The 60948-nt window shown below is 39.2% G+C and overlaps 1 protein-coding gene and 1 pseudogene across 3 annotated transcripts; one reads left to right on the top strand and one right to left on the bottom strand.

The window, feature by feature from the left end:
• The first annotated feature begins 869 nt into the window (after positions 1-869).
• Positions 870-30947, top strand: LOC126457187 (uncharacterized). Of its 3 annotated transcripts, none has more exons than XR_007585442.1 (5): positions 870-1254; positions 1691-1892; positions 20321-20476; positions 23974-24254; positions 29898-30947. XR_007585442.1 is itself a non-coding variant. In XM_050093276.1 (4 exons), the coding sequence occupies exons 1-4, from the start codon at positions 1088-1090 to the stop codon at positions 24115-24117; spliced, it is 669 nt and encodes a 222-aa protein (XP_049949233.1). In that variant the 5' UTR covers positions 870-1087; the 3' UTR covers positions 24118-24314. The 3 variants fall into 3 exon arrangements, 1 of the variants encoding a protein (XP_049949233.1); XR_007585443.1 differs by lacking the exon at positions 29898-30947 and adding an exon at positions 24373-25049; XM_050093276.1 differs by lacking the exon at positions 29898-30947 and having other exon boundaries at positions 23974-24314.
• Positions 8898-9015, bottom strand: LOC126459644 (5S ribosomal RNA; annotated as a pseudogene).
• Positions 30948-60948: the final 30001 nt, after the last annotated feature.

Below are 60948 nucleotides of genomic sequence, written 5' to 3'. Positions count from 1 at the left end.
GTGCATATTATTCTTACAGCACTTTTATGAGCAATGAAGACTATTTTTCTTTAAGATGTGTTACCTCAGAACATTATTACACATGACATTATTGAATCAAAATGTGGAAAATATATCAACTTACTGATTTGTCTCTCCTCAAGATTCGCAATTATTCTAAGTGAAATATCGTAGGTATTCAAATGGTTCAAATGGCTCTGAGCATTATGAGTCTTAACTGCTGAGGTCATCAGTCCCCTAGAACTTAGAACTACTTAAACCTAACTAAACTAAGGACATCACACACACCCATGCCCGAGGCAGGATTCGAACCTGCGACCGTAGCGGTAGCGCGGTTGCAGACTATCGTAGGTATTGCAATAGTTTTCAGCATTCTGTACATGTGTTTTAAATATATCACTCATTGCCTCGTGGTTATCGTCAGTCCTGGTTTATATTGTTTTTCGGCTTGGCACTTTGCAACGTGGACACTGGGACGATGAGAATCACTTTTATTATAACCAGTGACTGGAGCGCATATTTTACTTACGTATTACTTCAAAAATACAAAAATCATGAGGACCGCAATAAATGTAGCACTGCACGAATTACGAGACTCAACGCGCAGAAGTCTGAGCATCCGCGAACGGATAGATGACATATTGTTGAACGATATCGATGTTTTTGGACTTTTGTCGTCGATGCACCAACGATTAATCACCATTCAAAACATCGATGTTAAACTAGAAATTTATGAGCAATACTCGATATTTCGAAAACATCGATGTTTACCTCGATATTTCTGGGCGAAACTCGATGTTTTGAAAATATCGATGCATCTTTTGCTTTCTTCTCTAGAATAAAGAATTAGTTTGCCAGTAGTGGCAGAACTGATGTAAACAACAACTCGCCGTATGTTGGCTAAAGCGTTTCATTGTCTTCGCCAGTTCGCCTGTTATCTCAAAAGCGGCCTTGTGCTACTGTGTTTGGGAATGACAACTCGTGAGAAGCATCTGGTGGTGATGTGCTAGGAGGAACATTACTTGGAAACAAGTCGATGTTCTCGTGAAGCTTGTGTTTATATTTTGTAGCGTAGTAGTTACGTGAGATGACAACTCAGAAACGATGTCATATTCGCTACAGCTGTGTGTGTTACGGACAAGTAATTTTAGTTTCTCACCAGGTTGAATGCGAGGACTATAGGCCTATAATACACTCCGTATTAGAATCGCTGTGTGATTCGGGATCTGATAAACTGACGTACCCCGTAGACAGGTAACAAACGACAAACCCTGCGGGCAAAGGTTGTATATGCCTTGCTTGGACATACATACTAGGCAGCCTAATACGGTGCCTTCCAGCTGTTTTACTTATATAGTATTTAAAATGTATCTCGTGAAAGTTCTACTTGCTCTTTTAATCGTCGGACCCTTGAAGTTCAGCCTGTTGTTCAAATTCATTTATTTGTTAATGATATTAAAGTACCAGGTTGTCACTTGCAAATCACCTTGTCATTCAGAGAACGAGCGAAATTGTAAATATTAGGAGCGCAGCCTCTTCTTCGTCTTTTTAAAACGCTTAAATCAAAATTACTGATTCTGTTATACTTGAATACGTTTGGGACTGACCAAGTGCTTAGCCTACTTTTGCATTTCAGTTGTCTGGTTATATTTTTGTGTTTTTTGATCATGGAGCTTTCATTTTCTTTCAGCTTTCAAGTTCATGTTTTGATCGATGAAGATTTTTGTTTCGCCTGTGTTACGAAGAGAACGAATGAACACTACATTCCTTTCAAATTCCTGGATACAGTGAAGGACAGATTTTCTGGATTATCTAGCCTCATTTCCAGATCATTAATGGCAAATGAAAATGAATTTGAACGTGATTTTGCTCCCGTACTTGCATCTGTGATGGTGAGTACTTTTCTGTTTACGTTGTTAGTAGTTATGTTCAGAAATCCATTTATGATTTAACAAAGATTCACATACTAAGTAAATAATTTGTGAAATGTAGATGTTAAAGATTTTTCATCAGAGAGCACTACCTTATTTATGTATACATGTACTATTGAAGAGATGTGGCATGACGCCATAAAAGCAGTTGCCGATTCGCTGCAATCTTGATTTAGATTCCAATGTATCGTATCACTCTTAGGAAATGCAGTTGAAATGATTTATCATCTCAGATATATGAGCCTTTTATTTCAAAAGCCATTCTCTAGCTCGCAAGTGAGTTGTATTGATTGTTTTGAATGAGATGAAATGTGAAAAGCAGGTGTACTGTGCTACCAGAAACCTCAGATGCTACATTAGCTGGTGGATATTTTCATAAGCAGAGAGACAGATAGTCATTTCTCTTCTTTTTAACAGTGATAAGTTTTCTCCATAATGTTGGGAATTATAATTTAGGTAGGACAGATGTAACAACCTTTGTGCCCCATGCCAGTGTTTATAGCAGTATATCATAAAGTTGTTCATACTTTCTTGATATGATGGCATATCCAAAATAAAAATGTACCTAACTGAGAGAAATATGTGATGTTAACTATCTCCAGGATGCACGTTTTCAGTGACATTACCAAACTGAAGAATGGGAATCTCATTATCAAAATGTCTCATAAAAATATTTGGTAAAGTGAATTTAATAATTGAAGAACTGGCTGATACAAAACTGTAACTAAATTTCTTACTTGAAAAAACTGATTGAAATTCAAAATTGATAGCAATGGGATTTTTCAGTTGGCTGAACCTATAATACCAGATGATGACTTTGTCGTAATGTTGTCTTGGCCTGTGATGTCATACATATCAAACAGTAAGAAAAATATGTACTTGTAGTATTTTTTGGAATGTGGGTGGTAGGTACAATTCAGTTCAGAATTGGTGAAGTACAGGTGACATAGTAGCCTATATAATTGATAAACCATGTACTGACTGCCATAGGCAAACTTGATATTTCATCATATTCAAGCGGTGTTTTCTATTTGGTAATTCAATGATCGATTATATCTCTGAGTTTGCAAGCGGCATAAAACTACGTATAAAGTCCAGCATTCTTGTTGGTACAGGTAACAGTAAAATTTTTATTTAATTTATCAACTTGTGATGTGTTTGTTAGATTGTTAGACACTTTCTTTACAACAGACCCTATAATTGACTTTTTATCCAGAAGCTCCTTATCCTCTTCGTGTAGAGCATGATTTTAGTATTGCAGCAAAGTCAAAAGTTGTGATTCCACTCATCTGCTTTGACCTATGACATCATCAAGGCAGACACCCCTATTTCAATATATACTATGTGGTGACCATGACATCATTCATTACACCACCGAACAAACATAAATAACATACGAAGTTTTTAAATCTGGCACAACTGTAAAAAGTAGGGCGTTTGAGTGAATAAAAACTGAACATATGAAAATAAGGATGACACAATTTCAAAACAAATATTAACCCAAAAATCAGGCACATGAAGTTCTTAACATTGAGCTCAACCAAAATATGCAAAAACGAAAACTGTTTTTTGTAAATTTTGCTTGACCTATAAAACTCAATGCAAGCCGTCAGTACCAGGAACCCAAACACAACTGTAAAACCCAATACCAAAAATTTCACTTGACCTATCTAGCAGCTAAAGTAAAGCCCACAGTACCAAAACCCAACCCTATATGCCTGAAACAATTTGTAAATTTGTCATATCCATGACTGAGAAAAACGGATAATAATATTAAACCTCCAGCCATAATAAACACATGGGGGTCATAATTTCAAACATACATATCCATCAGTGCCAGGACGAAATATCAAAGTAACCCCCTAGCAGACTGGCACAAACTTTTCCAATAACAGCTTGACACACTCAACACACATCAGGTTACTCACTAACATACGTAACAAACAACTTGAGACGTCAACATCCAACTCAAGAGAGCACCGCCAAAATACTAAAACACGACAGCTACAAATACAATCCCACTCAAGAATGGAGCACCACCATGATGTCACACAATACAGCACACTTCCATCGCGTATCAAAGCATATGGGTGGAATCACAATTTTCAGTAGTGTTCTGGATTATGTATTATGTACATCTCATGTTTCCTTTCATTCTATTAGATATTTTGATGCCGTCAGTCACTAAATGCATTGCTTATTACTACACTGTGTGTACTGTAGACTTTTGTACTCAAGAAACCGTGAGGAAAGTGATTTTTAAGGAAGTGTTACATGTGTTAATTGTGTTGTCTACACTGTAGACAAGTGTGTGTTTGTCCTAAATCTTGAGTTAATTGTCTGCAGTTTTGTCATCTATTGATCATGAACAGATAGACAGACACTGTGCCCCCTCAGCTAAATAATTGGTTAGGAATGTGCTGCTGATCTTTTGGGTAAAGTTTAACATTCAATACCAGTTGTCTACTTTGCCCCATGATGTAATTGTGGTGGTGTGTGATGTAATGGTGGCACAGTATATTTGAAATTTATAATGTTTGCAGTGGGTGTGTTGGAGTAAGCAGTGCCACGTTTCTAGTGTCTGATGTTTATGTTCATTAGTTGTTTGTGAATGGTGTTAGTTTTATTGGACTCTTTGGGTGCTGTTGCAATAGGTTCGACAAGCGTCCGATCCCACCCGTCAGCTTTGACCCGTGACGTAAGGCTGTTGTGGTGTGTGATGTCACGACGGCGCAGAATTTAGTTTGTGAGAGTGGCGTGTTTGTAGGTGTCATTTTGACGCAATCTGTGGTGCTCTCTGGTGCTGTGTTAGGTGATGTTTTTGGTTTAGTTTGTGAGTGTGGTGTCGTGTGTGAATTTTGGTAAATTGCTTTTTGTATGTCCATAGGTATGGATATGACTGACAGGGTCAACAGTTTTCGGTTGTCGGCTATGATGGGGGACAGTGCGTTGTCTCTAATAAAATTTCTTCAACTATTCGGATTTTTGGATGAAGTCATGAAGTGTTCAGTATGTGTTAGGTCCTAATTTATGGGATCGGGAGCTGCTGTTGAGCTATATAGGTCAAGGGAAGTGTCCGATTCCAGATGATATTGTGTTTAGTGGTATTTGGGGAGTTCTATGATCTAGGTTTTTTTCATCGTTTTGCGTGGTTTTGTATGGGGGTGGGTGTCTAAATTTGTTTGTATTTAGTTTGTCCCCACCCAAAAACCCCCTATTTCCTGGGCTTGTCCCATTAGTGTCATTAGGCTTTTTGTGGAACGTGTGTGTGTTTGTTTTTCTTTGTATTTTCCTCGTCATAATGCGTACGTAGCGACTTTATATGCGCCATATTGGAATCATGGTTTATGGTTGTTTCCGCCACATTTGTGACGTCATGGGTCAAAGCAGACGGGCGGGATCAGACGCTTCTGTATTTCCGTTGCAATAATAATACTGGAAGAGTTTGTGCTGATGTATAAGTGAGTCACTGTGATGTTGGCAATTCTAAGTAATAGATTTGGTCTCAGATTTGGAATTGTTAACATGATGTGTTGTTTATTGTTGGAAATTTAATTTTATGTTTTGTTATGTATGAATGTGACAGTAAAGTGCACGAGTTGGTCCCTGCATGTCGCAGTGGGGATGACATGTTAAACACAATTACATTCCTACTATTACTCGGTGTAGTTACTGAGTATGTAAAGTGCTACATTTGTGGAGAGGGTATGAGTGTGACCAAAAGTGGCAGCATCTTGGACCAGGAACCAGTATTAGTGGCATTGTCAGCAGGACAACATATGGCATTCTATCCAGAGGGATTCCTGGTTTGAGAAGTCTAGATTTGGAAGATAGTTTTTGCTATTACTAGATGGACAGAATTGTGTGTTGACTGGCCTGGGTTTGTAGGTATGCTTTTATGGTTTTATTGTAGTGTGAATCATGTTTTTGTTTATGTGCATAACTCTGTCTCTTGTACATCTTAACCAACATTAGTGATATTTTATGAATTTTTTGCTTACATTTTGTTGTCGGTAATTATCTTGGGTTGTGTGTGGTAGTGGTCATGGCATTTGCTTTACTTGCATTGATGAGCTTAGTTTTTCGATGTTAATTATGTGAGCGAGTTTTGATTTTATGGTATGTTGGATGGATCAGTTGGTGCTGCCAGTGTCATCTTTCATCACTTTTTGCAATTCTGTACTGTGTGTATTGGTCACTTTTTAACATTTTGTTGTGTGATTTGTTTTTTTCTCAGGATTTTAGTGTTGGTATTGGTTGCTGAAGTTGAGCTATGTAGCTCAGATGATGTTTTCAACACCAGTTATCTTGTTTCATGTTTATTTTGCTGCTGATGTGATTTTTTGGTTATGCTAGATGTTTGTTCTTCCCCACCCCAAACCCTGTTTTCACCACAAGTGTCTCATTACTTTCAATATTTATTATTAAGAATTTGCATGATTCTGTGTTTGCACACCATGAAAACATTTATGATTATTGGTCATCACTTTGAAATTGTGTGTATCTTGGGCCATTTTATCTTAAATTTGAGTGAGGTGGCATTGAGTGAGGTGGCACTGTAGTAATGATATTCAACATCCATTTGGGAGAAGCAGGATGCAAACCTGCCCCCCCCCCCCCCCCTCCCCCATCCAGAAATTTGGATTCTGTGGTTTTTCTAACACAATTAAGACTAGTGCCAGGATGACGACTTAGTACCTCATTAGTAAGATGTTAAATCCTAATAGTCCGCAGCTCGTGGTCGTGCGGTAGCGTTCTCACTTCCCACACCCGGGTTCGATTCCCGGCGGGGTCAGGGATTTTCTCTGCCTCGTGATGACTGGGTGTTGTGTGCTGTCCTTAGGTTAGTTAGGTTTAAGTAGTTCTAAGTTCTAGGGGACTGATGACCATAGATGTTAAGTCCCATAATGCTCAGAGCCATTTGAACCATTTTTTTAAAACCCTAATCTTCATTCCTTCTTTACTTTGAAAAGTACACACAGTGTTCAAGATTATAGGAATTAAAGATTCAGCACATTTATATTGTCTGGTGAACCAGTTAAAAAATTGATGTTTCTTTTAAGAACTGGCCTTTGCACATTGTGAAGTTGGTAGAGAAAATTCATATACTTATATAGAAGCACTTAAAATTTTAAATAATACACCAAAGCTTTCAGTTATACTTTATCATGTGAACTGCTCAGCAGGTTAGAATGTAGGCCAACTAACTGAATTGTAGTCCATAGGAACAAATTTGCAGTGATACTTTTTGAAAAAAGGCTTAAACTAATGAGAAAAGTTGCCTTATATTTTATTCTCTTGTTCATCTGAGAATTGAGTCATTATTGCTACATTAATAGTTCAATTTTGTGACCCACAGAAACTACTGAAAGACATGATAAAGTTTGTGACTTGCAAGCTGTGTAGGTTTTGCCCTCCTTTACTGTATTAGGTGAAGGTACTGATGTTGCTGCTGGCAGTTTCTTTTTATTTGTCATTAATATGCTAGTGATTGACACTCATCCACAACTTCTCGCGTGACTGCATTCAGTTGCACGTATGATCATTCCTGCTTCGTTTATATCTTGTCTCTCGCATCATTGTAACACAAGGGTATTGGAGCGGGATATGAGTGGAGGGGTAATAGATATAGTAATGACTATATGAAATTACAGAAATGTGAGTCTTATTGACATTGTATTAAGAAGTTTCCTCATTTTGTGCTTGTTGAATTAAGTAATGTCATATAACATAAATGTATGGCAGCAGGACAAAAAGCTCAAATGTGGAGAAGAGATTAAGTGGTCAGCGAAGACAAAAATAATAGTATAAGATTAGCAGACAAAATGGTCCTGTCAAGAGTAAAATAAATGCTGAATTAACTGCCTCCATCTTTATTCTGCCTTCCTCACCAAAAATATTTGTATGCGAACATATTAGCACTTTTTCAGCACAGAACATTCTAAATCCTTTTACCCAGGCTCTCTTTGTAATTAAGCTTTCATACTCAGCATCTCCTCATCACAGCTACTGTCCATATATGTCTCCCTCCCACCGTCTCATCTTTGTCCCTTTGATTTACGATATATCCCTCTGCCACTGTCTCCTCTGTCACTTACACTGACTTCTTTTATTTTTCTTTTCCACTGCCACCGTCTTCACCATATCTCAGCAGCTCAAAAATTCTATGGGTCCAACATATTTGTTTTGCCTATATCTTTGCTTTTAAAATTTTGGTTCAAAATATGACCTCTCCTATAAGTATATGTTGAAGTTTGTCAGTCTGGGAGGGTCCAGAGCCCCCAAGCCTATGTATGGTCTCACCTCATCTGTATTTTTCATTTCCACTGCTTCCTCTCTCTTTCTCCCATTGCTCTCTCTCTCTCTCTCTCTCTCTCTCTCTCTCTCTCTCTCTCTCTCTCTCTCTCTCTCTCTCCCACTGCTCTGTCTCCATCCGTCTCCCTTTCTCTTTTACTGCACTCTCCCTCACTGACAATCAATATCTCTTCTCTCTGTCTCCCACTGCTAATGACTTTATCCATCTTTCTCTTTCACTGACACTTTTCTCTCTCATTGTCATTGTCTCCTCTTTCTTTCTCTCCCATGGGCACTGCCTCCTCTCTCTTCCACTATCTCTGTCTTTCTGCAACTCTTTCAGCACAAAAAAGGGTGAATATGTTCACTTTTCAACATTTGTTATGGTGAAGGCAGAATTAGATTTGAAGCAGCTGGTTCCCCACTTTTCTGTCAGAGTCTTTTAAATGGGAACATAATTCACCTTTTTGTGCTGTGACTGGAGCATTTTTCCACGGGTACCGACTGGCTGCCGTAATCCTCATCCCACAGGCGTCACTGGATGCGGATATGGAGGGGCATGTGGTCAGCACACTGCTCACCCGGCCACATGTCAGTTTCCGAGACTGCAGCTGCTACTTCCCAGTCAAGTAGTTCCTCAGTTTGCCTCTCAAGGGCTGAGTCCACCCTGCTTGCCAACAGCACTCGGCAGACCGGATGGTCACCCATCCAAGTGCTAGCCCAGCCAGACAGCACTTAACTTCGGTGATCTGATGGGAACTGGTGTTACCACTGCAGCAGGGCCGTTGGCCACGCATAATATAAGGTTAACAGAAAATCATTTGCTTTTCATTTTTTCTGGATACTGAGCTCATCGATCGCCATTCATCAAAAATGCCTGCCTTACGATTGGTATCTTAAAAGAGTTGAAATGTTGTTAGAAATATTTTACTGAATTTGAAGTTTGTCCAGTTTTACGTAATTTTTGGCCATCGTTTTAATTTCTTCCCAGCCATGTTAAGATCCTTTTTAGCCCACTTTTAGGTGTGAAGTGCCCATTATACAGAGACAGCGCATCGTAAAGTTTTATTGGTCAAAAAACTGATTAAAATCGTAGTTTGGTGATCTCAAAACCCTTGTGATAAGCCTAGGGTGCTTGCAGTGTGTTCTCTCAGTAAAACTACATTTACCCTTCAGACCAGATACTAAGTGAATTTTATGTGCAGATGTATGATAACTTTGAACCTCTGGATCTCGCTAATGGATAAGGATACCCAAAAAAGTTTCAAGATTCCCTGATAATATCGTCTTAATAACATATTGTAAAAATTTTGGGCAATCTGCATTGAATAGAAATGACAGAAGTGGCCTTCCTGTTGGTACCTCACGTATCCAAAAATCATTGTTTTTCAGCATATTCCTGGGAACCGCCCATGAACAAGTGCTTTTATAAGGTGGCTAAGGTCCACACTAGATCATTCCTAATGCAAAAGAACAAACCAATTTGCTCCATTTGTGTGGGCTGGAGGAAGTGTGTAATGTTTAAATTTTGACCCTGTACTGTAGGCTAGCTAGAGTATGGCCGTTCTTCTGTTGGATATGCAAATGGTCACTAGGCCAAAGACTGTCCAAAACACTTGACCCCTTATCTCTTCAACCAATAGAGCCCAAGACACAGTGCCCTGAAAACTTGGATTTTCACTCATGGCTTTTTAGAACATGTTGGTCCTGTGCACTGTCATGCACTGAATGATGAAGTTAAAGGAAGAAAAAAGAAATAGATAGGGATGGCAAAATTTTGAATAGTGTTGGCAGTGTGGCAGATATACTGATTCACTGGATAAATGCTTCATGAATTTATTGCTATGTCACAGTTGTATGTAATCTCCAGCTTTCAATTACTTTGTCGTCAGATCTTACCTGTAGGCTGTGTGGTACTTTATTTGGTGTCCAAATTACACCATGAAGATGTCACAAAGCATATGAAAGTTCTGTGATTTCAGGCATCTCCATGATGTAATTTGACCAACTAAGTAAAATACCACACAGCCTACACATATCTCCTGAATATGATGACAGTGGAAATTGTTGAGAGCGTAATAACATGTAAATCTGACACTGCAATGAATCTGTGAACAAACATTTACCCGAGAATGTCACCTCTAAATTTTTTTGTTCTTATACTGATTAAATGTTGAAGAGAAAGAGTAACGGTGAGAAAAGCTGTGCCAGTGATAATAAATAAAGTCTAAATTTTGAGTCATTTTAGGTAAGACATTGAGAGTGTTAATCACTAAATAACATAATTATAAAGAAAACTAGACATGTGGAAATAACATATCTTGTTGCATTCACCTGGAACTAGTGTGAGCTGACAACTAAATGTTGCATGCAAGCATCTTATACAAGCATTTGATTAGGGAATCTGGAGTTTTCAGTACTTGTTGCATATTGAACTACATCACATTAGTGAAGATTTGGCAGCCTACAGACTTGACTGGTTTTAGTTTTATTTAATGTTGAAATATTTTTCTAAATTATTGTATTTTGTAGGCTAGGGAGAGATTTCAACATTCTGTGATATTTGTTCTTTCCAGTTGAGACATTCATCCAGGATTATGCCAAGATTTGATACTGCTTATTGACAGGGTAACTGGCTACCATTAGAGAGTGTTGGAGAAACTGTTTCACAAAAATGGCCACTAATGGGACTTCTCTAGAGCATAACTTCCGTGTGTGCAGCTTAAGGCTCAGAATCTGTACTGAACAAATGTCATTGGGCATTTTCATTTATGCAGTTTCTGTTTACAGTAGTCTGATTGACATTTGTCATGAATATTAAGAGTTTTAAGGTAGTATGTTAGCTTTTGATGAACATTGCACTCAGAGGCTTTAGATACTGTGGGTAATAAGCTGATTACCCTATAGTCGCTTGGTGATTTTGAGTGTTAACTCTCGGGTATTGGTGAAATCAAGCTTTTCTTCCACTCAGTAGAATATGTACTACTAACAAGGGAGAGATTGAAGGTGTCTGTTCCACTGCTTACAAGACAGCAAGCATACCTAATTTTGGTTTTGTGCACATTTCAATTTGCTAGGTTCCACAACTTCCTGTGTTCTTCAGAGATTGGATTTCAGCTGAATCTTCTATGTGCAGAGACTGGCTGTGTGGAGTCCAATGAGTTTTATCCAGAGGTTACATAATATTCACATTGTTAAAGTGACACAAGCTTCTTAGATTCTCTGTAGAGCAAGATCTTAGCTGCAGGTCTTACAAGCTTATACTGTGGCACTAGCAAGGACGAGGCTGATTGGAAAGATGGTAACACACTGTTTGGGTGCTTATAGATTACTCAGATGAAAAATTTGAGTACCGGTGGATACACTTATGCATTCTCACCATCCTCATGAAGAGTTTATAAGTGATCAGCCCTACAAAGCATATAGACGGAGAGACGACCAGAAGGCAAGGAGGTTTTTGGTTTGTGTCACATCTTTGAAAGATAAATTTCTCAGAACTTCAACTGGTAAACAGGTTATAAAGCTGATCAGAATGAGCTATTAACAAATGTCCATTTGGTATTAGCTACAAGTAGCTCCCAGAAATGTTCATTGTGGCTGTCTGAAGACTGACCTGACAGCCAGAAGGGATACAAAGATTACAGTAGACATTGTGTGGGTGACAAAAGCTACCATTGTCCAGGTCAAAACGATCATCACCTGGTGGTTTTGGTGAAAGACACGCTAGCTGATAGAAAGTATCAGAAAGGAGCTGGCTGTTTAATGGCAAGCAGTAGTTCTCAACATGACAGGATCAACATGTGGTGCTCATAGGGTGCCTGTCTTAAGTGGCAATCATGAAGTGGCAGAGGGAGTGGCTTAGCACTAGAATGGCAGAGTTTATGACAGTCATTTTGACCCCACATAAAAATCTTCATATTTGACTTAAACAGGTACTTTTTTTAGTGTTTGTTAATCCATACTTTATTTCTAGTAATCACAACAATTATCAACAATTATAAATAATAATTACTAATTTTTTTGAACAGCAGTGTATCATACAAATTTATTGTTCTTACTGATAACAAGTTTTTAACTATACATTTTAATTTGTTAACTATTCATACAACCTTCTAGACACATTTGGTATAATTCTTCCATTTTATTCTCACATATGTTTTACAAACAACTCTTTATTACTTTTCACTCGAGTCATTTAAAGCTGCTACACACACTTAGCGCAGATGATTTCTGTTTTACACGCACATTTTCCGCATGCGGATTTTGTGGCACTTAACACGGATTTCGCTGGTCTTGTTGCCTTTGCAGAGAGTGATTTGGCACGTCCTCCGCTTTTATCCTATTTCTTTGCCTGATATTCTTGCTCTTTCATTCCCTTGAGTTCATTTGCCAGTTTAAGTACGAACTTCTTCCTTTCCCCTTTTTTTGTTCATTACTATGTTATAGATGACCATGCATTTATTGTCTCCATGTCCAGTATGTTGTAGAAGGTTTCAGGTTTTTTCTTTCCTTCCTTGCTCTACTTCAGTTTGCAGTGTACTCAGAAGAATGACATTTTTATTCTTCTTTCCCTGGTATACAGTCAAGGTGCAGTCTCTGTTGTCACTATTGCGCAGTATTGTGGTGGAAAGTATTTCAGCATTCGGCGTCCTTACTTCATGCAGGATTTCAAGGTGTAACTTGTTCATTGTACAAACTAATGAAGTTTTCTTTTTTTTGAGTTTTTTAGCAAGTTGAAGAGACGTAAAGAAGTTGTCTTTGGTCACATTTCTTCCTTGATTTACAGAACGATGTACTCTCCAAGTGGTTGTTTCTCTCTATGCGTGTCCTCTTTGCCGAGGTATGGGAAAGCATTGCATATATACTTTGTCGTTACATCGACAGCCAACCAGAATTTGAGACCATATTTGTCTGGTTTGTTGGACATGAATTGAGCAAACCTGCATCTTAGCTTTGCTTGGTAACAGTTGCTTGTTAGTGGTTATACTATCTCCAGGACAGTAAACGTAAATACTGTTTTCAGTGAAGTTTCCCCAAATTGCAGGTACAAGAGCGAATTTGTTGGCTGCCAGGCATTCAGCCCGGGTTGATTTCTCATCAAAATGGAGAAATCTGAGAAGCTCCTGAAATCTGTCACTTGGCATAAGGTCGTTGATAAAAGCAGGCCCCCAGATCATCCACAGACATACCTTCTGTGCACAATACACCCCGACCATACATGATGGCTATCTTGATTTACAGAACGATGTACTCTCCAAGTGGTTGTTTCTCTCTATGCGTGTCCTCTTTGCCGAGGTATGGGAAAGCATTGCATATATACTTTGTCGTTACATCGACAGCCAACCAGAATTTGAGACCATATTTGTCTGGTTTGTTGGACATGAATTGAGCAAACCTGCATCTTAGCTTTGCTTGGTAACAGTTGCTTGTTAGTGGTTATACTATCTCCAGGACAGTAAACGTAAATACTGTTTTCAGTGAAGTTTCCCCAAATTGCAGGTACAAGAGCGAATTTGTTGGCTGCCAGGCATTCAGCCCGGGTTGATTTCTCATCAAAATGGAGAAATCTGAGAAGCTCCTGAAATCTGTCACTTGGCATAAGGTCGTTGATAAAAGCAGGCCCCCAGATCATCCACAGACATACCTTCTGTGCACAATACACCCCGATCATACATGATGGCTATCAATTTCTCCAGTTCGTCAAGTGACATAGTCCAGTCATTGTTTTTAGTACTTTTTGAGTTCTTGATTCTGTGTATTTCATGAGACGTAGCACTGCGTCATCAAAAATAAGACAGAGGACACTGATAACAGAGCTATCTACTCGTTCGCAAGCATAAGCAGTGGGATCTCCTCTCTACTTCAGAACATTTGTGGCTGATCACCTTCCAGAAGATGAATAATTTCCAATTTCCCACACGGTTCCATCCCTTGCAATCTTCTTTGTAGATGCTTCCAACTGTACCTGCTGTAGTGAAAGAGGTGGTGATTGACTTATACCTTCCACTAACTGCCCCTCTTTCACAATGTCTTCATCTTCACTTGTGTCAGGTACATAATCATCATCTTCCTCAGTGCAGTCGATTTCCGTTTCAACTTCGGAATTATCTAAGAGATGTAACATTTCTTCATCAGAAAGTCCAAGCTGATGATACATGTTCGAAAACATTTTTCACAGACAGACTGCCTGAGTGACACGACATAAGCTGCGGTGTACTGGAATGTACACACATCAAGTTGCAACAATGAGGAACAACTACTCTGCATTACTGCTCACTGTTACCACTGTATTGTTGGATAATTTACTTATATTCAGAAGAGAAATTACAGTGGGGCCTAATTGCCCCCTTCCGCAGTTCTAGGTATACTGAATGAAAAGGCAAAGAAAATTGAAATATTTTGTAAATACTAAACATCTTCAGAAAGAGGAGAAAAAAAAATCACAAAAAGTCATATAATATCATTAATGAAGTAAATAAATTGGATATGACAAAGAAAGAAAAACGTGAATGGGGTAATTTTGATGCCTTCCTCCATTCTAACGTTAAATACAAGTTATCAGAGGATTCAGAGAGAAGTGATACTGGAATTATAGTTTGTTGCTAACAGATGTAAACCAAATAAAAATGCAAATTAAATTGTGATATATATAAAAGCTTAGATATGTCGTGCAGTAAAATGCAGTCACAGAAATTCACTTGAGTAATGAGGTACAAAGAAACTATATGATTAAATGGAAAGATTGAGTACATTGTAAATATAATAGTTCAGTACTAACTAGACTGGCATATGGATATACATAAAAAACTTACATTATAATTAATAAAACAACAAAATCAGCAAGAAAGCTATCAAAATTCAGTGAGCAAAAGCTAAGGTGAGAGAAGTCTCATTTAATTAATTTCCGTGAGTCCAGATTTGAGGGAGGATCAGAAAGTGATGCCCAATAACTTTTTTCTCCCCTGGTATTGCAGCTGGACTGTCGAAGTTTCACAGCGTAGTTTGAAGTCTGTGGTACAGAGGATATTTTGTTTTCACGTGCAGCTCTAGCAAGAGAAGCCTGAAGGAAAAAAAAAGGAGGGGGGGGGGGGGGGTACGTGTGTTAATGTCATCAACTTGTAAAGAGCAGTGAGGTGTGGTTCAATATTTGTGGTCCAAAGGGCATAAACCGAGTTAAAATCACTGGGACTGTCTGGCCCATGACGTCTCCAGGTGGTGTGCACCCTTCCAAGGCGGCTGTGCTCTGGCTGCTGGTAACAGCTGTAACGGCTCTGAATGTCAGAGCCACTGAAGCAGCAGTTTTGAACAACTAGCTTGTGCAACTGTGAACCCTGTTGCAGCTGTTCAACATTTCCTATGGTGTGGTGTACAGTACTGTTCAAAACACACTGAAATTTCATAAAATGATTGCTCGCTAGGTGCCTAAGAACCCGACAGGCAACTGCAAGGGCCAGCGAATGATGACAAGCTTGGATCACTTAACATGTTATGCAGTAGAAGGGCATGACTTTCTGAAATGAATCTCACTGCTGATGTGTCATGGGCATACCACTACATGCCTGAAACCCAGCAGGCCTCTGTGGAGTGGAAACATGCTCGTTCTCCAATGTGAAAAAAAATTCATAGTGACACAATATGCTAGGAAAAAATGCTTGTGACAGTGTTCAGGGATATGCATAGTGCATTATTAGTGAACTCTGCTCAGCACAGACCTGTGTTAATGCTGCAGCCTACATTAAAACGTTGTTTAAGTTGTGTTGTGCCCTTCATGACAAGTGCCACGACATTAATGCTGGTGGTGTCAAACTTCTTCATGACATGCTCACCCCCATATTGCTGCTCCTATTCATGACAAAATCACCAAATTTGGTTGAGAGGTGTTCCAGCATCCACCATATAGTCCGGACCTTGCACCATCGGACTGTAATCTGTTTGGTCCCGTGAGAAAACTCCTGGCTGGCCAATGCTTTACAATGGGTGCAGAAGCAAAATCAGCAGTCCACAAATGGCTATACTCCAGCCCAACAGACTTCTAAGAACAGAGCATATTGAAACTGGTGCCACAATGAGAGAAATGCATTGAGCAAGTTGGTAACTATGTAGGAAAGAACGTTCTGATAATAAAATTATTTTGCTTGACTTTCCAGTCTTCCATCATATGTTCATTACTGATTTTTTCGTCTTTATTCTTTCCTCACTTCAATTCTGCCATTTTGAGTCCATACATTTTTCAAGCCAAACTGTAAGATGTCAGTGTTTAACAGTTTTAGTCTTTCACACACATTCAAATGGCATGGCAAGTCTGTATGAAGCTTTCTATCAAACTTGTTAACTCAGAGCTTGGATAGTTGATCAGGGGTGACGGGGCTTTTCTGTCATGTATATGCAATGGATGCACCATACCTCATTCAGTGACGTTGATTGGCAAATAGCTACCTAACTGTTTTACCATTCATTCTTTTTTGCGCATTTTTCTTTATACACATATTTCTTAGCTTCTGTTTACACTGGACTATTCTGTTAGAGCTATTAGCTTTATGTTGGGTACTGAGTGCCAGTGAGCTATGCAAAGGATTTTTGAGTCACTTTTTTTTTTATTTCTATTTGCCTCTATGGACCCGTCAACATTGCACATTCTTCAGTGCTCTCTGAAACATCATTCTACAAAAACCAGCTTCTACGAAATGACATCCATTGCCTCATATTAGGATATGTGTGTATTGTATCTCGTATTTCATATATTTGCAACACTTCAGTTACAGATGTTTATATGGACAAGCTTGTTCATGAAAATCCATCAATAATCTTTTAAGACTAGTTAACAAATGCTGACATCATTTATCATATATCATCACTCTTGTCATGATCTTCTATATTCCATGGCACACAGTGCATTTCCGAGCTGAGTTGGTAGTGGCTTGGAATAGTTGCTCAACTAGCAAGTACTGCAACATGCAAAAAGACTGCCCTTGTTACCTCGCCTTGCAGATACGCTGCGCCCATACAAATTCTGGGACGTGCAATAAGGAAAAATAAGGGTTTTGTCAATAGTATGCATGTCACAGCCATCATTCATCAGTTACAGAAAAACGTGGGATGACACATCACTTTCCCCCAAAGTGATATGTTGCACCACAGCATCTAGGTTTGATGCCATATCACATAATAATTTAGCTTTTTTTCTTTTAAACAAATTTCTCAATTATACTTTGTACTTTCTTTTTCACATAATGTCAGTGGCCAACAATATTTATAGTGCCTTGTTTATGAACCACTAACAGCTTTGGCACTTTTTAAAAAGTTTGATGATGAGGCTGAACATGAATGATTGGTAGATATTCTGTGCCTTGTTAAATAAAACATGTTTTATCACCTCAGAAACGTCTTTTTTTAAGGTACTACCCTTGCTAGAAATGTGTGTTGATATTCTTTTACTTTTCTATGATAACATGCTCTGGGTAATGTGCTTGCATCTGAAAGTATGTTTTCCAAAACTGTATAATGATTTTAAGTTTTTGACGGTTCTGCAAAAATAAGCCACTGTGACAGGCATCTTTGTGGCGTAGAAAATACACACACACACACACACACACACACACACACACACACACAATTTGAATGTGATGTTGAGTCAGTGAACTGCATTGCCTCGTCATAGTTATTAACTCCTTGACTGGGCTGTTTCTTGCATCATTGGCTGTTTTCACCCATGTAATTATTCCATGTCTTGTGGCACTTCCTTGAGGCACAGCATAATCTGACGCAGTTCAGAACTTTTGTTATCAATTTGTACTATGAGAATAAGCACATAACAATTTAGTCTCAAGAAGGATTTTAGTGGAGGGGGGAATCCATACATATTACTTTTCAGAAAGTTTGTGTTTCAAGAACTTCTTGCCTTGAGTAATACATTTCAAAATGGAGTTCCTGAACTATGTCTTGTAGGAGTAACAAAGTGGACAAAGAATTCATTTCCAAGTTGTTTGTCGGCACCCATCTGTGTGCATGAGATCATTGTTTCGGTGTAACTATATTTGAACTCTCAAACTGTTCAGCATATTTGTTTGTATCAGTAATTATCGTTATTAATAACCTGTTGTCAAAAAAGAATGTGGAAAATGTCATGTCAACTCAGAGGATCTGCAAAATGAACTTTTACATGTGATATCTCTGTAACTGTAAATTTACTCCTATATGCACGGCAATTAACAGACCACATTTGTTTAGAACAACTGTCAGCAGTCAGCAATTCTTTGATGCCTCCTTCACCTTCTGATGTTTCCATGCCATTGTCATTAAACCCCCGTCATCATTGTCTTCTCCACAAAACAGAAATACCACCAATACCTATTACAAGCCTTGCCATGTTTTGCACCCTCAGTGTGTGCTTCTCCTTTGCGAGCACAGCCGAGTCTGGTCAGTACTCCGGCTTCCCACACCACTGTGCTATTCCGAGCAGATGTGTGAGTGAAATTGCTATATGCCGAAAGCTGCATGCAAGGGGAAAGTAGGAAGACTTGTTTGCAACACTACTTGTAAGAGGCGAGTATTCCAGCATACTTTTATAAGGCAGATTTTTGTCATTCGTGTTTATTTTCAACTTTTTATTTTTATGTCAAAGCAATAATCTTACTACTTAATTCAGTAAGTATATTAGATACTGCTAGTACAGTGAGCAGGTATTTAACATTAAGTTGTGACGTTTTTAAATTTATACACATTTCAATTTTGGAATATGTAATATATCTGGAAACATGTTTCATGATACACAAACACATAATGTTACATAGATCAAAATCTGTTAAAGCTGAATATTGGTGGGACTTTGTCAATTAAAAACACATATATTTTAATAACTTTAGGGGTTTCCTGTGCTGCTGAGGTTATTGCACTCGGGGTAACATTTTATATGAGTCTTGTAAATTCCTTGATTGGACAAAAAGGTCGTTGAGATGGGTGCTAAGCAGTTTGGCTATCAGCTCCAGTTGGAGGTAATGAGGAGGCACATCAGCAGTCAAAAGAGAGAACAGTCTGACAAATAAATCAAAATCATTCTTCAACAGGCAAAGTCATGGGATCTCTTTTAAAATTCATGTTGAAATGTTTCAGTTATTGAAACATAGTCAGTCATGTCTGGTGCACAAATGACTGCCTTGATTTCTGGGAAATGTTCCATGTCATGAAACTGAATGTGATTTTTTGTTCAATAGCATCAATCTTGTCTGCCATATCTGTTACCAAATTATCCTCCCTTTACATTAAAAGATTTAATACAATCAAATAATTGATGGTGTTGACCGTAAAAGATTTTGTTACTATTCTGTTTACCTTGGCTCTGACCACTATGGGACTTAACTTCTGAGGTCATCAGTCCACTTCTGTTTACCTTTAACTCAGATTTTCCCCCATAAGTTCAGCCAGCATTCACTCTCATTCACCAGAAAACAAGTGCATCATATCATCTTTGAGACTGGTGTTGTAAAGATGTTCCAACGAACATTTTTCCAGTTCATAATAGTGTGATAGCATATTAAACCCTTGGCATGGCCTTCAAACTGCATGAAAAATTAAATAATTCCCTTTTAGCATGTAATGATGTGGCTTCTCAATTTTTTTGGACAAGTATGTAGATGCCATGGTATTTCTTATGCAGGACGTAAATTTCATTTAACACAATTGGTATTGTTAGCAAACTATGTCAGGCAGACTGCCTTGCTCTAGCAGCATCTGGCTGCAGCCATTGCCTGTTTCTCCTTGTCCCTCAGTCCCACTCGCTGCCGCACTGGGAGCGCTAGGCAGGAGAAAGGCCAGAGTGCTCACGCTTGCACTCTGAGTGCCTTCAACCAGGACTGATTTATTAGATGAAGCTTAACTAGGTAGTGTGATCCTTACAGCTGATGTACAACTCCAAACACATTTTGTAGAGTCTCATGAATGTTGCCAACTGCAGGTTCAAATGCAGTTCATGGAGTACATAGCACGGCACCACCAGGCGGCCCAAACTCAGATCGTAGATTTTGGTTAATGGGGGTTAATGGTGGTGGAAGAGCTTCTACACTCCAGTTGTATTTCTTACTTGGTTTCGTTTGTTACAGTATGATTTCAACATAGGACAGGGAGACAAGTTACAGGAACTGCAGTCTCAAGTGGAGGATGTAAAACAAGTAATGCTTGAAAATGTGCAGAAAGTCTTAGACCGTGGAGAGAGGCTGGATGACCTGCTCAGCAAAACTGAAGATCTGGAAGCTGGGGTGAGTAACCAAGAGTTTTGTTTTTTGAGGTGCAAATGCATTTAGAAACTCTCAAGTGTAGACCAGGACTTGCCATTAACTGAGTATATTATCATGACTATGATTCCTTTTTCAGAATTTATCATAACAAGCGGAAAATATGAATTTTTCCCTTTAATAGTATTATTATGACTAGTTTAAATCAAACCTGAGACATGCTGGTGTTGTGAAGTGGAATCCTTGTAATTACCATTGAAGTAGTTGTGGTTTCTCATGTCCATGTTCATATGGAAGCAATTTTATTGTTTCAAGTGGATAAAGATTCTGAAAACTATTCAGTTTGCTGAAGAATAATGGTGGAGGTGCGTGTCAAGGGAGAGGCACTGTTGAGAATATAAAACTGGAATGTCCCAGTTGTAAACCCTCAGTTGTAACATGCTGTGTGAGGTAAACAAAAATGTAAAGGTGAGCATATGAGAACTTTAAGGTTCATTTGAAACTTGAGTACCGTCTCATTGCCTCCCAAACCACTTTTTTTGTCCTTCACACTACATAAAAACCCAACCTCATCAGAATGTGGTGGTACACTGCTGCTGTTCACATTTCTGTTGTACTTTCAACAGAGAAGGGTGTGCTGGGATAACAGCAGTATTATGTGTGGAAGTTAACAAAATTTCTTATTTCATTGCACCTTAGAATGTGGAAGGAGGTATTCCTGGAATCAGGGAGTTGGTTGTGACCCACCAAAACATATCTTCCCCCACTGCAGTCACTTCTTCTTCTCTCATCTCTCTCTTTCTCTTTCTCTCTCTTAATCTGAAGGCTACTTCACATTCCATTCGTATATAGATTTCAGAAAGAATGGTGGCATAAATGCCCGTGTATGCACTGTAATTAGTCTAATGTTACAGGGGCAACACGTTGGAGGCTGTAATATGGCCATAGCTTCCTCATATCAAAGTGAATCAAGTCCTTATAAATAAACCTTCCCATAAAAGCTGATGTCTATCTTCAAACATTTGCCAGTTCATTTGCTTTCCAGCATTCTCTTGAAGCTGTCCTACAAGTCAAACAAACCTGTGGTCATTTGTGTTGTTCGTTTGATAATTCCTGTCAGGCCTGTTTAGTATGAGCCCCATGTACTTCCACAATCTTGTGTGATGGGTGGAAATTTCTCAGTATCCTACCTATAAACTGGCCTCTGCCACCTGCTGTGCTTACAACTGAGCCTATGGTTTTTGTATTCTATTTTTCTATTTTTGCTATATGTAGAAAAAGAAGAATACACAGCCAGTAATATACAGTCAAATTGTATGTATATTAATTTAAAACTTCAGCTTTTCGTATTTGTTTGTTCACACTATTTAACGATGATGTTGCAATGGGCTGACTACATCACATGTCCTATGCTGTGAATAACTGCTGTCATTGGCCGGCAAGATCATATGATGTGAGTTATGCTATGCTGTATTTGGTGGAATCCGTGTTTATGCTTTTGTAATATGAAAATATGCAGTGTACATGTTACTGTTCTTCAAAGGTATTAGCAAAATGTATCTTTTTTCTGGCTTTTGTTTCTGAAGTGCCAGGAAGTTGTAAGCCAGAGTTTAAAACCTTCAGCATTCAAAAGATTGTTAAGTTTTACAGCCCCAAGGGATAGTACAAACTGTTAAGTAAGAACTTAATCGGCTTTACACACAGATGGTAAAAGGTATCACCTTAGTTTTTTCACAATCCAAGAGAGGAAACCTTCGTCCTTAATGCAATGTCAATAAAGCATTAGTTTAATTTGAATTCTTGACTATACACAAGAAGAGACATCAGTGTAGCTTATGCATCGCTTAAATATCTTCAACATTTCGCGTCCCTGTCAGAGGCTGTATAAATATTAATTTTAACTTTAATAATCAACAGCCTCAGCCTCAGTTGTGCCGTTTACCTAGAATTTTCCTAGGTTTCAGTTGGGACAAACAGTTGTTACTGTTATTCTCAAGAAGGTTGTGTTATCCCGACTAAAACCTAGGTAAATTCTAGGTAAACGGTGCAACTGAGGCTGTTGATTATTAAAATTAAAATTGATACTTACCCATCGCGTTTATCACAAATGTTTGATGCTGACTGCCAAACTTTGGCTCGTCCATAGAAATGAAGATTGGGTGCCACAGGAGGGCAATGCTCAGAAGCACCACAGCAGGCTTTGCAGCAATTGGAAAAAAGGAGAAAGGTGTGCAGGTACTGAATTGTCCCTCACAGTCACCTGACACTAATGCTGTTTAAGATGTATGGTCATACATCAAGAAGAACTTGCAGGGGAAAAATATCTTCGCTTTGAGACAGATGACAATGCAGGTTCGACACATTTGGAGGTCTCTTCCACGTAAATACACATCCACGTAAATGCACAGAAAACTTGGTCTCAAGTATGCTTAAGAGATGCCAGACAGTTGTTAATACTGATTAACCTGACCACGGTCTTACTAAACAGACTGTACATAGTCACTTAACACGGAAAAAAATGTACTTTCACTTGGGAAGAAGTGTATTTACACCAAAGAAAAGGTATATTTTTAAGCAGGAATCTGGGAATTTTTTTCTTACCCACTTATACCCTGTAGCATATCTCTCAGCACTTGAAAAAGATAACTGTGATGTTCATTTTCGGGTTTTAACCACTTTTCCTGACGTCGTATTATGTGAACTGCACATCTTTTTTGGGAGTGCTTCAAACTCTTTGACTATGTTGTGAATGCTTCAGCAGTTGATAACTGGGGTTTTAAAGTCTTATTGGGGGGAGGGGGCAGATTTCTCTGGATTTTCCACTTATACTACAGCTACCATCATCTGGGCAGTATGGCGCATTGCCTAATCCAGAAAATCCATGTGGTGACCACACACACAGTCAACTGCATGGGCAGCAACCTCTGATGAGTAGGAGAACTCTACATTCTCAAGCCAATAGCTGGCTACCCATTCACAGAATTCCAAAAAAATTACCATGTTTTTCTCAGTTTTCTTCCAGAGGAAAAAATTCCCAGTTTTTTCCTCAATTTTCCGTTGTCCTGAGGCGTATACAGCCTGTTGTTAGATGACTTTTGAGGCATAATTGTTTGCTTGTTTATTTTATCCAGTGACTCCTAGTTTCAGGTGGCTGTTTTAGTGTGTTTCTGTAAACACCCTTCACACCACCAAGTAATGCAATGGAATTTTTTACACATTACATGTCGTTAAAATTTTTTTTAATGTATGACTGTTAGGCTTTATGAAGACTGTATCTGCCAGTTCGTTGTGGTAACAAAGTTTTTCTCGAGTTTTATTACAATTCAGAACACCAGGCTTTGTTTTGATTTTACTATTGCTGCTAACTATTGGCATGGACAAATTGTTAGAAAATTACTTCTTTTATTTATTTTTGTTATGTTTTAGTTATTGCTGTGGGGGTGGGGGTTCTCTAGCCTTATGTACGACCCATGTATCAGTTAATAACTACTATGTGTGCCTTTTCTGTTTTCTTTTCTCAGGGCAACACATTTCGTCAGAGGACATTGCAACTGTACAAAAAAGCGAGATGTAGAAATTTGAAGATGTGGATAATAATTGGCAGTTTTCTTAGTGTGGTACTGACATTGGCCGTGCTTATATCCCTAGGAATCTTGCATTTATGATTCACTGAGATGAAAGACAATTGGAAGACATTGTTTCTGACTGCAAGAGAAGGCTGTGGTACACATTGTTTATATAGTGATCAACATAAACCAAAGAATTTGACAAAATGTAAATATGTCATATGTGAAGTACTTGTGTAAGTCTGTTGCTTTTGTACAAGGATGTTGAAGCTTTAATGATTAAATTCTTCTAAATATTCCCTTATTTCACAATAAGATCAGATATTAAGGACTAATGCCATAAATTCATTTCAGAAACAGGCGCAGCTTCATAATGAATATTCTACTTTATAACAGTGTGTACACTGTTATGAAACATTGTATTGTATTGGATGTTTTTAGTTGTAATGTGAGCTGGACAGTTCACTTGGTAAGAGCACTGCAAGCCAGGTTCTAGTCCTGTTCCATGAAACAGTTTGAATCTGCCAGGTAGCTTTTTTTGTGCATTTTTAGGCTTTTCATAATGTATGTGCAGAATTTTACAGTGTGACTGAGCTTTGTTTACTGTCCAATAGTGTTGTCATTGGGGCATTCATTACACAGCACGAAAGTATGTCATACCATTGTATTCTTGAATATTCAGATATCCTCCAACTGGCATTTACTTGAAGCATTGGCACCAGTTGATATTGCTGGTGATTGAAGACTGTGTGTTACTTTTGATCCTTAAACCCCATCTTAAATTCTTGCTTGATGTATGATTTTAATTTATTTTGTTTGAGTTCACCTATATAATCAACTCACACAGTGTTTGTTCTCTATCTGTGAAGTGAAGTGTCTATAATTTTGCTAACACTTTGATGTTTTTATGACATGTGCTTTATCTTGGTTTTAATTGCTCAGTGATAATATGAGCATCACTGCCACATTAGTATTTTTCTCTGTTCTGTGCATGTTACTCCTTTCTAAACAGATTGCATTTTCCCTGCATTTCTACTCATAAGTTTATTTCCTTCAGGTTCCTCCTCCTCCTCCTCCTCTTCCTCCTCCTCTTCCTCCCCCCCCCCCCCCCCCTCTCTCTCTCTCTCTCTCTCTCTCTCTCTCTCTCTCTCTCTCTCTCTCTCTCTCTCTCTCCCTCTCCCCCCCCCTCTCTCTCCCCCCTCCCTCTCTCTCCCCCCTCCCTCCCTCCCTCCCTCCCTCCCTCCTACCCTCTCCTCCTCCCTCTGCCCCCACATTTCTGTAGAAATTTGTGCACATTGTGATTATTCAGTATTTTACTGACATTGGATTTTTATCTGTATTAAACATTAATTGAAATAAATTGTAATAGAATTATGGCAAGTATATACTTCCATGGGGTGATGTGTTAATTAATGCTGATAAACACACACAACAAAACACAAACTACCCTAGCTTTCAGAACTAAAACCTTTCCTTCTTTGGAGAGGGAGCAGAAAGAGGTTGGCCACTCAGACCCCAGGACGATAGATGTTATATGCCAGAGGTGCTCTTCTTACACTCAACCTGAATACTCAGAAATTTTACCTGCCTGATCTGTTGCATCGCTGAGCTAATCTAAGCCAAACAGTGTAACACTTATTTCTGATTGTGTCCTGTGAGTCGTTTCAAGATGTCAGCAGAGGTCAGATCATCTAGCAGAGGCTAAGTGCACAAGATCAAAGCTAGAATTTTAGATAAGACTGTGGCTCAAAACGTGGGAGATTCTGAAGGTGCTTAAAGAGAAGAACTACGTTTCGTTTAATACAACAAGTTTTAATACACCAAAGAAGATTACATTTGTGTTCACTTACTTGAAATACGACAAAGGTAAGAACTAAAATGAAGGGTGAATACAATCACTTTCTGGAGTGGGAGCTGAGAACAGGACAATTACCTGCAACTGTGGATCAAGGTGGAGAACTCATGGATCCGTCAGCAGCTACTAAAAGCCCAAACAAGGAAGACAAAAAACAACTACTAGTTGGTTTTGTAAGCTAGGAAACTCGACAGGCTACATCTGAGGGATGTAAGTAAACTCCGTGGAGAAGGTGATGTGTTACTTCCTCTATAGCTGCCTGCCCCACTGGCACCACAGAGTACACAGCCTCATCCCATCACAAGCTACTGCCCAAGTGCTTGGCTTAGGCTCTCACAGAATATTCTTAAGTATTGTTACCTGCTCTTGTTCTCTATACATGATAATACCCTCACACATTAAATAAATTCAGTTCATCCATGACAGACACTATGTTACGGTTACCCATAGAACGAATTGCTATCTTCATTCAGTAGAGTTCTGAAATACACAGGCAAGACTCAGAAGAGCAGCATGGCAATGGCCATACCTAGGCATACTCAAAACCTCTCACTGGCTGTTAACTTCTAATTAGCTCCAGACTAAGAACTTCGTACTACTCTCTCATAGGCTCCAAGCTTCTGACAAGATGGCCCCCTTACATTGTGGCTATCAACTAACTCTTGGTCTGCTTCTGCTGATTATATGCTACTCTGCTTGACAACAGATGTTCATAGTTCATATTCCGTTGAACATCTTGTGGCATCCAGAACATTCTCCACGAAGTCACTATCCTATGTTATATACCATGTCTTCCATCATAGCTGTTCCCTTAGACCATTATCTTAACACTCAAATTATGCCAACTCCCCCATAGTGCTTATGTCAATAATAGTATCTGAAATACGGTGCAACCATTGGTTTATTCTGGAATACTCAATAAATTCTCTCAGCCCCTTGGCAGTGAATTAAGTAACGTGTTACCTCCACATACACAGAAGACACTCATCAGCAGCAGCTGCTGCTGCACCTGTGCTGGTACTAACTAATGCTTGACATATTTTAGATATATGAATATGTGGCATATACATGACAGATCCACCGTAGTGGACAAATGATTATCTGCCTCATTAAAAATAGGACTTCGAAGGCATGGGTTCAGGCCTCAATGGCGGAGCCTTTGTGAAAGTGAGAGGGAGAGACTCCTTTTAATCATTACAGGTGTAAAGATGAAGTTTAGCTTGGAAGATTGTCAATTAAGTGTATCTTGACAGTACATAAATTTATTGATGAGAAGTTGCTCTTGAGCTGAGGAGGCATTCAACAAAACTTTCTTGCCTCTAGAGCGGGAGAGAAATGTATGGGTTGCCAGTTTCTGGACTGCAGCTACAAAATAGAATTGGATGTCACTTTGATGACTATTTATAACTCTCATCATACAGCACATAACTCGAATACTCAGTCTGTGACCAGTCAAGTTACATCTCCAAAGCCTCTGGATGGTTCCTGAAGACATTCACAGCTTGTGACTGCTTGAAAATTTTCCTCTGTCTCTGTTCATTAACATTCTTTGAACTGTTGGCACTACTTTCAAGCCTTACATCTTGTTTCAAGAGATATCACTGATCGAACAGTATCATTATTAGCACATGGTCAGACTTACACAGCTGGTTTAGTGATATTGTATCATCTGCTTCCCTTTGATATTAACTGAGCTTCTGACATGATGACTTCTAAAAGGTTATTTATGCTAATATTCTCTGACACTTCTGCTGGTTATTCTATATACCTCTTACACAAAATAAATGAGATATGGTGAATATACAAACTATATACAACAGAGCGACCTCTGCCTGTTATCCCACAACAGATTAGTATCTGTCCCCTTGGGGTCTGTGTGAGTTACTATTTCGTTTTAACCTTTTCCAACTTTCTCCTCTCTCCTCCTCAAGGAAGGTGCTGATAGTTCTGAAAGCAAGAATACTGTGTGTGCTTTTATACAAGTATATCAACATTATTTACTTTTTGCTTCCTGGTCAGCAGTTTTACTTCAAAAAAACTTTTAATTTTCTCAGCTGGAATTTCCTTGTAATAAAATTAATCTTTAATGAATGATTCCGATTAAATATATTCCTCACTGTTTGTTCCTGTGCAAGATATTTTAATATCAGTTTTATAAGCAAACATTCCATTTGTGAAACACAGGTGATATATATTGCTTGTAGCTTATGTAACGTGTTTTAATATTATTCTTGCATGTGTACATGGCTAAGTGGGAGTGCAATATCCAACAAATCTGAAACAGTTTCATGATTTCATGTTTTATTTCTAAATTTTACATATTAAACAAGACTGGAATACAGACATTTACATTTGAATCATTCTAACAGCCATGAAGGCACTTCACTGGAATAAAACTACAAAATGGAAAACAAATTAAGTTTTGGGCATTTTTAAATAAAGAGTAATTTTTATTTTTATGTAATTTTAAAGTGAAGAATAAAACTACAGGCCATTTTAGCCTTTGTAGTTTGAGACTGATTTAGAATGATGAATTTCTTTATAAATTGCTCATGCTTTCTGTGAAATAAATTTCCAAAAATAATGTGAACAAAGTGCTTTTCAAAACTTCTGATATTATAATATTAAGGAATAGTGTTTTTTTTTTTTTTTCTCACACCACAATGTTCACCTGTTTTTACATACGCATTAAACTATACTATGTGGTAAAACGTCAAAGTGGGACTCAGTTATTCAGACTAAGCATCCTAATTTTTTAAACTCTTGCAATTAATTTACTGCAAAATCATACTATGCAGTGTGACTGGATAAGTGTTACTTTTCTGAAAATGTTTCTAAGAGAAAAACAAGCTTGTAAGTTCGTTTTGTATGTTGGGTAACACCATTAGATGATTCTTGCAAAGACTATATTTTCATGATAAACTGAAACAAAATTTGTTGAACACACAAGAAAATATATTTCTTCAATTCTTTTTTCTTTAGCGGGGCAGTGTATTGGGATGCAGATAAATCTTACTTTTATTTTTACATATTTGCCACATATTTTGCCCAGAACGTGTTCAGTTCATGTGTCACCTGACTGACTACAGCCTGCATGTGTTGGTGTGTTAAAGAGAGCTAAATTTAGAGCTGATCTGTTGGTGATGCAGTAAGTTTGGGTTGTCATGGCACCCATTTCAATTCCTGACAGTATTTTTTCTTATAGAAATTACCTCCCCCAAGTGCTTCACAGTGGGTCCATTATGTAATTCTTGTCACAGAATTTAAAAGCTAAGATTTTGTTTAAGAATGAGGTTAGGTGTCTATAATATAATGATAAATGAAATAACTTGAGGAGGGCAGATACAAACACAAAAAATTATGTGCAATATAAAGCTTTTGAAACAGCTGGTTTGTTTGTCAATAGGCAAAAACAAGATAGAAGTATAGAAAAAGAAGAAAAGTTGTTTAAATGGTAGAGGGCAAAGTGTCACCCAAATGCACATGCAGAGGTATATTCTGCTGGTGCAGACAATTAAAATTTTGCATTAGTTGTTCTTTTCTGCTGCTTCTCATGTTGCTTTGAAAATCAATAATAAAAATTTCAGGAACCAGCATTCGCAGAGGTTGGAAGATAGTGTTTCTTGCAAAGTTAAACAAGTTTGAGATCAGTTAATTATGAAACTGTTTTCTGGTCCTGATGCAGCTTCATTTCATTATGTCCCAAAGATCTGTTGGTATCCTATTGTAAAAGTACAAAGACATATTTATAACTTGCCCTACAAATTGTAAGATAATTACTGATTTCGTAGCTATTGAAGTTTTGATGTTCACACATTGCTAAGCAGAGATCTAAATTGTTGTTTCTTTTCTTTTGTTTTGTTTTGTTTTGTTTTTATATAGTTTAATTTTGTTCCCTGCAAGTAGCTGTTAAATAAGTATAATGTGGATGTTGAGTTTAGAAATGTTTGTATTCTAAAGTGTTAGATGTTAGCAACCAAGGCATAAAAAATTACAGAGATCCTAGTTTATTTCTTTGTTTCAGTGTGGCGGTAGCTTATTTTTATCAGCACACCAGTTGCTGTACATAATTTTGGTGATACTCATTTTTCCAAAAAGCTAACTGCTTCTCTGTGTGTGAAAAAGTTGATAGTATTTGAGTAAATATATAGCACCAATTCTTTATTTTGGTGATATTTTTGGAACTTGCGGTGTATGAGCTGATTATTTTAAACTTTGTTAATACACAATTGTCTTCTGTCTTTTAGCAGTTTTAAATGTTCAATTTGTGTATGCGGTGCATAATCAAAAAATGTTGAAATTAATCATTTTGAGATATTGGAAGTGGTTTTGCTTAACAGAGAAAGAACATCATGTAATTGAAGTCAGTATTGAATCATTTTAAATAAGTAATGACATTTATTTAATGTTACCTGTGTACACTGTGATCTGTCATTTTTACATTGATATGTTATGAGTTTGTATCTTGAACATATGTAAACCCTATAAACTAAGTTCTTGCTCTTCATGTAAGTGTTGTTATTGTTTGAATAATATGAGGTCACAGTATCATTTAGTGTCACTAGAATGTTACAAGAGACTTGAAAATGTTCATCTTATGATGATATAAAATATGATGGAAAGTAATATCAAACTGTAAATATTTTTAAAAGTGACATTGTCCCCCTCATCATCTACATTAAAGGAAATTGAGGGGAGATAAGGATATAGCCAGATAACACTGTCATTGTTGTCAGAGTGGAGAGAGCAAAGAGGAAGCTTTAATTGCAAGCTGGAGTAGCAGCTACTTTGACTCTTCCGGCATTTGAGGAAGGAGCTTTGACAGAAAACACTTTTGAGTAAATAAAACTTGTGTGGTGACACCGGAGTTACAGATAGACTGTCTTTGTGTAATATATAGGAAACACCAGGAATAAATGTTTACGTTGTTCTTGCCAGGATGTGATGCAAGTGTGCAAGGCTCCTCATTAAATTTATGTATTTTTCTTTTTGTGTGTTGTGACCTTGTTGCTGTAATTTTTGTGTTACATTTTGAAATATTATAGGAAAATGCAGCAATAAATGTATTGCACAAAAGTGAAATTATTAATATTATAACAAAGACTTGCACAATCTTTTATCTGTAAATCTTCTATGTGATATTAAAGCCCAGACAAGAGTGACCATCTATTCTGGAAGATTCCATATGACAGTAATCAATTCATAATCGTGTTTTATAAAATTTGAATGTGGTTTCATTTTTTCGTGTGACACCGTTGTAATCCAGGTTGAAGCGACAGACCTAGAGATACTCAAAGATTCTATACATCATTTTTTTATGATAACAAAGAAAGAAATCATTGCCATAGAAGCTGTGGGTACAGGAAAAAGTAGTAGACATTTTGTTAATTGTAATCAGACCATGGAGTAAAACTCCACAGGCTTCCAAACATTTCAGCTAGTATAAAACAACTTTTATTTCACAAACAGCTTCAGACATTAATAATGAATTAACGATGGACCCACTTTTTTGCAAGTAAGGGAATTATTGTTTTACTTTAACACCAAAACATGTTTCACCACGGTTGTGGCATCCTGATTGTTCCCTCCCCCCCCCCCCCCTCCCCCCCAATTGTATGTGTCCTGTGGCTGCCAACTGAAATTAGCCTCTGTCCTAAGTTAGTACACAATGTCATCATTGTAGTATCTGGCCAGTCCTGAGCTGTGTCAGGTCTGCTTTGTCTTCCAATTGCGTTTTTGTTCTTTTTGTGTAGTTAGACATTTTCACCCATTCATTTGTGAAAAATGTCACTAAGTATATAAAAACAACAAAAACACATGTGGCACACAAAAACAAACGTGTGTGCTAATTTAGACCTGTGGCCGATTTTGGTTGGCAGCAACAGGGGATACAAATGTAAAATTTAAAATGTATAAAGAAATAAACAATAAAAATAAAAGAAATACGTACAGATGATGTAGCAGTGGTGGTGAAACATGTTTGCATGTTAAAGCAGAACAATAGTTTGTGTACTTTTACAAAGTCGGACCGACCCTTAATTCATGATTACTTTCTGCAAGCACACGAACTGAGCTCAAGTCCAGTATGACAACTTCAGATATTCATTTTCATATGAATTCATAGATACCACTGTTATTAAAATGAGCTGTGTTCAAAACCGGTTGTAAAATAGGCTGTTTTCCAGCTGCTACATTGATTGTAGCTTTGGGGAGTATAATTCCATTACAAAGCAAGCTGCTGCTGAGCCCAAAAACGGAAAACATCCTTGGATAATCAGATAATGACGACTTAGTACAGGTCTGTAATTTAAGCTGAAGAGCTAAGGTAGAGACCATTTTAGCATAGTTAGTGCTATTTTTATTTCATTCTAAGAGTGTATGGAACCATATAAAATTATGATGGTGGATATAGCAATGAGGAAACATGAAGTGGTTCTGCGTGTTAGGTCTCTCACCGTTCAGAATATAAAAAGTAAGTGTTAACAAAGTGATAAAATCAAATCTGAGAAAACGAAAAATACTTCTATAACTGAGCAATACTTACAAAAAGAAAAATATTGATAGAAATTGTATATTTCTCAATGCATAAGATCATGCATTGTTGAGCCACGAGGCTCGCATTTGGTAAGATGGCAGTTCAAATTACTGACCAATCATTTGGATTTAGGTATTTTGTTTTTCTCTAGTTTTCTCCAGTGAATGCTAACTTGGTTTCTTTGAAGAAGAAGAAATAAAAGGAAATTGCAAATTACACAGTGATAATGGCAAGTAATAACATTGTTTTGTACTTGTCTGTAATGGTATGTACTGTTGATGCTGTCCCTCTTCTGAGTGATAAGGCATTGAGGTCAACTATGAAAATATGTTCAGGTCGTCTGTTGTGTGTCACATTGCTACTTTCACCTAAGTTATCTCAGAAAGAGACACTCTGAGCTTGCACACGATTTGACTTGAATGTAAAAACTGGGAAACATAAAAATTCAGTAGGTAAAATGACATGATGGGTACTAAATATCAAATAGTCAATTCAATAATCAATGTGTCCCTTTTCTGAAAGACAACACAAAAAAATAACTGCTGAAGTACTCTCAAAGTAATTAAAACTTAAGTTAAATTTAATGAGTATGTAACTGTGCACAGATACCTTCACAGAGGGCAACATACATAGGTTATTGTGGCATGTTGAAATAAGATTTATTCCTATGTTGCTGTCTTACAACTGAAGAACACAGCCTTACCTGCTGCCCTGCAGACAACAGGTTAGTGCTCATAGGTTGGTACATATCAGTATTGTCGTTCTTTGTTCTGGCTCTGATGATAGTATGAAGAATCATAGGTGTGATGTGTAGAATTCACTGCAGGTGGTAAAGGACTGTAACTACTAACCTCTATCGGAGTTTGAAAGCTGTCTGCGTATTGAGCAGCACAGTAGCCCACATCAGTGTAGAGCTTGGCAACATCATCAGAACCCCAGGCGGACTGACTCACTGAATCAAGAATAGACGCTCCTTGAAGTGAGCAAGCCCTTACAAATGTTCAGTTTTTCTCCTCCTTGCACTGAAAAAATCCTATGGCTGTACTTCTGATACCAACAGTCATTTGCCTCTACTCGTTCTTTGTCTCAGCTGCCAACTCCAGTGGAGAAGCTCTTAAAATGCTCAAATCTCCTGTTTCAGTTACATTTTCCACTCAGAGAGAGTGTGTGTGTGTGTTGTGTGTGTGTGTGTGTGTGTGTGTGTGTAGTTTCTGTAATGACTTTTCACTAGAACAAATGTTCACTACCTTGTGTGTAGCACTCTGATCCTGGCATTTTTGGGGAACCACTGCTTGTGGTCGACTTGCGCACAGGTAGCTGGTGACATACCAACTCAGCCTGTTACAATTTTTTTGGTGAAGTACCCACAAGAATATCACGTCTAACCTCATGTATAGCCATGTGCTAATAAAGCTAAATAGTGACTGATCAGCAGAGGCATTTGTGAACCACTGTCTGTAGTCAGAAATTCGTTTAAATAAAAATGTCAGTATTTATCAGTTTTAATTAAAAAGCTGCTGAACAAGTTAAGAGTCCCCCCTGCCCAGTTCCTCGGCCTCCATCCTCCCCATCTCATCTACTTATTCACTGACAGCCATAGTATTCTATTGACCCACACTGGCTAAAAGACTAAAAGTCAACAACAGGAAACAAAGTAGTTATGTGCTAACAAACTCAAGTGGCAGACTCTGCAAGAGAGGCGCTCTGCATTGCGGTGTAGCTTGCTCGCCAGGTTTCGAGAGGGTGCGTTTCTGGATGAGGTATCGAATATATTGCTTCCCCCTACTTATACCTCCCGAGGAGATCACGAATGTAAAATTAGTGAGATTAGAACGCGCACGGAGGCTTTCAGACAGTCGTTCTTCCCACGAACCATATGCGACTGGAACAGGAAAGGGAGGTAATGACAGTGGCACGTAAAGTGCCCTCCGCCACACACCGTTGGGTGGCTTGCGGAGTATAAATGTAGATGTAGATGTAAAATTGCGGGCAATTGGCAGTCGGATCACTTACATACAGACACTGGAGTTTTGTTCTCCCATGAACCATGGACCTTGCCGTTGGTGGGGAGGCTTGCGTGCCTCAGCGATACAGATGGCCGTACCATAGGTGCAACCACAATGGAGGGGTATCTGTTGAGAGGCTAGACAAACGTGTGGTTCCTGAAGAGGGGCAGCAGCCTTTTCAGTAGTTGCAGGGGCAACAGTCTGGATGAGTTACTGATCTGGCCTTGTAACACTAACCAAAACGGCCTTGCTGTGCTGGTACTGCGAATGGCTGAAAGCAAGGGGAAACTACAGCCGTAATTTTTCCCGAGGGCATGCAGCTTTACTGTGTGGTTAAATGATGATGGTGTCCTCTTGGGCAAAATATTCCGGAGGTAAAATAGTCCCCCATTCGGATCTCCAGGAGGGGACTACTCAAGAGGACGGCGTTACCAGGAGAAAGAAAACTGGCGTTCTGCGGATCGGAGTGTGGAATGTCAGACCCCTTAATCGGGCAGGTAGGATAGAAAACTTAAAAAGGGAAATGGATAGGTTAAAGTTAGATATAGTGGGTATTAGTGAAGTTCGGTGGCAGGAGGAACAAGACTTTTGATCAGGTGAATACAGGGCCATAAATACAAAATCAAATAGGGGTAATGCAGGAGTAGGTTTAATAATGAATAAAAAAAATAGGAGTGTGGGTAAGCTACTACAAACAGCATAGTGAACACATTATTGTGGCCAAGACAGACACGAAGCCCACACCTACTACAGTAGTACAAGTTTATATGCCAACTAGCTCTGCAGATGATGAAGAAATTGATGAAATGTATGATGAGATAAAAGAAATTAGTCAGGTAGTGAAGGGAGACGAAAATTTAATAGTCGTGGGTGACTGGAATTCGAGAGTAGGAGAAGGGAGAGAAGGAAACATAGTAGGTGAATAGGGATTGGGGGAAAGAAATGAAAGAGGAAGCCGTCTGGTAGAATTTTGCACAGAACATAACATAATCATAGCTAACAATTGGTTCAAGAATCATAAAAGAAGGTTGTACACATGGAAGAATCCTGGAGATACTAGAAGGTATCAGATAGATTATATAATGGTAAGACAGAGATTTAGGAACCAGGTATTAAATTGTAAGACATTTCCAGGAGCAGATGTGGACTCTGACCACAATCTATTGGTTATGTGCTTGTAGATTAAAACTGAAGAAACTGCAAAAAGGTGGGAATTTAAAGAGATGGGACCTGGACAAACTGATAAAACCAGAGGTTGTACAGAGTTTCAGGGAGAGCATAAGGGAACAATTGACAGAAATGGGGGGAAAAAATACAGTAGAAGAAGAATGAGTAGCTCTGAGGGATGAAGTAGTGAAGCATCAGAGAATCAAGTAGGTAAAAAGACGAGGGCTAGTAGAAATCCTTGGGTAACAGAAGAAATATTGAATTTAATGATGAAAGGAGAAAATATAAAAATACAGTAAATGAAGCAGGCAAAAAGGAATACAAATGTCTCAAAAATGAGATTGACAGGAAATGCAAAATGGCTAAACAGGGATGGCTAGAGGACAAATGTAAGGATGTAGAGGCTTATCTCACTAGGGGTAAGATATATACTGGCTACAGGAAAATTAAAGAGACCTTTGGAGAAAAGAGAACCACTTGTATGAATATCAAGAGCTCAGATGGAAACCCAGTTCTAAACAAAGAAAGGAAAGCAGAAAGGTGGAAGGAGTATATAGAGGGTCTATACAAGGGCGACGTACTTGAGGACAATATTGTGGAAATGGAAGAGAATGTAGATGAAGACGAAATGGGAGATACAATACTGCGTGAAGAGTTTGACAGAGCACTGAAAGACCTGAGTCGAAACAAGGGCCCGCGAGTAGACAACATTTCTTTAGAACTACTGATGGCCTTGGGAGAACCAGTTCTGACAAAACTCTACCATCTAGTGAGCAAGATGTATGAGACAGGCAAAATACCCTCAGACTTCAAGAAGAATATAATAATTCCAATCACAAAGAAAGCAGGTGCTGACACGTGTGAAAATTACCAAACTATCGGTTTAATAAGTCACAGCTGCAAAATACTAACGCAAATTCTTTACAGACGAATGGAAAAACTAGTAGAAGCCAACCTGGGGGAAGATCTGCTTGGATTCCATAGAAATATTGGAACACGTGAGGCAATACTGACCCTACAACTTATCTTAGCAGAAAGATTAAGGAAAGGCAAACCTATGTTTCTAGCATTTGTAGACTTAGAGAAAGCTTTTGACAATGTTGACTGGAATACTCTATTTCAAATTCTAAAGGTGGTAGGGGTAAAATACAGGGAGCAAAAGGCTATTTACAATTTTGTACAGAAGCCAGATGGCAGTTATAAAAGTCTAGGGACATGAAAGGGAAGCAGCGGTTGGGAAGGGAGTGAGACAGGGTTGTAACCTCTCCCCAATATTCAATCTGTATATTGAGCAAGCAGTAAAGGAAACAAAATAAAAATTCGGAGTAGGTATTAAAATCCATAGAGAAGAAATAAAAACTTTGAGGTTCGCCGATGACATTGTAATTCTGTCAGAGACAGCAAAGGACTTGTAAGGGCAGTTGAACGGAATGGACAGTGTCTTGAAAGGAGGATATAAGATGAACATCAACAAAAGCAAAACGAGGATAATGGAATGTAGTCGAATTAAGTCGGGTGATGCTGAGGGAATTAGATTAGGAAATGAGACACTTAAAGTAGTAAAGGAATTTTGCTATTTGGGGAGCAAAATAACTGATTATGATCAAAGTAGAGAGGATATAAAATGTCGACTGGCAATGGCAAGGAAAGCGTTTCTGAAGAAGAGAAATTTGTTAACATCAAATATAGATTTAAGTGTCAGGAAGTCATTTCTGAAAATATTTGTATGGAGTGTAGTCATGTATGGAAGTGAAACATGGACGATAAATAGTTTGGACAAGAAGAGAATAGAAGCTTTCGAAATGTGGTGCTACAGAAGAATGCCGAAGATTAGATGGGTAGGCCACATAACTAACGAGGAGGTATTGAAGAATTGGAGAGAAGAGGAGTTTGTGGCACAACTTGACAAGAAGGAGGGACCAGTTAGTAGGACATGTTCCGAGGCATCAAGGGATCACAAATTTAGCAGTGGAGGGTAAAAATCATAGAGGGAGACCAAGAGATGAATACATTAAGCAGATTCAGAAGGATGTAGGTTGCAGTAAGTACTGGGAGATGAAGAAGCTTGCACAGGATAGAGTAGCATGGAGAGCTGCATCAAACCAGTCTCAGGACTGAAGACCACAACAACAACAATAACAACAACATGATGTACAACAATAAAGTTATGTGACAGATTTTTTTTCCTCCCAATAATGGCTTAAATAGGCAGTGTGTGAGCTAGGTCTTTTCCCATCACAGCCACAAGTGGCTGCCTACAATGTTCTCCAGGAGTAGCACCATGAAATGTGAAGTTCTGTGTTTGCTTCTTGGTGCAACAATGGAATCTTGAAATACTGTGCAGCAGTATGCCATCTCTTGCTGTGTGAAACTCTGTGAGAATGATGCACTGTGAGAAGTATCAACAGACTTTTGGAAACAAGGTCTTACCAAGTTTTCTGAAAGCCAAACCAATGCTGAAAATGAACACTGCAGTGGGCGACCAACAGTACAAACAGGGGGCGACAAACAGATGACAGGGTGAGGGAACTTGTGTGAGCTGATGAAGGATGTAAAAATGACGATTGAAAAACCGGGTATGAGAAAACAGTGTGCCAAAATAGTTCCCAAAAACAACCACACGGCGACAAAATGATCAGTAGAGAGCTGTAATTGTTGATCTGTTGGAACTAATGGCTTGAACCCAGAATTGCTGAACAGAGTTATCACTGGTGATGTTTTCTATGGTATGATCCCAAGACAAAATGTCAGAAGTTCACAATGATGTTTGAAGTAATTGCAGAGACCAAAGAAAGCTCACATGTTAAAGTCAAATGTGAATTGCATGCTTGTGTGTTCATTTGACTCCATGGGTTTTGTGCACAAAGAGTGGTTACCTCCAGGTGAGTCAGTAAATCAGTACTATTGCCAAGAAATTCTCAAAAGACTTCAAAAACAGGCTCATCATGTTCATCCACAAATTGCTAACAGGATCCTGTACAAGTAATGTACCATCCTACCACACCTTATTCACCCGACATGGCCGGCTGGTGTGGCCGTGCGGTTCTAGGCACTTCAGTGTGGAACCGCGTGACCGCTACGGTCGCAGGTTCGAATCCTGCCTTGGGCATGGATGTGTGTGATGTCCTTAGGTTGGTTAGGTTTAAGTAGTTCTCTAAGTTCTAGGGGGACTGATGACCATAGATGTTAAGTCCCATAGTGCTCAGAGCCATTTGAACCATTTTTCACCCAACATGGGCCGTGTGACTTTTTTTATGCTCAAAAGTGAAATCAGCCATTAAAGTAGACCATTTTGTAACAGTACAAGACATCGAACCCACTGTAAAAGGCCTTTTGCTGGTATAACAGAAGACGAATTCCCTGCTACCAACAATGGAGACACCGACAGAATAAGTATGTTCAGGCACAAGGAGTTAGTTTGAAAGTGATACCAGTGGAGTTGTTTAAAAGTGTAAGTAAAGCTGTTTTCAGGGTTCTGTGCTTCAGTCTGTAAATATGGAACCCTTATAGGATTTTTTTGTTGTCCATGTGTGTAAAAGTATCAAGTTCAAACTTATGTTATATTAAGGTCTATGATCCCTTACCAGTGTAAAAATTTTAAGCTTCTCAGCCAGTTCAGTCAAAAGGTGTGGCCATTTATGTAACATATTTTGATAATAGAAAACATTCTCATTAAAACCTGTAGGGTACTTCCCACTGGCGTAGAACCGTGAAATTTGGCAAGAAGCAAGGTTTCATATTACAAGTAAAGTAAAAATATCTGACAATTGTAATTGTGTCACATGAAAAATAGCTTTTTGAGAGACTGTACATTGCATTCACCACCTGTCAAAAGCATAATGTACGAACATTACTGCATGCAAACATAATATGTAAATTGTACTTCTACATCTATTTATATAAAGTGAAGTCCCCTGCTCGCTTCTTTTTGTGTGTTTCGGCTAGACTGAGGAACTATTGTAGGGATGTTGATAAGATCTTGGCGTTCGTCAAACCAGTATCTTGCCAGTGTCTGTTTTGAAAATGGCCAAAATGTGTTGAGATTCTAGATTCCCAGGATGATATATGCAGGGTGAAAAGTCAATAAAACCAACAAACTGCAGGCATCAATTCCTTACAGTAAATGGATTGAAAAAATTTCCTGTGAATGTGTGTCCTCAAATGCGTCATTGCCATGATAAATGGCGCAGATGAATACAGTTCCTCTGATCATGTACAGTGTGTTCCTGCAGCAGAATGGTCAAGCATTCACATCAGGAACAAGCCGAGATGGTGATTGTGGATGGCCAAGCAGATGGAAACAGTCAAGAGGCAGCATAGCTATACCAAAATAAGTTCTCTCACAGACACCAGCCACATCACACAACATTTTAAGCCCTTTTTGGGCATTTACGTGATCATGGGTGCTTTCAAGCACACAAATGTGTACGGAGGCAGCAGACTTGCATACACCGAATTTGGGAGACTGGGTTCTAAGAATATTGTTACGAACCCTGGTGCAAGCTCCAGGCAAGTGGCCTGCCAACATGGTGTAAGCCAATGTACAATTATGTGTATCTTGCATGGCAACCACTACTGTCCGTACCACCTGCAACCCCATGGAGGTCACTTTCTGAACATCTGTTATGACATAGATGCAATGCAGTTCTGTACTGTGTTCCAGGACGGTTTGTTGTTGTTGTATGCACACTGTCCATTTCCAGACTTGTTCATAGGACCTTTTTGCCTTCATTTCCAGTCAGGAATCTGTCCTTGCAGTTTGTCAAAACCCTCAATGTGAGAGTCCTGCTTGCACTTGGCCAGTTTTTTCTAACCTGTCTCATTACTTTATCATCGTAACTTTATGATTGTGGCTGAGATAAATACACAGCAGAAAATAAAGGAGCACTGGGACAGTGGGTTGAACAAACTAACATAATAAGAAGCCATAAAGAAAGACTGTTCAGTAAACAGTTAGACTGATACAGAGAGGGAAACAATGACTAAAACAGGTATTGCATCTTAAAACTTCATGGGAATTTTTAACAGAAATTTTAATCATAAACTGAAACTGATCTGTTCCTATTGCAGGTAAGGTAGGTAGCACAACAATTATTGCTTCTGACTATAGATGATGTTGGAGGCTGAAGATTTACCACAAATACATCACCTTTATAATTAAAATCAGTTAACGAGGCATCAACAGTATAAGTCTTCAAAGATACTAAGATGACGCAAAAGACAGAAAACACATTGTTTTGTTATAGCTTAGTGGACAAAGAAGTGGTTTAGAGTCAAAGAAAACAGTTTTGCATCCGACTGTATCCTAGTTCTTTTTAATTCTATTTCTACTACATCATTTTAACACATTGTGAGATTTTCTTATTAATGTAATACAAATATATTCTGAAATGTTCAACGTTATTTATTTTTCCATCTGATTACAAAACGACGGATGAAATAAATGTGTGGCTGTTCATTTTCCAAATATGTACAGATTTCTGAGTATGTTGTTAGGCAGAAGCTAAGAGATCACTGTAAATTGCTGCAAGTGAAATGAGCAGCAGTAAAATTCATATCCTTCCTTGTCATGGCATCTCCAAAGTATCTGAAGATACACACATCAAAAAAAGTCCTGGAACCTGTGCAGAAAATTGAAATAGAGATCAACATAAACATCATTTCCACCCTTTTTATTGCTCACGAAAAACACACATTGCATTTTGTACCACCATACAGCGAGACCTTCAGAGGTGGTGGTCCAGATTGCTGTACACACTGGTACCTCTAATACCCAATAGCATGTCGTTTTGCATTGATGCATGGCTGTATTCATCGTGGAATACTATCTACAAGTTCATCAGGGCACTGTTGGTCCAGATTGTCCCACTCCTCAATGGCGATTCGGTGTTGATCCCTCAGAGTGGTTGGTGAGTCATGTCTTCCATAAACAGCCCTTTTCAACCTATCCCAGGCATGTTCGATAGGGTTCATGTCTGGAGTACATGCTGGCCACTCTAGTCGAGCGGTATCGTTATCCTGAAGGAAGTCATTCATAAGAGGTGCATAATGGGGGCGCAACTTGTTCATAAAGATGAATGCCTCGCCATAGCCAAAGGCTTGATAGGTAATTGGAAAGAGCAAAGTAGACATAGCTATAATGAGAACTGAAATGGAGAACTAAGCTCCTGACATAATTCCTTTACCTAGTTTAGCTACAAAGCCTGGAGAGTAGGCAGCAACTGTGGCTGCTGGAAATATTAATAATATTGTGATGCAGTTGGTAAAGTCAATGTTCCATAAAACATGACTTACTCTGCTCACCAACATTTGCCAAACTGTGCATCAGTCAGCATCATAAAGCAGACCAAGGTGGACACCCAAGGCTACCAGCTCCAGCTCGTCTAATTAAAGTCCATCTTCTTAATCCTATACAGGTTGACTCTGTCTCTACCAAGATCTAATCTGAATGAAGTACGGGCACAGAGTGAGAGTGAGATGAGGTTCACACAGTTTTATTGGCTCTTAAAAAAAGAAGAAGAAGAAGCAGGAGACTACCCAAATTTGCATGCTACCAAACCTCTAGCTCCAACATTCGGGAGGATGGCGGTTCAATCCCGCGTCCAGCCATCCTGATTTAGATTTTCCGTGATTTCCCTAAATTGCTCCAGGCAAATGCCGGGATGGTTCCTTTCAAAGGGCACGGACGACTTCCTTCCCCGTCCTTCCCTAATCCGATGAGACTGATGACCTCGCTGTTTGGTCTCCTTCCCCAAAACAACCCAACCCTCTAGCACCAATGGCACCAGCAAATCTAGCCACCTACTAGACCCAAGAAGGACTGTTGGCTTTGCACTCAGTTGACATCCACTGTGTGTGTGTGTGTGTGTGTGTGTGTGTGTAAGAGAGAGAGAGATTTCCTTTTATTCTTATTACATTACGTCAGTTATTGTAACGGACCCACTTCCTACTGGTGAGTGCATATAACTCTGTTTATTTGATCAGACAAGGCAGTCAGTTGATTGATGCTAGTAATAAAAATTTGCCAACATAAAATTAAATTAGTGATTATGAACATTTGCACTTTCACTTAGAACTAAAACCAATGATCTTTCTTAACATGTAGATCTCCTCTGGTCTACTGCAATACACTTCCTTTAACAAAATTAGTCTCTTTGCCTTAATTCAAAGCAGTCTTAACAAGACTTTGCTATATTTATGCAGCCTTGAACCTGGGTAAAACTTAATGGATGCTAATTCATTCAACACCATGTTAATTAATATCATTAGGCAACAAAGGATGTTATTCTTTGCACCCGAACCCAGACACTTAACAGTAAAACCTATCACAAATGTTGACACCACTAAATCTGCTCAGGTTTACTCTTAATGTCAATATCTAATTCTAAAGCTGTAGAGATTTCAGGTGTCTCATCTCACAGCATTGGGAAATTTATAGTCTTTTTCCCTTAGCACAGGTTTGTCTTTGTTCATTGTTCCAAATTCCTAAATTTACACACAAGGAGGCCACAAAATTTCTTGACAATTCCTTTCTTTTTTCTTGGATCTGGAGAGGCACAGCAGGTTCTGACAGAACTCTTCAAGGTGCTTCTTAATAGTGAAAATTGCATATCCTCACAACTGAAGAACCAATGTCCCAAATGGCCTTTGGCACAGCTAGTTCACTAGTATCAGGTGATCTTTTGTCTGCTATGAAAACACAGGGGAAGTCTTAGAGCTAGCCTACACCAACTAAGGTATTGCAAGAACATTATAGTAGTGGATTTAGAACAAAACAGTTGTATATTGCATGCCAAACCCTCTGTTTCAGAACATATTCCTTAAGCTCTGTTAGGCCAGTATTACACAATCATATTTCTTTGACAATGAAATGTGATCAAAAAATATTTGTCAGATTTCTTTGACAAAGATCTTTGATGTGGCACTAAAAGGGGGTATTACACTGTCATCATATTTTTCATTAAATTTCAATATGGTGGACAAAAACTTGGGTGTTATGCACTCCAGTTGCTAGTACCACAATTGCATTGTGTACATATTTGGAAGAAAAGTGGCAGAAAAAAAGGAAACATACTTGGATGAAGCCATAGGTATTACATCGAGATAATAAAAGCATTCAGTACAATCTGTTACAAAAGCTGCAAGTGGAGGAAGTCAAGTCTTAATACGCATATTACTTATGAATGGAAGTGGAAGTGTATTTCAGTATCTGCTCAGTAAAGTGGCTTCTCATATTACAAAACAGTGTACTCGTTTGAGAAATGCTGTTTGTGCAGAAGACAGGCAAACTGTGACACTGCACGATTTCTTGGTGCATGAAAGAACTACTCTAGTTTACAGCACAGTACTCAAATATCACATTGCATATCAACCAAAATAATTCCCAAAACATGTGAAGTGGTTTATAAAGCCCTATAGGGGGAATATGTGAAGGTAAATAAATGTTTAGTACACTATATGGGCAATAAGAACTATTTTTACTTTTGAATAATTTAAGTAGTGTTCCAACAACTACAAAATTAATGAAAAGCATAAAACAGATGAAGTGGTTTTTAACTTGTGGCATCCAGAGTTCAAAAATAGATAAAGTAGAATGGAAAGCAAAGAAAGAATTTTTTATTTTAGACTGTGACCACATCTTCTATTCCAGCTTTCTGAAAAGCTGCCTGGATGTTTCCAGATGTAGAGGTGGTTGGCTATGGCTGTGATTGTGGATATGAAGTCGCCTGCAGCATATTCCACCAGCCCATCAACACACAATTAATGAAGCCATGTTTCTCCCTCCCCCCCCCCTCTCTCTCTCACTCTCTCTCTCTCTCTCTCTCTCTCTCTCTCTCTCTCTCTCTCTCTCTCTCCATCTTACATTCTACAAACTGATTACATCCTGGCCATGGTATCCATTATTTATAGTGATGATCCGCTAACGTGGCATCAGGCCAAGCAGTCTAGTCAAGGTGAAAAGTTCTTTCAAGGATAAACCCAATCCTTAATAGCCAGTGCCCTTACAGACCACGTAGACAGTAATGGGTGGCTGAGTAAGAGCTCACTCTAAATAAAAACCATTGGCTGTTTGAATGGAGAGGGATTTAAATCCGGCTTTTATGTTGTGAGCTACCTCTGCAGTTGTCAGAACTTCATCTAACCGTGGGCCTTTGCTTCAGTTTCCCTAAGTGATCCACCGACTACAGAACTATGGCACAGGGCTAAAGAGTCATCTACTGCCCAACCAACTCACCTAAACACGTACGTTTAAATGCATACAAATAAGAAAAACAGTTAACACCTTCTCAGACAGCCAGTAACGAAGACAATTATTGTAAACAAGGTACGTATGTTCTAATTTACTACTTACCTGGCTGTTTTCAGTGATCTTTTTATAATAGTGGATTATCTAGATTGTCTACACGTAAGCAGAATGGAATAAGTTCGTTACTCCTATTCGAGGAAAGTAGTTTCCAATGCAATGCATGCCTTTGGGCATTCCGGAGTCCAGATCTTCAAAAGTATATGAGTGATGATCTATTCTCATTATCACTTTGTAGGGACTACTGTATAACATACAGAACTTGAGCATTTTGTTTCTCAAGTGGATCAGTCTTTTGGTGGTCACAAACTAACACTAACTGTCCCAATTCAAAAATAGTAAATTCCCTATTCTGATTGTGATTCTACTTTATCTGTTTCTCCTTCCTTTTGATGTGTGTATTAACTGTATTTTTCTTACTTGTCAGTTCTTTTTCTGTGTGTTTTTGCTTTTAGAAAGCTTTAATTTTCGAGTTCTAGACATAGTGTTCCATAGATTTCGTGTTTGTTTTGAATACAGTCAGAGAGAGTTCCTTTAGTCAGCTGTAGCGCCAGTAGTGCTAGTGTTTGTTTTGAACACAGACCAGAGACAAGTAGTGCTTATTTTCATTGTTTTCAACAAGAAGTGTCTAGTAACCACAGTTTAGTCACCTATCAGCCACCTTTAGTGAATTAGCAGTCTAGTTAGAAGTTGATTAACTCTCTACAGTAAATTGTTGATTTCTTAGGGTGGATAGGATGTGTGACTGCTGTGTACGGACACAGGAGGAGCTGGCCACTGTTCGCGAACAGCTAAGCGTGTTGATGGCCATGGCCAGCCATCTTCAAGCTGCTGCCTCGAAGTGTAGTGGCAGTGGGGAGTCTGGTGCGTCGCATGGTACACCCCAGGTGTTACATGCTTCACCCACGGTCCCTGCTGTTGAGACATCTTCGCGGGTACCGGGCGCGGTTGGGCCACCCTCTCCTCAAGGCAAGTGGCAGGTTCAGCGGCGTTCGCAGCACATGAGGTGTTCAGCAAGGTCCAAGCAGGCATGTGGGGGGAGGGAATTATTAGTGATTGGGAGCTCCAATGTTAGGCAGGTGATGGAGCCCAGTAGGGAAATAGCGGAAAAGTCGGGGAAGAAGGCCAGTGTTCACTCTGTCTGCTTGCCGGGAGGGGTCTCATCCGAGATGTGGAGGAGGCCCTGCCGGCAGCAATAGAGGGCACTGGGTGCACCCGACAGCAAATTGTTGTTCATGTCAGCACCAATGACTCCTGCCGTCTGGGTTCAGAGGTCATCCTCAGTTCATACAGGCGGTTAGCGGAGTTGGTGAAGGCGGAAAGCCTCGCTCACGGAGGGGAATCTGAGTTAACTATTTGTAGTATCGTTCCCAGAACCGATCGCAGTCCTCTGGTTTGGAGCCGAGTGGAAGGCTTAGACCAGAGGCTCAGATGATTCTGCGATCTGGGGTGCAAATTTCTCGACCTCCGCTATCGGGTGGAGAAATGTAGGGACCCCCTGAATAGGTCAGGCTTGCACTACATGCAGGAAATGGCTACAAGGTTAGGGGAGTATGTGTGGAGTGCACATGTGGGATTTTTAGGTTAGAGAATTCCCTCCCTAGGCCCGACAAGGTGCCTCCTGAGATGCGGCAAGGTAGTAGTAGGCAAAACGCAACAGGCAATAACAATATTAATGTGGTGACAGTAAACTGCAGGAGCGTCTATAGAAAGGTCCCAGAACTGCTCTCATTAATAAATGGTCACAATGTCCACATAGTACTAGGGACAGAAAGTTGGCTGAAACCAGATGTAAACAGTAATGAAATTCTAAACTCAGATTGGAATGTATACCGCAGAGACAGGCTGGACAGTGAAGTGGGAGGCGTGTTTATAGTGATAAAAAGTGCAATAATATTGAAGGAAATTGATGGAGATCCGAAATGTGAAATAATTTGGGTGAAGGTCACGGTTAAAGCAGGTTCAAACATGGTAATTGGATGTCTCTATAGGCCCCCTGGCTCAGCAGCTGTTGTGGCAGAGCACCTGAAAGAAAATTTGGAAAATATTTCCAGTAGATTTCCCGACCATATTATAGTTCTGGGTGGAGATTTTAATTTACCGTATATAGACTGGGAGACTCAAATGTTTATAACAGGTGACAGGGCAAAGAATACAGTGAAATTTTTTTAAGTGCATTATCTGAAAACTACCTTGAGCAGTTAAACAGAGAACCGACTCGTGGCGATAACATATTAGACCTTCTGGTGACAAACAGACCCGAACTATTTGAAACAGTTAACGTACAACAGGAAATCAGCAATCATAAAGCAGTTACTGCATCGATGATTTCAGCTGCAAATAGAAATATTAAAAAAGGTAGGAAGATTTTTCTGTTTAGCAAAAGTGACAAAAAGCAGATTTCAGAGTACTTAATGGCTCAACACAAAAGTTTTGTCTCAAGTACAGATAGTGTTGAGGATCAGTGGACAAAGTTCAAAACCATCGTACAATATGCATTAGATGAGTAATGTGCCAAGCAAGATTGTAAGAGATGGAAAAGAGTCACCGTGGTACAACAACCGAGTTAGGAAACTGCTGCAGAAGCAAAGGGAACGTCATAGCAAACATAAACATAGCCAAAGCCTTGCAGACAAACAAAAATTACACGAAGAAAAATGTAGTGTGAGGAGGGCTATGCAAGAGGCGTTCAATGAATTCAAAAGTAAAGTTCTGTGTACTGACTTGGCAGAAAATCCTAAGAAATTTTGGTCTTATGTCAAAGCGGTATGTGGTTCAAAACTAAATGTCCAGACACTCTGTGACCAAAATGGTACTGAAACAGAGGATGACAGACTAAAGGCCGAAATACTAAATGTCTTTTTCCAAAGCTGTTTCACAGAGGAAGACTGCACTGTAGTTCCTTCTCTAGATTGTCGCACAGATGACAAAATGGTAGATATCAAAATAGATGACAGAGAGATAGAAAAACAATTAAAATCGCCCAAAAGAGGAAAGGCCGCTGGACCTGATGGGATACCAGTTTGATTTTACACTGAGCACGTGAAGGAACTTGCCCGCCTCCTTGCAGCAGTGTATCGTAGGTCTCTAGAAGAGCGTAGCATTCCAAAGGATTGGAAAAGGGCACAGGTCATCCCCGTTTTCAAGAAGGGACGTTGAACAGACGTGCAGAACTATAGACCTATATATCTAACATCGATCAGTTGTGGAACATGTATTATGTTCGAGTATAATGACTTTTCTGGAGACTAGAAATCTACTCTGTAGGAATCAGCATGGGTTTCGAAAAAGACGATCATGTGAAACCCAGTTCGCGCTATTCGTCCACGAGACTCATAGGGCCATAGACATGGGTTCACAGGTAGATGCTGTGTTTCTTGACTTCCGCAAGGCGTTTGATACAGTTCCCCACAGTCGTTTAATGAACAAAGTAAGAGCAATGGACTATCAGACCAATTGTGTGATCGGATTGAAGAGTTTCTAGATAACAGAACGCAGCAGGTCATTCTCAATGGAGAGAAGTCTTCCGAAGTAAGAGTGATTTCAGGTGTGCCGCAGGGGAGTGTTGTAGGACCATTGCTATTCACAGTATACATAAATGACCTAGTGGATAACATCAAAAGTTCACTGAGGCTTTTTGCGGATGATGCTGCAGTGGATCTGCAATGAATTGAGGCATGGTGCAGGGAATGGCAATTGAATCTCAGTGTAGATGAGTATAATGTGCTGTGAATACATAGAAAGAAAGATCCTTTAACATTCAGCTACAATATAGCAGGTCAGCAACTGGAAGCAGTTAATTCCATAAATTATCTGGGAGTAGGCATTAGGAGTGATTTAAAATGGAATGATCATATAGAGTTGATCACCAGTAAAGCAGATGCCAGACTGAGATTCATTGGAAGAATTCTAAGGAAATGCAATCTAAAAACAAAGGAAGTAGGTTAAAGTAGACTTGTTCACCCACTGCTTGAACACTGCTCACCAGTGTGGGATCTGTACCACATAGGGTTGATAGAAGAGATAGAGAAGATCCAACGGAGAGCAGCGTGCTTCGTTACAGGATCATTCAGTAATCACGAAAGCATTACGGAGATTCTAGATAAACTCCAGTGGAAGACTCTGCAGGAGAGACATTCAGTAGCTCGGTACGGGCTTTTGTTGAAGTTTCAAGAACATACCTTCACCGAGGAGTCAAACAGTATATTGCTCCCTCCTATGTTATCTCGCGAAAAGACCATGAGGATAAAATCAGAGAGATTAGAGCCCACACAGAGGCATACCGACTATCTTTCTTCCCGTGAACAATACGAGACTGGAATAGAAGGGAGAATCGATAGAGGTACTCAAAGTACCCTCTGCCACACACCGTCAGGTGGCTTGCGGAGTATGGATGTAGATGTAGATGTAGATAATAACTTTTTCTCTTGGTGTGAATAGCAGACTGCCAATAATCAACTCTAAGGGTGATTAAACCCATGGATGAATGAATGCAGCTGTTCAGTAATGGCCTCAAACTAAGGAAGGTGCTCAGCCACCTAGAGTATTTAGTATAGCAGTGATTCCATGTTAGTTTCCCTTCTTCATGCAACCACATATCTATAAAGTTCCCTGCACCATGACAGGAGCTAGTTCTACAATTTTAATTTTTAGTTGCTGTATTTTATTTTTATTTTTATTTTTACCAAGTAACTGGAATACACTGAGGAGCATTGTCTGGAATTACTCTTATAGGGCAATCAAACTCTTCCAAGTACTTCCAGATAACAAGGACAAAAACTGTAGCCAAAATAAGATTTTGAGGAAGGACATCCAGAACTGAGCTGAACATAGCAGAATCAGGTAACCAGCTGCTTCTGTTGTACATAGTTTTATTGGTTTCAAAATATGACTGGTTTCACAGAATTTTTATCCCATCTTCAGGTGCATTAGACTGTGAAAGGGAAAACAAAAACTCTCTAATAAGAGGTTGTATAGGCTTAAGGCTTATTGTTATGATAATATGCAGATTCACTGTCCAACTATAAATATGAAGTTGCTACAGTCAGGTTACCCAGAATAAAAACACGAATCCCACAGTAGATAGCCACAAAATAAGATAACTTACACCATGGGGTGCATGACGGCCGCACAACTAGGCTGTGGGCACGTGGCCACCACACATGAAGCCGAGATACGGAATGATCTGGTGGTAGAAGGCAGCCACACAAAAATAGTGACTGCCAAACTACAATTGAAAATGAATCCATCTAGTGAAGAACATTGTAAAGTGACTGACTAGTCCAAATGTTAACTATAATACATAATAAGTGAACAGACATTGGTTAAGTGTACATCATCAAAATACAAAATAAAATGAAAATATATACTTAGTTTAAAAAGTGAGAGTGCCCAAACATCTGTTAAAAAAATATAAAAGATAAAATTTAACAAATTTTCAAGATATTGTGGCAATGTACATTGGATCATCTTTAAAGTCACTTATTTGATACTATTTTACTGCCTGGAGCTCAAACGGCTGTTTACATTCACTTTATCATGAAGGATTGAATCAGCATCTGCAGAGGCTAGTCAACTTGGAGCATGCAGGCCTGGGGTTTCTACCTGGGCTACTGCTCTTCCACAGCAATGGCCAGCCCTCATGTAGGATTCTCTTCAGGAAGCGTCCATATCCTGGCTCATTGCTTCACAGCCAGCATGAAATTTCTGCCATCAGTCCTCACTGTGGTAACTTTCCCACAATCTATAACCGCATGGTGTTGTGCAAGTAAGATTGCATCCAAGGGTAAGTTCTCTGTCAGATTCGGACATTTGAAACTGGATGAAACAATTGGAATGACTCAGACTAGAGGTGAGAGTGCTTGCTTTTCCTCTGTTTTTGATTGTGACCCAGTGGCTCCTCCTAATTCTTATTTCTGTGACCAAGAGTGTGCCAACTTCATGTGGGTAAGCTAATATCTCATAAAAGGACTCTGTTATGGCAGAGTTAACTGTACTTGTGTTGATTAAGGCATGCTTTGTGTCTCCTCAACAGCTGACTCATGTCTCAGGGCTCACAAACAAATTTTCGTTTAACCTGTTGTCTTGTGCCAGCAGTATGTTGGCGCCTCCATTTTCTGTGTTTAGGATCCCTACCAAAAGCTGCAAGACTCCTCATACTGGTTTTCCGAAATACCTTGACCACACATGTGGAGGTTAAAGAGCCTGTTCGTTTCTGTATATATTCTTTTGTCCATCATAGCCTAGATACACCAAAATTCTGTGTTTCTAGGACACTTTGTGAACTGCCATATTTTCCACTTCTCATATGACTATTCTCTGTGACAGCAGTAGAATGCGACACTTCCTGTCATTATCCCCCACATTAGTCTCATTTGTGAAATTCTTCTGTTCTCTTGCAGATCAGAATCAGTCTACAGCAGTTGATAATTCCAAAGGAGTTGTAGTTTTGAAGCTTCTTCAGTGTACTGTAGCTGTACCATTGCCAGCTGTTTTTCACCCATTCTGGCATTCTATGTCTAATGGTTGCTATGAGTTGTTATATTTCAAACGAGTGATCTAAATATCATACCTGGGATCCTCACCTAGAAAGAACTTGTGTGGTATCCCAGACTTCAGATTCCAGGGTGCTCCCATTACTGTCTGGTGCCTACAGTGATGGTTGATGCACCCCAAATACTGTGCTAAAAAATCTCAACACAATAAGTGGAATGAATTTACCAACTGCCCTGTGACGTCTCACCTGTGTTTGGCCTCTGACAACAGGTGTCAGTTGAAACAAGTGATTCACTGTCTCTCCGTCAAAGGAACACTTATGTACGATTTTTTTATATTGAATATGGATTCTACTGGATGCATCATAGAACCTACTCTAAATTTATCCCAAATAGGAGTCATACTGACAATAGATACCTGCCACACTGAGGCCATTCATTTGTGACACTTTTTCCAACACTCAAATATTGGTCTGACTGGTGCATGGTTGCCTTATCTGTGCTCCAGATGTTCTGGAAATTGCTACTCTCCTGTTTCTTAACTGCAGATGCTCTGATTACTTTGGTCTGAAATTCACTCTCTACCTGGGACTGCCCTGGTTCATTCACTCCATGGTCTCTTCTCTCACTAGTGGTTGAGGTCTGCTTAATGCTAATTTCAGGAGCAGATGGTTTATTTATTCTGCTGGGACTTGTGACTTTTTCCACAGACGAAATAGGCTCACTTGATGGTGGTAGAGCAGGATCAAGTGCAGAGGCTCACCTGCCTGCCACAGCTACACAGTTAGAAATAATTATATCTCCTTGATAAACACATCAGAACAGACTGGTTTTCTAAGGAGGATTTTTCCTCTGCTATTTTTTGGCCCATTTCCCCTCTCAGTGACTAGATGAGATGTTAGCTGTGTATCAGCTGATGCCACACACTGTTCCACTAAACCCAATTGAGTGGTTAGGGATGAGATAATCATGTCCTAGCTGTTTACCTTATCATTAACCTCACCTTCTCTGTTACTCAGGTCAAAAATCCTTTATAAATTCATCTCATTAATTTATATTTGATAATACAGTTTAGTTTCCATAGCCGAAATCCTGTTATTTAGAGCAGTATTACAATCTCCAAATTCACTCCAGAAATAAGCCTTATGGGCAATGTTATCTGTCTTGATCTGACTTGGTTCAGCCATAACAGCCACATTCTCTAATTGAAACTGACTACTGAGGTCAGGCTTACAGGTAGAGGTATGGTTCTCAATAATGACAAAATCTGAATTATATCTGCAAAAGAGGTAAAGTGTTCAACATTAAGTCCTTGTTTTGAATTTGCCAAACTTGGAGGCAGGTGGGGACATGGATGACACAACAGGTTAAAGTAGGTCAGTTATTTGTGTTTCATGAGCATTGACCCTATAGTTTGTGGCATGTTGCTGGTTGCTGTGCTCCATGTGGTGCGAGGACAGAACCAGGGCTGGCCTCTACCGTGCTGTGAGCAGCAGGGCTGGCTGAGGTGGCAGTGAAGGAAGTGGAGGCAGCGTGACCAGCTGCCCCTGCACTTGTCGTCCTCTTACTCTTATCTGCCAGATTTCTTGCGAGAACTCTCTGGGACAAAGTCTCCATTCTTATCTTACTTTGGATTCTAAATTAGCACTGACAACTCTACACAAACACCACTGCTCTCGGTCATTAATTTAAGGATGTTGGTCACTGTGTTGTTCATGGTGAGAGGTAGTGCCTGAAATCTGGCATTTTTGGCACACTCTTCACACTGTGGATCTTACAATATTGAATTCCCTAATGATTTCAGAAATGGAGTGTCCCATATGACCATTCTGCATTCCAAGTCTGTTAATTCTCGTTGTGTGACCGTAATCACGTCAGAAACTTTTTCACATGAATCACCTGAGTATAAATGACAGTTCCACCAATGCACTGCCCTTTCATACCTTGTGTATGATACTTACACTACCTTTAAATGTGCACATTGCTGTCCCATGACTTTTGCTACCTTAGCATATAGTACTATGCACTGTATGAAACAGGTACTGCATTTTCATGATTCACAGAAATTTTTAACAGAAGTTTCAATCATAAAATACAAATTGGTTTATTGCTATAGCAGCCAAGGCAGTTAGTACAAAAAGTAATTGGTTCTGAGCATAGCCTGCCACTGATATGAAGAATACACTTTAGATCTATACACAAGAATGAAGTATCGATAACTGGTTGGAAAGAGCTCGGGTAGGCATAATAAGAATGAGAACTCATGTGGAGAACTGAATCTCTGATGTTGATTATTTGTCTGGCTTGGCTGCAAAGCCTGGAGAGTAGGCTGCACTTTCTGGCCTTGAAACAGCTATGGCAGTGGTGAAGTACTAATAACACAGTTGGTAAAATTAATGTTCCATAAAAACATGGTTTAATGTGCAGAGGAATTCCTGACTACTACTTCTCACCAACACATGCTGAACATGCATATTAGTCTGCATCATAAAACAGACCAAGATGAACACACTGGGCTAACAGCTCTTCTACTAACAGTTCATCTTCTTTGTCCTATACAGGATGACTTGTCTCCACCAAAATCTAATCCAGATTAACTGCAGGCCAGAGTGAAAGTGAGGTGAGGTGCTTTCAGTTTTATTAACGTGGTTTGCAAAAAACAGTGGACTGCCCAAGTTCATGTTACCAAACCTCTGGCATCAGTGGTGCCAGAGACTACAAAAAGTAATTGGTTCTGAGCATAGCCTGCCACTGATATGAAGAATACACTTCAGATCTATACACAAGAATATGGGACAGACTGCTGGAACCACATCCTGTGCATGGGGAAGAGGAGGCTCAACAAAGTAGCTGCATTCCAACAAGCAATGCCTGCTTTTCATTAGTTACTGTCTTGTGGATTTCAATTACTGTATTAATGACTAATGCCATGAGACTGACACTGTAGGTACAGTGACTCCAATGTCTGGGTATGTTATTGATAGTTCTCCTTACTTAGTCCAATGAAATTAAACATACAGAATTTGACCACAAAGTTTTCTTGAATGTAAACTAATTAGCATATAATGCACAGCTTGTGGTCTCACAGTTGCATTCTCGCTTCCCGAGCACGGGGTCCTGGGTTCGATTCCAGAGGGGAGAGGAGGGTGGGTGGGGGTTCAGGGATTTTCACCTGCCTCAAGATTACTGGGTGTTTGTGTTGTCCTCATCATTTCATCGTCTTTCATGAAAGTGGCGATATTGGACTGAGCAAAGGTTGGGAATTTGTACGGGTGCTGATAATCACGCAGTTGAGTGCCCCACAAACCAAACATCATCATCATCTAATTAGCATATGAAAATTTAAATAATGTGACTGCCTCTCTTTAATTTTCATTTATTACAAGAAGGGTCTCATTATATGAGTGCAGTGATGTTTGATGGAAAAATGCTACAGTTTAGTTACTATACTAATCAAAATAATCAGTTTTTGAAAATATATGTTGTAACTGAATAGATAAAAATATCTACACACCAAGTGGTGGCATAAGAACAGACACACATGTTGTTCTGCTGCTGTTTGGTGAGTAGATTTTCTTACTTACCCAACTGCATTAAAAAGTTTAGTTACTTATAATGTATTGCTTTTAGGTGTGTCCTAATCTGTGTGGAGCTGTACAGCTATTTACCTTGGATAATCATGTTGTACTGTTGGCATGATCCACATAAGCCCGCATCATATTTTCAGCAGGAATTAAATGCTCCACAATCAACAATATTTCCTGTATCCTAAGCAGAGTTATGCTTGCATTTCTTACATTGTTTACTGTATGTATTTTAATTGATATTTCATGTGACTGCAAAGCACTGGTGTATTCAATTAAGTGACTGCCTGCAGTTCATAATAAATAAGTGAATAAATAAAAACAAAACAAAAATAATCTTTGGGAAATAGGAAGAGAAAAGGTTCTGAAGTTACAATAACTAACATTTTTGAGCGACATGACATTGTACGATGAACATGCATCCAGTAATATTAATAACGGGTGTGAAGAGCTTCACTGTTAGTCTAAGAATCTTTGACATGTTGTGTTAGGAAGCACAAGTTTCTTTTAAATTGGGTACAAAAATTATGAGACGGGATTTCTTGGAATACATAAATTTCTTGTTATGGAGATTTATTGTAATTCTTATGCACTAGTTTAGGAAATCTTCATAAAATGTAAATTTTCAAAATGTATAAAATGTTTTAAACTCTAATGAAAATGTATATTACATAGTAAAATGTCACTAAAGAAAAAAATACACGGGAGGATCATAAATAGTATTGTTTACCATATGCCTCCTCCTATACAGTACTAATGTTCTCACTTGCCTGTGTGCATTTCCTTGTATTTAGGTACACTCAAAACAATATACAAAGTTTGATATCAATGTAGAGGCTCTGTTAGTTGTTTATCAGTTTACTCATGCCGAAGCATCTCTACATATAAAACATAATATAGAAGTTATCAAGCAACACTTCTACTTTTTTATGTTCTTTGCTTTCCCTGAAACATAGTTTACTGACATTACTTATCTGTTTGGTTCATTGTGAGATTGAGTAGCCACTTATTTCAGGTAAGTAGCAACCTATCATGAATCACTTGATGGAATACACACCGTATAATTCAGTGGTAAGATCTTGGTTGGCAGATACAATTAAGTTGAAAGGGGGGGGGGGGGGGGGGTTGGACACACAAAGCAAGGATGTGTCAAACCAGAAGCAGTGAAACACATGGTCTCTTGAGATGATCTAGATATTTTTAGAAGTGTCGCTTTCTGTTGCTGAATGTCTTGCGGAAGGTGAGGTATGTGAGATGGACTGTTTTCTTAGTAATTTAGTTACTTACCATGGTGGAGATAAGTATAGGCATAAAGTCAATGGTCAAGACATACTTTTAAATTGCAGCATATTAATTACAGATCAGAGAAGCTTTTCTGCATTTACTAACAATTGTTGAAATACTGTGTAGCTGTTATCTGAGATTAAAGTTAGTGTGAAAAGAAAAGATATGAAACTGGGGTAGATATTTCAATTAAAGTAACTTTGTGATTAATGTTTCAGCGAGTCAAGTGTTAGGCCAAATCACAACCTTTTCTCAAGAGCCACATGATTGCTATGTTGTCTGTTGTTTTGTAGGTACATACACTGTCAAGTGCTGCACCCCCCCCCCCCCCCCCCCCACCAATATCTCTGCAGTCAGTCAGTCACAAAGTTATATTATTTAAGAACTGGAAGTGTAAGACACAAAGTTGACCTAAGTGAGTAAATGTTGCTACTGAAGAAAAAAATAATATTTAAGACTTTTATTGGTCAAGTTTGTGAAGACTGAACGTGGACTACTCCAGAAATTCAGGAACCCTGAAACTTATGACAGAAGTCTCAAAAATATCTATGTAAATATCAGCATGAGAATGCATGAATGACATCTGCGACAGTATCTCTGTTTTGTTAATAATTTCAAAAATATTAAAAACAAAATTGATAATGCAGTGATACATTCTGCTTTGTCTCAATACTAGCTTCTTCTATGGAGTACACTGTCAGTGTTTCTGCTGTTCCAAAGTGTAAGCATCATATTTTGTGACACAGTAATTAGAATATTTGTCACTTTTCTATAGACGTCAGTCTTTAAAAACTATTTATAGGCAAACACATTTCTGATACCTTAATAAACAATACAACAGCTGTTAATGTCTTGATTCGTATATTACAGGGCATGTTTTTTAAGTAAGTACCGTTTTGAAATTAAAAAAAGACATGCTAAGATATCTCAATAATTTTATTTTTACGTGAAAGCCTGTACCTTAATCTACCTTTCTACATAATTTCCGTCAATATTGAGGCACTTGTCATAACACTGTACCAGTTCTTGAATACCCTCCTCATAGAAGTCTGCCACCTGACTTGTTAACCACTGCATCACCAACGCTCTGACTTCGTCATTGTCTTCAAGACACTGACCGCCCAGGTGTTACTTTAAGTGCAGGAACACATGGTAGTCACTGGGCGCAAGACCGGGGATGTACAGAGGATGATCTAGAGTTTCCCATCAAAAAGATGTGATGAGATCTTTGGTCTGATTTTCCACATGCAAACAGACATTGTCTTGCAGCAAAACGATGCCCTCGCTCAACTACCATGGACTGTTGCTTTGATTCTGGTGTGACGTAGGGCACCCATGTTTCATCGCCCATAACAATTTGGCTTAATAAATCATCACCGTCATTGTGGTACTGCTCAAGGAAAGTCAATGCACTGTCTAAACGTTTGGTTTTGTGCACATCCGTCAACATTTTCGGTATCCAACGTGTGCACAATTTTCGGTAATTCAAGTGCTCGCTCACAATGCCATACAAAACACTATGAGAAACATTAAGGAGGAAATCGTAAAGCATCTGTTTTCTCTCACCTTATTGTCCACTTCCTGCACCAAACTTTCATTAATGACCGAAGGACAGCCACTCCGTTGTTCATCATGCACATTTTTGCGGCCATCTTTAAACGCTCTCACCCACATTCTTACAATTCCATCACTCATAATGTTTTCTCTGTAAAGTGCACTGATCTCATGATGAATATCAATGGCTTTTAGGCCTTTAGCACTAAGAAATCTTATAACAGCCCATACTTCACAGTTGGTGGGACTCACAATTATCGGAGGCATCTTAAACACTCAGTACACAATGTAAACAAGGAAGAATCAGACTGTAATGGCGTCAGTACATAGATTAAGGTACAGGCTTTCATGTAAAAATAAAATTATTGAGATATCTTAGCATGTCTTTCTTTTTATTTCAAATGGTACTTACTTTAAAAACATGCCTCGTATTACTACCAGATTGGACTAGTGTAAATCTCCCACTGAAAATTGCTACTACAGTTTCATCAGCTATTCACTTCACAGCGAAACTGTGACCTGAAAAGCGGAAGAAAATGTTTTTGTGAAGCAGCTGAGGCAATTGACTAAAATAACATCAAAAACACGTGGATTGATACTGTCAGTGATGTGGACTGTCTTCCTCTTGTGTGTTCTTTGGCATATTCACTCCTTTGTAATGTACTGAAATTGGCAGTAATCAGTCCGTACACGTGTAGTTATTCAGTAAAAACAAGATGTGCTCAAGTGATGTGATGTGCACCTGTGTGTGCTCCCTGCCATCTTCAAAAGAAGATTAACAGGTTATGAGCGCAGGATCGCCAATCTACAGTGACAGGGAGTGAAGGTGACACAGAAACTGTGAGTACTGGAAACTTTTCCCTTTTGCGGATTGCGAAGAGGATTTGTAAGCGAAATTACGAAATCAGTGTGAAAGTGATAGGCATGACTGAATCCTCAAAAATAAGCGGAAAATTATGAATGGAAAGTCTTTCTTTACTGCATGATATATTTAAAGCACTAACATGGCGGACGAGCATAAAATCGAACTGTTGAATGCAGATAATTACCGTCACTGGTCACAAAAAATTAAGGGGATTCTCATAAGCAAACAGTGTTTGTGTGCTATCGATCCTGGTATGGGAAATACACCCACAGTGGACGAACGGAAAGCAAATGAAAGGGCGATGGGTATTCTACTAACAACAGTAGATGATAATTCACTTGATGATATACAAGACTGTGAAACAGCAAAAAAGATATGGGATGCACTGAAAGATTCCCATACACATTTTGATTTGTGGGATGGAATGCTTGTGTTAAAGGAATACACGAGCATCGAAAAGAAAGCAGAACCGATGTTAGATTACCTTATGAGATGCAACGCACTTCGATCCAAAGCTCCCAGTTCTGGCATTGAATTATCAGACGAGCAAGCAGCTGTGCATACCTTGATGGGTCTACCTTCAGAGTAAGAGACTTTTGCAAAAAGTATGTGATGTGATGAGTCAGATTTCTCACTTAATAAGTTCAAAAGCTGTCTTTTAGAAGAAGAAAGATGACTTACAAACATGAAATGCAAAAGTGAAGTGAGAGCATTAAAAGTTTCAGTGTTCAGAAGAGGACAGCCACAACTAATGAAGCATGGCAGAAGTATTCAAAGGGGATGAGGCCGCGGAAACAACCAGCATGGTAACAGTCACAGCAGTTACGAGAAAACATATGACCATGGTCCACGACATTTTCGTTGTCAGAAGTATGGACACATTGGAAGACACTGTCCACAATTTGGTGATAATGTTTCAAATGACAAACAAGTAAACCAGAGAAAGGAATCAGGTAAAACATCCTCAAATTCTGTTGCATTAACCACTAGCAAAAGTGCATTACTTACAGCAAAACACAATAACACAAAATGTCATGCTACAAGGGAATTACGTGCGACCTTGTTGGACACTGTTGTATATTCACATGCAATGCACACCACTTTTCGCGAAAACAAAAGAAACGGTGCACAATGAAGCAACAGAGCATGTGACTTACCAACGAGATAAATTCATCACTTTCATAGAACATGAAGAACCAGTAAAGGTAGCTGGTGGTGGATATTTGTTCCATTCTGAATTTGGCATTGTGTACACATACTTGTCAGAAGAATGTGGAGGACAAACTGTTCACTCGCACAACGCTTTGTACATCCCACTTATCATGTGTAATTCGATATCAGTCTCTCAGGCTACCGATAAGGAATGTTGGCATCATTAACGAAAAGTGAACTTGAATAGTGGGACAAGAAAAGGTAATCTGTATTACTTTTGTGAAGACAGCTCCAGCCCTTCAGTGTGTGGACATGACCATACTGCAAATCTTAGCACTAGTCAGGAACTGGATTTCTGGCACCAAAGGTTGGGCCACATTCATGTCGAAAAGGCAAAGAATCAAGTTAAATACAGTGGAATTACTCTCGAAGCATGTGATGACCAGATAAATGAAATGAATGAAATGTGTAGTGTGTGCATTGAAGGCAAGATGAAAGCTAAGCCTTTCATCAAATGGACTGTAAACAGAACAAATGAACCACTATGTTTGATACACAGTGCTGTAATGTGTGTGTCTGGCTCACAGTCGCTTGGTGGATCAAAACACTTTGTCACATTTCTTGATGATTACTCGAGATATGCAGTGATATACACTCCTGGAAATGGAAAAAAGAACACATTGACACCGGTGTGTCAGACCCACCATACTTGCTCCGGACACTGCGAGAGGGCTGTACAAGCAATGATCACACGCACGGCACAGCGGACACACCAGGAACCGCAGTGTTGGCCGTCGAATGGCGCTAGCTGCGCAGCATTTGTGCACCGCCGCCGTCAGTGTCAGCCAGTTTGCCGTGGCATACGGAGCTCCATCGCAGTCTTTAACACTGGTAGCATGCCGCGACAGCGTGGACGTGAACCGTATGTGCAGTTGACGGACTTTGAGCGAGGGCGTATAGTGGGCATGCGGGAGGCCGGGTGGACGTACCGCCGAATTGCTCAACACGTGGGGCGTGAGGTCTCCACAGTACATCGATGTTGTCGCCAGTGGTCGGCGGAAGGTGCACGTGCCCGTCGACCTGGGACCGGACCGCAGCGACGCACGGATGCACGCCAAGACCGTAGGATC

The sequence above is a fragment of the Schistocerca serialis genome, chromosome 2 (assembly GCF_023864345.2).
Source record: "Schistocerca serialis cubense isolate TAMUIC-IGC-003099 chromosome 2, iqSchSeri2.2, whole genome shotgun sequence".
In the NCBI taxonomy this organism is placed as follows: domain Eukaryota; kingdom Metazoa; phylum Arthropoda; class Insecta; order Orthoptera; family Acrididae; genus Schistocerca; species Schistocerca serialis.
Note: the sequence above shows the minus strand (reverse complement) of the source record. Positions and strands in the feature narration are given on the sequence as shown.

Bases quoted from the DNA above. Each gene is read 5' to 3' on its own strand.
- LOC126457187 (XM_050093276.1), top strand. From the start codon at position 1,088: ATGACAACTCAGAAACGATGTCATATTCGCTACAGCTGTGTGTGTTAC. The intron at 1,255-1,690 runs GTAACAAACGAC...ATTTTCTTTCAG, and splicing joins CTGACGTACCCCGTAGACAG to CTTTCAAGTTCATGTTTTGA. The intron at 20,477-23,973 runs GTGAGTAACCAA...TTCTTTTCTCAG, and splicing joins CTGAAGATCTGGAAGCTGGG to GGCAACACATTTCGTCAGAG.